The following is a 72,089-nucleotide window of genomic DNA, read 5'->3' on the forward strand; positions in this document are numbered from 1 at the left end:
GTCTTCCCCTTCCCAAAGTTCTTAGGTTCTCTTGTATGCAAATAAACTGCAGAGAGTTTGGTGACCATTTAAATCTTCAGTACAGCTGTTGAAACTGATTTGTGAAACTACACAGTAGCTTAGCTGCAGCTAACTGTGGGTTATTCATTCATTAGCAAGTCATTCCAGATTCCTCCTCAGCTTCTGCACACATGTGCAAATCTATTCACACTTGGACTACCCTCTCACTCTCTGGATTTAACTTCCAGTTTCAGATGCCCGAGGCTGAAGCCTGACATATTTTTTAGGGTTTTTATATATACACAACCACACACAGTCCAAAGAGCAACCACTGGCCACAGAGACTCCTGGTGGTAGTTAAGCCTGAGTTTCGTAAGGATAGTAAAACTAAGGGACCCATGAGGCTTGAAGACAAATTCAGGACAGGAAACAGGAAGACAAACCAGCCAGGTTCCTGGTGGCTCTCCTCACTGGAAAAACAAACATATATTCTTAGTCCAACAGTCTTGTGTGCTTGCATTTCACCGTGCCTAGTAAAACACAGTAGCCTTTACCACATATCTATCTGGAACTACGCACACACCACCATCAGGATCACTGCTTGCTCTTCCTTTTTCTCGATCTCTTTTTTTTAGAACTTGCAGGTGTTGGAGTCTTTTGTTCGTCTTCTTTCACTAGGAGCACAGGCAGTTTGAAAACGATTTCATTATCTTTATCATTATTGATTTCTATTAACTGTGATTTTCGTCTCTCCAAAAACGTTGGCGTACAAACTGGCGTGGGATCCTGGTTGTCCACAGACGACTTCTTCTTCCGAGACCTCTTACACTTCTTAGGAAGGTTTTTGCAAATCTCCCCCTTCATCATCTTCTCCTTTTTCTTAGGTCCGTCTGAAAGCCTTTCTTTTTGGTCAGGTAAAACCTGGTTAACCTCAGAATCCCCGTTAGTGTTGGCAGAGTTTGAAATCTCTTTCTTTGGCTTAGGTAGGACCAGTGAAGGAAAACTATAATCAATCCCCCTCTGAGCTAGTTTCTTCCGGAGTAATTTTTCCTTCTTCCTAAACCGATACTCCATCTTCAGCATCTGCAAGCGTCCCCGTTTATGATTATAGCGTTTCACTGCTGGAAATGATGGAGGATAAAAAACACTCCACTGGCCAAAGAGGTCTTTATGGACTTTTTCTTGTGGCATAAATTTACATGCTAGAAGTCTTTCACCAAAAAGGTAGTTATCCATTGTTTCTGCAACTATCTTGGCAACATCCTCAGACTCAAACTCCACAAAGGCATAGCCTTTGCTGTTTCCAGTCCGTTTACTTCTGGACAATCTGAATCTTCTAATATCGCCAAACTGGGCACAGTAGTCATAGATATGGCTTTCAGAAAGTGTTGAAGGTAGGTGCCCCAGATAAATCACTCCAGGGTTAAGTTTTTCTTTCTTCTTTTGCGTTTTCGTGCGCCTTTGGATTTTCGTCAGGTCCTTCACAAACTTCGAGTCTTCCTGCGGGTTCAACGCTAGACTCGGCTTGGCGGGGCCTGATAACCCAGCCATGCTGGCGAAAACAGAACAAACTAAGTCCTTTTCCAAGCATTTTAATTCATGTAAATTTTCATAGAGAAGAAATGATAGATGTTTTGAGTTATATTTATGCTCCTAAGATTTTTCTTCTTGATAAAGTGGCTGAGTAATTTGACAGACACATGAAGCTTGAATCAGACTAAAGAAACATCAGCTGAACTTCCTTAAGGTCTTCTTCCATTTTCAGTGTGGTATTACTGTTACCTTTTTAATAGGTATGCTAGTATTTCTTTCTGTAAAATAAATACATAATAGAAGCAATTTAAATGAGGAGAGCCTTTAAAGGTACAATCCATTGTTGCAGAGAATGCAGCTGACATGGCTCATGTCTGTGGCAGTGGGAGACTGAGAAAGCAGCTGATCATAACATATGGGTGACTGGAAGTAGAAAGCTCAAAAGTGGAGAACTCAGAGCACATTCCATGCAAAGTCATACCCTTTGGTCAGTGTCTCTCAAGCTTTCTAGTGCTGCAGCACGTTAATACAGTTCTTCATGTTTGGGTGACCCCAACCACAAAAATGTTTTTGTTGCTACTTTATAACTGTAACTTTGTATCTGCTATGAATTATAATGTAATTACTGGTGATTTCTAAAGGTCTTAGGCAACCCATGTGAAAGGGTTGTTCAACTGCCAAAATGGTCATGACCCACAGATTGAGTACTGTTGCCTTAAAGCATAATATTATTGTGAAAATCACACACGATGTCTGAGTTACAGGTCTGGAGAAATGTGCTGGCCATTGTGAATTCATCCCATTTAATAATGATGATAATGATGATGACATTTATAAGAATAATGATAAAGAATAAAAATTCCCTAGATGGCACTGTACTTAGTACAGATGGTACAGGGGCACTTCACAAAGGACCCACAGCTACTCCCACTCTGCAAATATCGTAAAAGGATGAAAAAAGTGTCATTTTAGAGATTCCGAAAAATATGTGAAGAAAACAGCAGCAAAGCAAGGAAGGCTTTGTGTTTGAGAACCATCACAGTAGAGGCCCTGACCACTTGAACCACTGCAGCAGCAGATGGACAAAGGATTAACTAGATTTCAAAATATTTTGCTCAAAAACACTTGTTCAACAATGTTCATTGTTACTCTATTTATAATAACCAGAGATTGCAAACAACAAAGATATCTCTTAACAAAAGAATGGAGAAAGAAAATGTAGTACATTTACACAATATCATGTTAATCAGCCATTAAAAATAATGTTAAATTTGAAGGCAAATTGATGGAACTAGAAAAAAATTCATTCTGAATGAGGTAATTCAGACACACAAAGAGATAAATACAGTATTATTCACTTAAATTTGCACAAGAACAATTAAATAAATGATAACTAACCTATAATCCATACACCCAGAGAAGATAGGTATAGAATACAGGACTGGGGGTGGTATAGGATATATATGAGGAAATACCATAGATATTATGGATGGACTGGAGGCAATCGGGACTTAAATGGAAGAACCAGGTCAGGAGGGAAAGGGGAAACAGAAGGTGGAGGGAATATGAGGAAAGACGACTAGAACTAAGGGACATTTGAGGAACAGTATGAAAACCTAGTGCAGCAGAAACTCCCTAAATATATAAAAGTGATCCTAATAAGGTCTCTTAATAATGGGGTGACAGTGTTTCAACTGGCCATCTCTTGTCACTAAACAATTTTTCTTTCTTTTTTTTTTTTTTTTGGCTGCCATTTTGTTTTCTTTTTTTTTTTTAATTTTTGTTAGTACTGTTTTTTCAGACATTAAAATAAATTTTACATAAAACCATGTGAATATATTTTTTAGTCAGTACTTGATTTTTTTCAAGGGCTTGACAGTATGCATTGAAAACGTACTAGTTGCAATAAGCGTAAAGTACATGCAAAACAAAACGCAACATGGAAATAGTCAAAGTCTTCTTGTTTTGTGAATATATGTATATATTTTGTTTTCTTTATTTCTTGGACTTCATACAGTCTGTGAGTTGTTTCTGGGGGAGTGCAAGCCTCTGGGGTTAGCATCCCACTATCAGTGACTGCATATTATGTCTGTTCTTTTGTGACTGGGTTATCTCACTCAGGATGATCTTCTCTAGATGCAGCCATTTTCTTAAGAATTTGGTTAAGAACCTCCAAACAATTTTTCTAATACTGAGACTGGATTGCACTTACTCAGTTGAGTCATTGGCCAAAGGGACCTTTGAAAGTTTCCCAAACAACCAAGGTGTTACTGAGACAATGAATTACTTTCTGCAAACATGTGATCCTTTGCCAGAGCAGCCATATTGCTGGATAAGAAATTCTCTACAAGGATTTTCCTGCAAGACTATAAAGATTTAGCAGCACCTGTACTCCTTCTATGTTTAGCCTCCCCATGATTTTTATTCTGAAGAAATTTTGGGTGTTTTCAAAAGCTTTTTCTTCATCTAATGAGATGAGCACGTGATTAAATATATTTACTGGCTTACATATGTTGGATCCTCCTTTCTTCTTTAGGATGAAAACAACTTGATCATAATAAAGGATCTTTTAAAATTACATCTCAAGTATTTTTAAACATTTAAATTAACATGTAATTGCATCAATTTCTTAACTTGTCATTCTTTTTGCAAACCCTCCAAGTCCCCTCCTTCTAACTCCTTTGCTGCCTCCTTAAATCTCAAATTGGTAGCTTCTTCTTCTCCAATTATTATCGTTGCATATATGTAAGAAAAACCATATGTATTTATGTAAAAATATGTAAATACTTCTAAATTTGTTTCTGTTGTCTGTGTGTATATGGTTCCAGGGCTGGTTTTATAGGATTGGACAACCAACTAGAATGTTTGTCCTTGGAAAAGCCTAACTCTCCCTCTGTTGATAGACATCAGCTGCCTGCAATTCCTCTTTAAAAGGCACAATGCCACAAGATTTACAATTTACTTATTTTTTCACATTTTATTAAATTGAGAATATTTCCACCCATATTCACCAAGAATATCAGTCTATAACTTTTTGTTTTGTCTTTATGTGGTTTTGATATCGGGGTAATACTGGTGTCATAAAGGGGTTTTAATCCAGCAAACAATGCAGGTACAGTTAGTTTGTAGTAGAAGGAATCACCTATGTATGAAAGTGACACTTAATTGAGATGCAGGTGAAATGAGAAATCAGAGAAAGTTTTGATAGAATAAGACAAACCGAGTTCTCATGAGAAGAGAGAGGAAAGGGAAGCTACTTAAGGGGCAGTTCAGAGAGAGGAAGGAGAGAGTATTATTAAGACAGAGAAAGGATGGTGAGAGAACAAACTAGGCATGGATGAAGACAGAACAAGCCAGAGGATAAAAAGAAGCCAGAAGATTAGCCAACGTTGGCATGATGTCAATCTGAGCAATTCAGAAGCTGAGAGAAGACAGATTGAATTGATCATCTTGGAGAGGAGTTAGATCCACAAGCTAACCAGAGTTCAGAAAGAGCTAAAAAGGATGATCTTATTCAGCAATAAGTCTCAGAGGGTGAGAATTCTCTAGGTCTATACTATATTGTAGGTATGGAGGCTAGGAGCTTCTACTACTAGGTCTGGGTTAGCAGACAGAGGCAGTAAGCCACCAAGACAACTATTACACCAAGCAAGTAAAAGATACTTTTACAAAAAGCCATGCAAAGCAGAATTTTCCCCCACATAATCATAAAACACAAAACCAAAAACAAACAAAAGAATGGTTTGAGGCAGAACTCCACTTTGTTCATAGGACCAGTTAAGAAGTTGAGCCCATATATCCAACAGTGTCTTGCACTGTATTTTAGGAAAAGGAACTTGATAAAAGAAAACATTAGATTTGTTTCAGAATCACACAATAGGACACTGAAATGAATGAGGATACTGAAAAAATTTCATCTCAAGAACAAGTGATAACATAACAAAAAAGAACAGGAAAATAGAGGAGTGAAAAATACTGGGATTATTTTGCAAGTATTTTATATCAATGGTTCACAGAGCAAACAAAAATCTTGAAACAAATAAAAATGTAGAAAACCTTAACAAAGGAATAATATTAAATATGGAAATTGCAGAACTTAAAACAATCTCAGTGTATAGGCTAAATCATCAAGGCATAATAGCAGAAAACAGAATGAATAAACATGAGAAAAAGCTATAAAACTTACAGAATTTTTAAAAGTCCTAAGAAAACATTATCCAGGTCTATGAAACAAGAAAAAATAAGCTGCATTTGTGTCATCAGAGAACAAGAATCGAAAAGTAGAAGAAAATAATTTATATTGTTGTTATTTAAGCTTTGTATGTATGATTTTGTGCTAATTTTGCTTTCTATTCAAACAAACTATTCTCTTTGTTAAGAAAATGTAAGCAACTGTATAACTGTGAACTTGTCTATCTTTGCAGCTTTTGTTTCATTTTTTATGAGACTGTTCTTTGTAGTTTAAACATTTAACATCATTGAAATCTTATTGGTGGGTTGATAATTTTATATTTATTTTCTGTTCTTTTTCTTTCAAAGGAAGTTTGTTTATTCTTAAGCTTCACTATGTATTAATATATCCAATGTGTTTTTAAATTAACGTCCAATGGCACATTTTATTACTTTAATTTAACTTTGGGTTATATTTGAAAAAATATTTTAAAATATATAATTGTAACATCATTTATATTTTTATTATTTTAGTTTTGTTCACACTAAAATTATTAATTGCAATATTTATTCTATTACATTTAAGTAATCATTTATATCCTTATATGGCTTTGTTTTTTTTTTATTTTATTAAATGTTTTCTCTGGTTAAACTCTAATTTATTCTTCTTTATTCTTAAATCAGGTTTTCTTGAAATGTTATTCATTCTGTAGTGGTTTCTACAGAGTTAAATACTACATACAATATACTGTGTTTTACCACCTCAAGCCAAACAGAAACATCCAATTTTCACTCCTATTCCTATAGCCTAGCTATCTTTAAAATACAATAGACGACTGAGTTCAATTTATAATGTAGCCATGTATGAAATTTGGGCATTGTGATAGCTTAAAAGAAGAATGCATTTGGCAAAAGCTATGCTTGAATTTTGACTTTTTTGTAAGACTAGAGATCTGTAGTATGATATTCCATGATTCTGCTGTCAGTTAACTAGACAATGATGAAAGTAAACCCTGTGTGGCTAAGCCATGACACTTGATATTCTAAGTATACTAGATACACTTTTGAATTATGGTATGCTCAACATAGAATACATTGGCTCTTGATGTTTGTTTGTTTTGTTTTCTTAAGGCCCTAGGTTTTTTTATTTGACACAAAATGTACTCCTCATTGAATACAAGCAAATTACAAGTAACAACTGCCTAGATACACCATGTCTTCTCTCAGTTGTCAAAGGCTGGACTCCATCCAGTCTTAGCAAAAGTAAACCAATGGCCAGAGTAGAAGCCAGAAGCATGAACACTGCTGCCACCATTGGGATCAACTAATAGCTTTTCACAAACCGAGATGATCACCTATCAAACTTATACCTCACTTAAAAAGCAGAAACAAAAGCAGTAGCACGAAACCAAGGAAAGAAATACTGCACCAACAGTGAAGGCAGTATCTTACTGATATTTCATTGGTTATTTTCTTTATTTTACACTTCAAATCCACCAACTCCCTATCCTATTCCCTTTCCCCCCTACTTCTATGAGGGTGCTTCCCCACCCTCCCACCCACTCCCATCTCACCACCAATAGCATTCAGAAGCATCTGTAGCTTCATGTTTCATATGCTGAGTAACAGATCAAGTGATGTTGTGCTGTTTTTATTGTTCTATGCTTGGAACTGGATGCTAACCAAGTGCTATTATGTAACTGAGCTATATCTCCAGGTATATATTTTTAATAATTAAAAAAACATATGAATGAGCCTAATATTTAGCCTCATAGTATACTATCTTCATCAATATTTTTCTCATTTCAAAAATCCCAATTTTTTTTCCATTATTTTTTTGTTGTTGCTAGAACTTTAGCTATTGTTTAAGAGTGTCTTAGTTAGTGATGAATCTAGTAACTTTCCTTTGAGCATGTTTTATTTTCATTTCTGAACAATTTAACATTGAATACAGAACTACCTATGGTATGTATATACTAGTCTTTAAAGCATGTGCATATACTATCCATGAAAAAAGTGAACTGAGACTTTGAATGAAATGAAAGTTGATAATCATCTTGTTAATTTTGGAAATTTATCTTGAATTATAAAACAGTCTGAATGTAATCACAGAATATTTTACTGAAAGAGGATGTCAGAAAAAATTTTAAAAAATTAGTAGTTGAAGAAAGATGTGGCCTACTTCTGGTTTTAAAGATGGAGAAAGGCAGCACACTAACAAATGTGGATGGAAGATAGAAATCAAAAAGTGAGTGTTCCTCAGAGCCTGCCAGCACCTTACTCTTAGTTAACTTGTCTTGGGTTCCTTTGTACATAATAGTTTGGTACATGTGCAGCTTTGTTTTAAACTAGTAAACTTATAGGAATTTGTCATAGCTTCCAAGAATTGATACTAACTATAGAAAATATCATTAGCCATTAACCCAAGTCATAGCATATGCTCCTATACCATAATGCAGTTAAATTAGAATTCAAAATCTGAAAGAAACAAAATGTTTATATATTATTTGAAAATGTATATCTAAATTACCTAAACAATGACTTTCTAAAAAAAATAATAAAGAAAAATAATTTCCAATTATGCAATGGCAATAAAAGTAAAGCAGAGAAAAAGCACAGAAGAATTTAATACTCAATCCTCACTTGTAGAAAGCCGAGATAGCATTCGCCATCACAAGATGGTGCTGACTTCCATTGCGGCAGTCTGGCCCCTCCCTGTAAACAAACTGTGTGCGCATGTGCAAGAGTGTGTTCAAGCCAAGTCTTTGCCCACCCCCGGGTGTGCCAGTGAGATCATGAGTAAGCAACCAATTAGACGTGGACACGCAGCTTTGGGGACTATATAAGGGACAGCTTGCGGGGCCTCGTGGTCTTCCTCTTCAAGATGCAATAAACAGTTTGCTGCAGAAGGATCCTGGTGTCCGAGTGCGTTCTTGTGAGACGGTAGCGCGGGACACTCACTGTCAAGAATGAATGGGCCAAATCAGTAATCTAATTTCTAAGATCTAGAAAAAACAAAAGGTAAACAAATTCTATGTGATATAAAATACATTTTAAAAAATTAGTCAAAGGCAATAGAAAAATATCAATAAAAGAAGAAAGTTGATTTTTATAACTATAATTCAAATTTAGAAACAATAAAGAAGGTAAAAATATGAATACAACAGTGAAAAATAATGCCACAAATGTTGCAAGTGCTATATATAACAAAAGGACAAAAGACTACCACAAAATTATTCAATAAATTGGCACTGAAGAAGTTGACCAATTTCTTATACCCTGGAATGAAAAAAAAATCAACTAAGATGATTTTAATAGTTCTAGAATCAACAAAGAACTGTATTTTTAATTATAAAATTCTTGGAAAGAAAGAATCTGACAAAGTAGGGAGCTCAGGCCAGCAATCATATTACACTGGTTTCCCACGAAATTGAAGCTAAGCTAGTCTGCACTACATAGTAAGTCCCAGACCATCTGGTGCTATAGCAAGATGCTGTCTCAGCTAAACAAGACAGAACAAAACAGGACACAGAAAACAGAACCAAGAAAAAAGAAAGGAAGGAGGAAACCTATAGATCTAGATGAATGAAAGAAAATTTTACAGAATATTTAAGGAGAATAAAGGCAACATATGTAATGGAGAATTACTCCAACATTTACCAAAACATCCTTCAGAAAACTGTATTTAAGAATAAGCACTACATAGCTCAGTTCATAAGGCAAGTGCTTCACTGGTCCTGAATTCAAAGATGTGTCAGACAGCAAGCAAGGAATCATGCAAGGAGGGTAGGAGAAAAGAAGGAAAACTGAAGGCTGGTGTGTCAATAACTTCTATAACCATAGAATCAATATATGGTGTGAAAACATTTTAAAATGCATGAAAGAAGTACTGTAAGGGCTATGAGGACAATTATTTGTCCATGGCGATCAGTATTTTATTTGCATTTCGGTCCAATTGAGAATCTGTTTCTACTACTACATTGCATATTCATCTTGATAATATCTTACCTATGATCTTTTTGTCTGTAGGAACTGTACTTGGAGCTATTTCTTGGTTGATTTATCTTGGTCCTTTGCAACTTTTCTCCCAGAAAAAGCAGCTTTTCATCCTGAAGAGCTATTTCCTCATATAAACAGGTCACTTGAGTGATATGATGGGTCTGGAAAAAACATCATTACTCATTTCATTAAGTCAAAGATGAGTATGTCTTAGGATTGTTTTGGTTATTTAAAACAAGAATACATTTCAAAATATTGTATTGAAGAAACTAATGGGGAGGAAAACCATATAGGAAGACCAGCAGTCTCAACTAACTGGGACCCCAGGGAGCTCGCAGAGACTGAGCCTCCAACAGGGAACATACACAGGGCTGGTCCGAGGCCCCTGACACATATACAGCAGAGAAATACAGTGGAAAACTGAGCCAAACCCTTGAGAGACTTGAGGCCCCAGCCAAGGAAGAGGCCTGTTGTGTCTGCTGGAATACCCTCTCAGAGGTAAGGAGGAGGAAGAATGAAATGAGCAAATGTTGGAGGGAAGTTGCAGGGTAGTAGCTGGAATGTAAATAAATAAAATATTTTCTAAAATTAAAATAAAATTTTAACTCACAAAAGAACAATTGATAAATTGGAATCAAACTAGTCAGATAAAAGCACCAGGATTAGTACACAAGATATTAAGGTATCAAAAAAAAGTTATCTGTTAATGAAACCTTCAAAACCAAGGGTAAAATAAAAACATTTTTAGAAACACAAATGTTGAAAGAATTAATCCGTAGTAAAGTTGATCTGCAGGACAATTAAGGGGTGCCCTTCACACATCCAAATGCTATTACTAGCATTTGGTTTCATGAGGAATAGAAAGCATTAGAAGTTGAAACAACTACATGGATAGATGTATATTTCCTCATTATCTAAATGACTGAGATATGAAAATATTCTATTGGCAAGGTATATATAACTGGACTTATGCAAGCTTTACAACATACAGGACTCTAAGCTGAGAAGTTGCTAGACTTCACAATTCTTTTGTACAAAGGTCACTAGCAACAGTTTTTAACAGCTGGAGAATATTAGAATACTCGAAAGATTGTGGCTTTACAGGGGACATTGAGAACATTTCTATAATATTCCACTTTATAAACTCAGTAACAACTTTTATTTTATTCCTAATCTCAAATATGCAAGATGAACATTTTCCTCGTTGTGTAATCTATAATTTCAAAATCAAAAAGAATGCCTCAAAAGATGTTTGAATCAGATTCAGTATCCTCCCTTTTCCCTTCATTCTTTCTTCCATTAAGTGTTTAATAAAAGAAACAAGAAAACCAAAAGTAGGAGGAGGTTACTTATTTAAAAAAATTCTCGTAAAGTTAAGATTGTAAAATGAAAAGCAACAACATTGGTGCAAAACAAAGAAAGTTTTTGACCTTAGCCATTCTGACTGGTATGAGGTTGTGATTTGCATTTCCCTGATGACACAGGAATGTTGAACATTTCTTTAGGTGCTTCTCAACCATTCAATATTCCTCAGTTGAGAATTATTTGTTTAGCTCTATACCCCGTTTTTAATAGGATTATTTGATATTCTAGAGAGAAACTTCTTGTGGTTTTTTTTTATACATTGGATATCAGCCCTCTAATCTATGTAGGATTGGTAAGGATCCTTTCCCAATCTATTGTTACCCATATTTTCCTCTTGACAGTGTCCTTAGGCTTATAGGGACTTTGCAATTTCATGAGGTCCCATTTCTCAATTCTTGATTTAGAGCATAAGCCATTGGTGTTCTGTTCAGGAAATTTTCCCATGCCTAAGTTCTTTTGCACTTTCTCTTTTATTAGTTTCAGTGTACCTGGTTTTATGTGGAGATCTTTGATCCACTTAGACTTGAGTTTTGTACAAGGGAATAAGAAAGGATCCATTTGCAGTCTTCTGCATACTGACTACCAGTTGAACCAGCACCATTTGTTGAAGGTGCTGTCCTTTTTCCATTTAATGTTTTTAGCTTCTTGGTCAAAGATCAAGGGACCATAGGTGTGTGGGCTCATTTCTGGGTCTTCTATTCTGTTCCATTGATCTACCTGCTTGTCTCTGTACCAGTACCATGTTTGTTTTTGTCACAGTTGATCAGTAATAAAGTTTGAAGTTAAGGATGGTGATTCCCCTGGAAGTTATTTTATTGATTAGATTTTTTTTTTGCTATCCTGAATTTTTTATTATTCCAAATAAATTTGCAAATTGTTCATTCCAACTCTATGAAGGAATGAGCTAGAATTTTGATGGGAATTGCTTTGAATCTATAAATTACTTTAGGCAAGATGGCCATTGTTATTAAGTTGATCCTTCCAAACCATGAACATGAGAGATCTTTTTACCTTTTGAGATCTTCAATTTCTTTTTTCAGAGACTTAAAGTTCCTGTCATACAGATCTTTTTTACTTGCCTGGTTAGGGTCATACCAAGTTATTCTATATTGTTTGTGACTATTGTGGTGAAGGTTGTCATTTCCCTAATTTCTTTCTCAGCCTGTTTGTCTTTGAGTAGAGGAAGGCTACTGATTTGTTTGAGTTAATTTTATATCCAGCCACTTTGCTGAAGTTGTTTATCAACTGGAGGAGTTCTCTGGTGGAATTTTTGGGGTCACACAAGTATAAGACCATATTATCTGCAAATAATGATATTTTGACTTCTAAATTTCTGATTTGTATTCTTTGATTTTCTTTTACTGTCTAATTGCTCTGGCTAGGACTTCCAGTACTATATTGAATAGGCTGGGGGAGAGTAGGCAGCCTTGTCTAGTCCCTGATTTCAGTGGGATTGCTTTAAGTTTCTCACCATCTTAGTTTGATATTTGCTACTGGTTTGATTTATATTGCTTTTAGTATGTTTAGGTATGGGCTTTGAATTTCTGATCTTTCCAAGCCTTTTTACATGAAAGGTTGTTAAGTTTTGTCAAATACTTTCGTAGTATCTAATGAGATGATTATGTGGTTTTTTGTTTGTTTATATAGTGGGTTAAGTTGATGGATTTCTATTTATTGAACCATCCCTGCATCCCTGGGATGAAGCTTACTTGATCATGATTGTTCATTTTGATGTGTTCTTGGATTCAGTTTGCAACAATTTTATTGAGGTTCTTTTTGCATTGATTTTCATAAAAGAAAATGATAAAAAAAAATCAGGCAACAACAGATACTGGCAAGGATGTGGGGAAAGAGAAACACTCTTCCATTGTTGGTGGGATGGCAAGCTGGTACAATCATTCTGAAAGTCATTCTCTAAGTTCTTCAGAAAACTGAACATAGTACTACCTAAAGACCCAGCTATTCCAGTCCTGGGCATATAACCAAAAGAATCTCCAACATATAACAAGTACACATGTTCCACCATGTTCATAGCAGCCTTATTTATAATAGCCAGAAGCTGGAAAGAACCAAGATGCAACAGAGGAATGGATAAAGAAATTGTGATACATTTGCATAATGGAATACTATGCTATTAGGAATACTCAGCTATTAGGAACAATGACTTGTGAAATTCCTAGGCAAATGGATGGAACTAGAAACTATCATCCTGAGTGAGGTAACCCTGTCACAAAAGCACACAAATGGTATGCACTCACTGATATGGAGATACCAGCCCCCCAAATCTCTGAATACTCAAGAAACAATTCACAGACCTTATGAAGCTCAAAAAGAAGGAAGGCCAGAATGGGGATGTCTCAGTCCTTCTCAGAAGGGAGAACCAAACACTCACAGGAGAAAATACATGGACAAATGGAGAAACAGGGATTAAAGAAAAATCATTCAGAGACCTCCTTACCTGGGATCCGCCTCATATATAGCCACCAAAGCAAAGCACTATTGCTGATGCCAGGAAGTGCTTACTGCCAGGAACCAGATATGGATGCCTTCTCAGAGGCTCTGCCAAAGTTATACAGATACAGTTGAGGATGCTTGCATCTAACTATTGGACTGAACATGGGGACTCCAATGAAAGTGCTAGAGAAAGGACTACAGGAGCTGAAAGAGTTTACAACCTCATGGGAAGATCAACATTATCAACTAACCAAACCCTCCAGATTTCCCAGGGAGTAAAACACCAACCATTGAGCACACATGGAGAGACCCATGGCTCCAGTTGCATACGTAGCAGAGGACAGCATTGTTTGGCATCAACTGGAGAAGATGCATGTTTCACAGAGTAGGGGAATGCCAAGGCACTGAGGTGGATATTGTGGTTGGTAGAGGGAGCCCCTTCATGGAAGCAAGTAGAGAGAGAGGGGATAAGGGAGGGGGGAAATGGGACAACATTTGAAATGTAAAAACAGAGATTATCCAATAAAAATGAAAAGAAGAAAGACATAAAGAATGAAAGGAGGAAAAAAAGAAAGAAAGAAAGAAAGAAAGAAAGAAATGAGCAAAAGAAAGTAAAACTTAATTTTCCACATGCTCTCCAGCATCTGCTGTCACCTGAGGTTTTGATATTATACATTCTGATTGGCATAAGGTGGAATTTCAGGGTCACTTTGATTTGTATTTCCCTGATGACTAAAGACTTGTGCTTTTCAACCTTTCGAGATTTGAATTGTCTGTCTTGAACTGTCTGTTTAGATATATATCTTATTTTTTTTTAAATGGGTTGTTTGTTTTCTTGGAGGTTAACTTCCTTAGTTCTTTATATATTTTGTATATTAGCTGTCTGTCAGATGTGGGGTTAGTGAAGATTTTTCCAATCTGTAGTTTGCCAATTTGTCCTATTGACAGTGTTCTTGACCTTATAGAAGCTTTCCAGTGTCATGAGGTCCAATTTATCAATTCTCAGTCTTGGAGCCTGGACCATTGAAGTTCTGTTTAGAAAATTTCCCTGTGCCAATGAGTTTAAGGTTTCTATTAGATTGAGCATGTATGGGATTATGTTGAGGTCCTTAATCCACTTGGACTTGAGTTTTGTTCAAGGTGACAAATATGTATCTATTTTCATTTTTCTACACACAGACAGCCAGTTAGACCAGCACCATTTGTTGAAGGTCCTTTATTTTTTCATTGTATCTTTTTTGCTTCTTTGTCATAGATTAAGTGTCCATAAGTGTGTGGTTTTATTTCTAGGTCTTCAGTTTGATACAGTTGATCAAACTGTCTGTCTCTGTACCAGTACCATGCAGTTTTTTTTCAGTATTGCTCTACAGTACATATTGAGGTCAGGAAAGATGATTCCCCTAGAAGTTCTTTTATTTTTAAATATTGTTTTTGCTTATGGTTTTTTGTTTGCTTTTCCAGATAAATTTGAGAGTTGTTTTTTTCCTTGTCTTTCAAGAACTGTGTTGGGATTTTAATGGGGATTGCATTCAATATGTAGATTGCTTTTAGTAGGATGGACAGTTTTACTATGTCATTCCTTCCAATTTATGAGCATGGTAGATCAGTCCATATTCTGAGATCTTCTTTGAGTTTTGTTTTCTTGAGAGACTGAAAGTTACAGAGGAACACTCCTCCATCCCTAGTGGGATTGCAAACTGGTACAAGCACTCTGGAAATTAATCTGGAGGTTCCTAAGAAAACTGGAAACAGAGCTACCGAAAGACACATCTATACCACTCTTGGGCATATACCTAAAAGATGCCCCACCAATGCCACAGGGGCACCTGTTACACTATGTTTATAGCAGTCTTATTTGTGACAGCCAGAAGCTGGAAACAACTCAAATGTCCCATAACAGAAGAATAGATACTGAAAATGTAGTTAATTTATACAATGGAATACTATTCAACTATTAAGAATGAGGAGATCATAAGTTTTGCAGGCAAATGGATGACACTAGAAAATATTATCTTGAGTAAGGTAACTCAGACTCAGAAGGATTCACATGGTATGCACTCACTAATAAGTGGATATTGGACAAAAAAAGTACAGAATACCTGGGATACAATTCACAGAACTCAAGAAGGCTAACAAGCTGAATGGACCAAGTGAGGATGTCTAAATCCCAATTGCAAAGGAGAAGAAAACAATCACAGGACTTGGGAAAGGAAGGGCATGTGTGGGAAAGAGGGCAGGGAGGAGAAGAAGGAATGTGATCAGGTATTAGGAATGGGTGGGAGCAGGACTGAAGCCAGCAGAAAGGATGGAAACAGGTAACCTCTAGTGGTAGGAGGTTTGGAAACCCTCTGAAATATACCAGAGACTGGGAGGTAGGAGACTCTCAGGTCTCAAAAAGAAGGACCTTAGATAAAATGCCCTACAGAGGGCAGAGGGAATTTGTGAAATCACGTCCAGTAGAAACGGCCATCACACAGCCAAAAACTTTGACCCATACTGTTCCTGTATAAAAGAAATGTAAGAACAACAATGAAGAAAAGCCTGAGCTAATGTAGGTCCAGTGATTGGCCCAAATTGAGTTCCATTTCAAAAGGAGGCTCCAACGCCTAACACTATTACTGATGTTGTGTATGCTTACAAACAGGAGCCTATCATAACTGCCCTCTGAAAGGCCCAACAAGCAGATAAAAGAGTCTGATACAGTTATTTACATCCAACCAATGAACTGAAGCTGCTAACCCCTGTGGTTGAATTAGGGAAAGATGGAATAAACTAAGGAGAAGGGTGACCTATAGGAAGACTAGCAGTCTCAGCTAACCTTCTTCCCCTGGGATCTCACAGACACTGAACCACCAACCAGGCAGCATGCACCAGCTGATATGAAACCCCCAGCACATATACATCAGAAGACTGCCCAGTCTGGACTCAGACAGTAAAAAGGCACCTAACCCTCTAGAGACTTGAGGCTCCAGGGAGTGGGAAGGTCTGGTGGAATGGAGGTGGGGGGGACATCCTCTGGGAGATGGAGAGAGGAAGTGTGGGATGTGGAACAGTCAGAGAATGGACCAGGGGGGAGATAAAGTCTGGACTGTAAAAAAATGATTAAAGGAAACATTTAAAATTAATAAAAATAAAATAAAAATAAGAAACTTAATTCTCTGTTGTTCAGTCTTTAGGTTAATGAATCTGATATTTTATTGCTAGTATATTTTGCATTGCTTCCTAAATGATTTTTTTCTATACCTTATCATGACATAGTGTTCCAGATATAATTGGGACTTTTAAATAGTCAGTAATGGAGATTGAACATGGGACCTTCTTTACTCTACCACTCTGATATATAACAAAGCTCTTTAAAACATTATTTGAGACAGTGTCTTACTAATATGTGCAGGTAGGGATTGAACTATTACTGTAGCCTAAACAGATGAATTTTCTATCAACCAGCCTCTGATTCCCGAGTAGGTGAGATGATAGGCTCTAGTCACCAGGCCTGGCACTTCTCCATTAAAACCATCCAGGAAACTTCAGGGCACAGAACAGAGACCTGCCCACCTGCCAACCGGTCCGGCAGACACTAAAGTTTAAAAACTGGTGAGTAGGAGACCGAGGCAGCCAGGGAGCAGAGAGATCTCTGCGGAGTGCGCACAGAAAGCACACCCCTGCCCTGCCCGATCCAGGGACGAGGAACACAACTTTGGAACTTCTGTTTCCACCCAGTGGCGACTTCAGGGCGCAGAACAGAGACCGGCCCACCTGCCACCTGGTCCGGCAGGCACTAAAGGTTTAAAAACTGGTGAGTAGGAGATCGAGGCAGCCATGGAGCAGAAAGATCTCTGCAGAAATCATCAGATCCTACTACAAAAACTTATACTCCACAAAATTGGAAGATCTGGAGGAAATGGACGAATTCCTAGACAGATACAAGATCCCAAAGTTAAACCAGGACCACGTAAACCATGTAAATAACCCTATAACACCTAAAGAAATAGAAGAAGTCATCAAAAGCCTCCCAACCATAAAAAGGCCAGGTCCAGGCGGGTTCAGTGCAGAATTTTATTAGACATTTATTGAGGATATAAAACCAATACTCTCCAAAATATTCCAAAAGATAGAATCAGATGGAATACTACCCAACTCATTTTTTGAGGCTACAATAACCCTCGTACCTAAACCACACAAAGACCCTACAAGGAAAGAGAAATTCAAACCAATCTCACTTATGAACATTGATGCAAAAATACTCAACAGAATCCTTGCAAACCAAATCCAAGAACACATCAAAACGATCATTTATCATGACCAAGTAGGCTTCATCCCTGGGATGCAGGGATGGTTTAATATAAGGAAATCCATCAATGTAATCCACCATATAAACAAACTCAAAGAACAAAATCACATGATCATCTCACTAGACGCTGAGAAAGCATTTGACAAAATTCAACACCCCTTCATGTTAAAAGTCCTGGAAAGAACAGGAATCCAAGGTCCATACTTAAAATAATAAAGGCAATATACAGAAAACCAACAGCCAACATCAAACTTAACGGTGGGAAACTTGAAGCAATCCCACTAAAATCAGGGACTCGACAAGGCTGCCTACTCTCCCACTACCTATTCAACATAGTACTGGAAGTCCTGGCTGGAGCAATTAGACAGCAAAAGGAGATCAAGGGGATAGAAATCGGAAAGGAAGAGATAAAAACATCACTCTTTGCAGATGACATGATAGTGTACTTAAGTGACCCCAAAAATTTCACCAGAGAACTCCTACAACTGATAAACAAGTTCAGCAAAGTAGGTGGATACAAAATTAACTGAAACAAATCAATAGCCTTCCTATACTCAAAGGACAAACATGTAGAGAAAGAAATTAGGGAAAAGGTACCCTTCACAATTGTCACAAAAACTATGAAATACCTTGGTATAACTCTAACTAAGCAAGTGAAGGACCTGTACGACAAGAACTTCAAACCTCTAAAGAAGGAAATTGAGGAGTATCTCAGAAAATGGAAAGATCTCCCATGCTCATGGATTGGAAAGATCAACATTTTAAAAATGGCCATTCTACCAAAAGCAATCTACAGATTCAATGCAATCCCCATCAAAATTCCAACCCAATTCTTCATAGAGTTGGAAAGATCAATGTGCAATTTAATATGGAATAACAAAAGACCTAGAATAGCGAAATCCATCCTCAACAACAAAAAAACATCTGTGGGAATCACTATCCCTGACCTCAAGCTATATTACAAGGCAATTGTGCTGAAAACTGCATGGTACTGGTACAGAGATAGGCATGTGTATCAATGGAATAGAATAGAAAATCCAGAAATGAGCCCTCATGTATATGATCACCTGATTTTTGACAAAGGAGCAGTAAACATTCAATGGAAAAAGGACAGCCTATTCAACAAATGGTGCTGGTCCAACTGGCACTCAACATGCAAAAGAATGAAAATAGACCCGTTCTTATCTCCTTGTACAAAGCTCAAGCGTAAGTGGATCAAAGATCTCCACATTAAACCAGATACACTGAAACTATTAGATGAGAAAGTAGGGAAAATCTTAGAACACATAGGCACAGGAGAAAATTTTCTGAACAAAACACCACTGGCTCAAGCTCTAAGGTCAAAGATTAACAAATGGGACTTAATGAGATTGCAAAGTTTCTGTAAGGCTAAGGACATTGTCAAGAAAACAAAATGGCAGCCAACAGAATGGGAAAAGATCTTTACCAACTCCACATCAGATAGAGGCCTAATATCCAAGGTATACAAAGAACTCAAAAAGCTAGACACCAGAGAATCAAATAACCCTATTAAAAATGGGGTACAGAGCTAAACAAAACGTTCTCAGCTGAGGAATATCGAATGGCTGAGAAATATCTGAGGAAGTGCTCGACATCCTTAGTCATCAGGGAAATGCAAATCAAAACAACCCTGAGATTCTACCTCATACCAGTCAGATTGACCAAGATCCAAAACTCAAATGACAACAGATGCTGGCGAGGTTGCGAAGAAAGAGGAACACTTCTCCACTGTTGGTGGGGTTGCAAACTAATACAACCACTCTGGAAATCAGTCTGGCGATACCTCAGAAAATTGGACATAGTACTACCTGAAGACCCAGCTATTCCACTTCTGGGCATATACCCCAGAGACACTTTAGTACACAACCAAGATATATGCACCACAATGTTCATAGCAGCTCTAATTATAATAGCCAGAAGCTGAAAAGAACCCAGATGTCCTTCAGAAGATGAATGGAACCAAAAATTTTGGTACATTTACACAATGGAGTACTACTCAGCTATCAGAAACAATGACTTAAGGAAATTCTTAAGAAAATGGATGCATCTAGAGAATATCATCCTGAGTGAGATAACCCAGTCACAAAAGAACAGACATAATATGCAGTCAGTGATAATGGGATACTAACCCCAGAAAGCTCTGAACACTCCAGAAACAACTCACAGACTGTGTCAAGCTCAAGAAAAAAAAAAAGAAAGAAAGAAAGAAAAGAAAGAAAAGAAAAAAATCATTATGCTCAATCCTTACACACCAAGAAAATGTTGACAAATTCCGGGTTACATCCTGTTTTACATGTACTTTATGCTCATTGTAACTACTAAGACCTTATGCACACTATCAAAACTTTGAAAAAAAAGCTAAACATTGACAAAATGTATTCGTATACTTTTATGCAAAAATCCTTAAAATTTTTACATTTATCTTTGTTTTTTTAAAATAAAGTTGTTTTAAAAAAAAGCCATCCAGGATGTTTCAATCCTCATTGCATCATTATGTTGAAGGTCTCTAGCCTCTAAATATCACCATTTTATAAGGTGCGTTTCAATATTTAAGTTAGAAGATAAACAAATATTCTGTAATTGTCAATTACATGATTTGAGTGCATTCTTCTGTTTATCCTAACTTTATCTCTCAGAACCAGAAACCCATAGAATCACCTCCTCCTTTTAAACATACCTTCCCCTGCCAGATTCTTAGAAAACATGGTGTCTTAGCTTTGTGCCTAACTGGAAATTTTATTTCAATCTATGTGTTATTTTTTTCTATTTCATTGAAAAACTGGAAATTTCTATCAACTTTATGATATAGGTCAGAGATTTTCTCTATGCTTTTACCTGTGTCTTACAGTTAAACACTAATTAAACTCACAAATTTCAAAAGAATATGCATAGTCCACTTTTTTCTTTTTTTAAAAAGAAATTAAACAACTTTATTTTAAAAAACAGAGATAAATGGGCAGATTTTGAAAGCATTTTTCATAACACTATATGAACATATTTTGTCAGTACTTGATTTTTTAAAGGTTTGATAGTATGCATTGAGTATAAAGTATATACAAAACAAAACATAACATTGAAATAGTCAAAGTTTTCTTGTATGTAAAGATTAAGCGTAATGATTTTTGAATAACAAGAATTGCCACAAGGCTACATTCTTAGCTCTTGAATTATTAATGATTTAAGTTCTAGGTGTACCACACTGAGAGGGTGCTATACACTTACTATTTTTCTAAGAAAGACTGAGGCTTCCACTTTTTGGCCTTTTTCCCCCCTTTTTTCTTTCTTTCTTTCTTTCTTTCTTTCTTTCTTTCTTTCTTTCTTTCTTTCTTTCTTTCTTTCTTTCTTTCTTTCTTCGTTCTTTCTTTTTTTTTTTTTTTTTGAGCTTCATATAGTCTGTGAGTTGTTTCTTGGGTATTCAGAGCTTTCTGCCAGAAGCTGGAAAGAACCCAGATGTCCTTCAGTAGATGAATGGATACAAAACTGTGGTATATTTACACAATGAAGTACTACTCAGCTATCAGAAACAATGACTTAACGAAATTCTTAAGAAAATGGATGCATCTAGAGAATATCATCCTGAGTGAGGTAACCCAGTCACAAAAGAACAGATATAATATGCAGTCACTGATAATTAAATACTAGCCCCACAAAGCACTTCTTTCTTCTAAGCATCAGTTAAATATCTACTTTTTACTCAGACTTCCAATTTAATATCTAATTTTATGTCAATAAAAATTTTTACCATTCAAGATTGAACTTCTCATGTACATTCCCCTCTAGATCTTTTTTTTTACTAGTTTATTAATGACAGCTATGAGCATATTCCTTACCAATCTCTAATAACATGGAGTATAATTACCTATGTTTACAGCTGCTGAATGCTGATATTCATTTATACATTTGTTTAGAGAATAGGTGTCCCAACAACTGTTCCCAATAAATGAATGAGTGTGTTCGGGACTATGAAGCAGGCATACTCATGGAAAACATTGGACTCCTCAGATTGAAAAATGTCATATGACCCACCATAGACTAATGTAATTTCACTCAGACTTCCTTTTTTCATTTTCTGCTCTCCTCCTGGATAAATATGCAACATTATATAATGGTTATCTCAAATTTTCCTAGTCCCCTCTATTTTATTTCTGATTTTAATGGAATCATTTTGAATTTGACAAACTTTAGGATAATGTTGGCTGTGGTTTTGTAACAATAACCTTCATTTTGTCACACTTTTGTATGGAGTGAAGTTTAAAAAATATTTTTATAATATACTAAATTTCTTTTGTATCCATTGTAATATAATTATATGTTGTTTCTCCTGAGACAAGGTCTCCCTGTGCAGCTTTCATAAGTTCACATGGTAGTATGCTTTTATAAGACTTCTTACACGAATCCTTTGTGTAGTGTTCCTCTTCAGTTAATTAACAGTCTCTTTTAATGTACAGAAATATTTAGACTTTATTTGGTTCCATTAGTTAACTATTGGCCTTATAACATACACTGTTTCATGTGTAGATGCTTTGAGTCTTTAGATGTATGTTTAAATAAGAGTACCAATAGAAGTCAGAAAACTAGTTAGAGGCCTGTGGGATATCAAAGGGGGAGTAATAGAATGGAGAATATATGAAATGAGAAAGAAGTTAATGGAGCAGGAGTAGTTAATCACACTTGAAGAGAGCATCAGCAGGGATCACTAAAGAAATTTGAAAGAACTGTATTGGAACCTATTACTCTATAAGCTTCACACAATATGTACATACATGCATAATGCATACATGCAAACATACAAAAAAGTTTAACTTAAGTTACCCAATAATGGGAGAACAATGCCTCCCCCAGATACCACTCTGTATCAAATAAATGTTCCAATGCAAGTATGTCTTAGCCTTTGTTCAATTGGTAGACAGTGGATCCCAGAAAACATTTTAGGCTATTGTCATATCTCTGTTGTTTTAAAAATTGAGGGAAAGACTTTATTTTTTAAGCACCATATACTCAAATAATAGTACATGGTGAATCAATCTGGTCCAGGCTTTAAAGTTTTATTACCATTGGATAACTTTTATTCTGTTGGAATAATGTATGCATGTTACTAATTTAAAACAAAGAGTGTTCAACATTCTTACCAAACTGCAAACCCTATGAGCTTCACTGATAACTGTCTTTATAAATATTTCTACCAGAACAATCGTGGCTCAATTGTTATGAGAATAACCAACACATTCTGATTGAATTTAAGTTCTACTCTAGAAGACAATTTTTTGTCACCATTAATTAAACTAAAATACTGAAGATGATCGTGTCACAGGCTCTAGTACAGAACCTACTAGTTTGCTTCTGATGAGGTGAATGGGCATAGAATTAAACTGCCCCCGTATATTTACCTTTGTGTCCATGGATTGGTGCATTTCTCAGCCTTTATCAGAGAAGTGTGTTTTTGTCGTGGATAGAAATAAATGTAGAAACTCGCGCCAGACACAGGGAACAGCAAGCACGTATTCCCTGACACCTGAACCTGTCAGACAGGATTCCTTAGCCCCCAGCCATGCAGGGAGATCTCTGGAAACATGGCTACCAAACATGTTTGGAAATGGTACAGAAGAGCCCAGGGTTAGTACTTCAGCAGTTATCCATTCAGAAAAATTTCAGACATATCTTGATGCTGGTTTTCCACAAAAAGTTGCTGAAATACTAGATGAAATTTACTTTGCAGGGCTAGTTGAACATAGTGATTTAGATGAAAGAGCTACCGAAGCTTTCAAAGAGTTCAATGAAGAAGGCGCATTGGCAGTGCTACAACAGTTTAAAGACAGTGATCTCTCTCATGTTCAGAACAAAAGTGCCTTTTTATGTGGAGTCCTGAAGACTTACAGGCAGAAAGAGAATAAAAAAGGGGGACCAAAGTAGCAGACTTTAGTAAAGGACCAGATGGGGCAAAGATTAAGACACTTTTAAAAAAACAGGGTACTTGACTGATGTGACTACAGGTCAGAGGAAGTACGGGGGACCACTACCAGATTCTGTTTATTAGGGTCAGCAACCTTCTGTTGGCACTGAGATATTTGTGGGGAAGATCCCCAGAGATCTGTTTGAGGATGAGCTTGTTCCATTATTTGAGAAAGCTGGACCTATGTGGGAGCTACGTTTAAAGATGGATCTGATTACTGGTTTCAACAGAGGTTATGTGTTTGTCAATTTTTGTTCATAAGAAGCAGCCCAAGAGGGTGTTAAATTGTATAATAATCATATTTTTTTTTCTGGGAAGCACATAGGTCTCTGCATCTCAGTTGCCAACAATAGGGTATTTGTGGGTTCTATTTCTAAGAATAATACCAAGGAACAGATTCTTGAAGAATTTAGTAAAGTGACAGAGGGTCTCACAGATGTCATTTTATATCATCAACCTGATGAGAAAAAAACAAACAACCTCCCCCCCCCAAAAAAAACAAAGGCTTTTGCTTTCTTGAATATGAAGATCACAAAACAACTGCCAAGGCAAGGCATAGGCTAATGAGTTGTAAAGTCAAAATCTGGGGAAATGTTGGAACTCTTGAATGGACTGATCCTATTGAAGATTCTGATCCTGAAGCTATGGCAAAGTACTATTGGTACACAACCTTGCCAACACTGTAACAGAAGAAATATTTAAAAAGTCATTTATTCAGTTTGGGAAACTGAAACAAGTGAAGAAGCTAAAAGATTATGCTTTCATCCATTTTGATGAGAGAGATGGTGCTTTCAAGGCTATGGAAGAAATGAATGGTAAAGACTTGGAGGAAAATAATATTGAAATTGTTTTTGCTAAGCCACCAGGTCAGAAGAAGAAATAAAGAATAGAGCGCAGAGGCAAGCAACAAAAAAATCAAATGTATGATGATTACTACTATTATGGTCCACCTCATATTACCCTACACCCAAGAAGAGGTCAAGGGCTTGAAGGTAGAGGTGGCTATGGATATCCTCCATATTATTATGGATGCAAAGATTATTATGATTATTATTACCATAACTATCATGGTGGATATGAAGATCCATATTATGGTTATGAAGATTTTCAAGTTGAAGCTAGAGGAAGGAATGGTAGAAGAACAAAGGGTGCTGCTTCACTCAGAGGTCACAGGGTTGCTGTTCTCCATGGTAAAGCTGGTTATTCACAGAGGGGAGGCTCAAGGTCAGCAAGAGGAATTCATGGTGCAGAGGAGGTGCACAACAACAAAGAGGTCACAGGGTACATAGTGCAAGGGGTTCCCACAGTGGAAATGTAGGAGGAAACTGCAAAGCTGATGGGTACCACCAGCCAGATTCCAAGAGGCATGAGACCAATAATTAGAACTGGGGCTCCCAAACTATTGGTCAGGAACAGCTCCAAGCTGGTGACCATTCTGATAACTATGGTTACAAATCTGAAAAGCAGGAGTTTTATGAGTATATATTTGGGCAACAGTGGAAGTAGAAAAAAGAGGGTATCTGTAAAATTAGAGACTGATAGGTTGATCAGAAATGGGGCCTACAAGAAGCACCTAAAGAAATGCTCAACATCCCTAGTCATCAGAGAAATGCAAATCAAAGCAAACCTGCGATTCCACCTCATACCAGTCAGAATGGTTCAGATCAAAAACTCAGATGACAGCAGATACTGGCAAGCATGTGGAGAAAGAAGATCATTCCTCCACTGTTGGTGGTATTGTAAGCTGGTACAACCACTGTGGAAATAGGTCTGGCAGTTCCTCAGAAAATTGGACATAGTACTAACTAAAGACCCAGCTATACTACTACTGGGGATATACCCCAAAGATGCTCCAACATATAACAAGGTCACATGCTCCACCGTGTTTATAGAAGCCTGATTTATAATAGCCAGAAGCTGGAAACAATCCAGGTGCCCTTCAACAGAGGAATGGATACAGAAAGTGTGACACATTTACACAATGGATTATTTACTACTCAGCTATTAGAAACAATGACTTTATGAAATTCGTAGGTAAATGGATGGAACTAGAGGCTATTATCCTGAGGGAGGTAATCCAGTCACAAAAGAAGACACATGGTATGCACTCACTAATAAGCAAATACTAGCCCCAGAAAGCTCTGGATATCCAAGAAACAATTCACAGACATTATGAAGCTCAAAAAGAAGGAAGGCCAAAATAGGGATGCTTCAGTCCTTCTTAGAAGGGAGAACAAAACACTCTCGGGAAGAAATACAAGGTCAAACAGAGGAACTGATATTGATGGAAAGATCATTAAGAAGCCGTCTCACCTGGGGATCCACCCCATATGCAGCCCCCAAACCCAAGCACTATTGCTGATGCCAAGAAGTACTTTTTGGCAGAAACCAGATAGAGATGCCTCTTCAGGGAATATGTTAGAGTCATACAGATACAGCTGAGCATGCTTGCAGCTAACCATTGGAATGAACACAGTGATTCCAATAAAGGTGCTAAAGAAAGGACTGAAGGAGCTGAAAGGGGTTGCAACCTCATGGGAAGAACAACATTATCAACCAACCAAACTCTCCACAACTCCCATCAACGAAAACACCAACCACTGAGCACACATTTAGAGACCCATTACTCCAGTTGCATATGTACCTGAAGATAGGAGTGTCTGGCAACAATGTGAGAAGAGACCTTTGGTCCAGGGAGAGCATGTTTTCTCAATGTAGGGGAATGCCAAGGCAATGGGGTGAAAGAGTGATTAGGAGGGAGTGCACCTTTGCGAAGACAACTGGAGGGGAAGAGGGGATGGGAGTGAGGTCAGGGAAGGGGATTACATTTCAAATGTAAATACAGAGATTATCTAATAAAAATATTAGAAAAGAAATTAGGCCTAAATCTGAATGGATGCCACTATAATTTGAGACATCTTGCAAGATTTTCCCTTTATGTATATATTCTATCAACCCGTTTGGACATGAACAAAGCAACACTTCGAACTAACTGCTTCTGGTGAATTAATTTTATTTTTACTTTAATTTTTTCCAATAAATGTATTATTATAATATATGGAAGAGATAGTTAATGAGTTTCCATTCCAGCTTGAGAATTTAGTTCACTTGGCTGCAGTATATACCATGTTTCTCGGTAGTTTTTAAACTTGGTGTGTTGCAAAGGTAATTGATTAAATTGAGTATGTCTTTAATATTTTGTATCAGAACAACAATTTGTATGTTACCAACTTAAATTATTAGAATAAGGTAAATTGGTACACAACTGCTATTTTTAATCTAGAACTTTGATCTAATTGGGTTTTTAAAACCATTTGGCTAGTTGTATTATTAATGCATTGTTAACTTCAATAAAAAATTAACACCTAAATATATACTTACAAAAAAGGAATAAATGTAGAGATATACAGAAAATATTGTGGATTTGTGAGTCAAAATGGGACATTTGAATTTTATACCTTCTTTTAAGAAGGCTCAAAAGGCACTACGGAAGAAAACACTAAAAATATTATAAGAGGTGTAGGTAATTAATGGTTACGGCAAAACAGAGTTTTCCAGACGTAACAGGGCAGCTGTACTGTGGACTAATAACAATTGTGGGGGCATGTATAAGGTCAAGATAGTAACAATTCCAGCACAAATGAGAGAGGCTGGCATAAGTCCTACTGCTAGCTAATGAGTTATGGGCAGTTGTTAGCTGCTGGGAGAGGGTCAGTGAAATTTTATTTTATTTTTTCCAGGAAAACCGGCCCTGAGAGAATATCCTTACTCTTGTAGATGGACCTACACCATTCATATACTGACATATATAAGTGAATTTTAGTTAAAAAAACTACATAGCACATTAAGTTTGGAAAGAACATGCTATGGAGAAAAGGGAACACATCAGCTATGAAGAAATGGAGGAAAATTTGTTCAAAAAACATTATGGGCTCATACAAAATACTCAATAAAAATAGAAAAAATACAAAACTTCTAAAAATTATTAAAATTTAGCAAGTAAGAGATATTTTATATTATAAAAATAGTCAGAAATAATTGTCATTTGTTAAAGGTACTAAAATGTAGGAGCAATATTATTTACTATTTTTGTATTTAAATATCCAGTCTGAACAGAAAGAATTTGAGTGTGTTTTGACAAATAGTTATAAATTAACATAACGTTAACTAAGTAGCAACCTTAATTACTGATTCTGTGTTAAACATGGCATCATCACTAAGGCTTAATTAATAAGCCCTTTGATGTATTACATGTCATTCATTTAGTACATGTGTTCTTTTCCATTCTAAATAGGATATTAGAATTCATATTCATAAAAGATAGGTTGTATTAATTTGTAATTTTAAGTGGTGACTATTAACTTACCTCTGAAAAGATTTAGTATGTAGAGATAAAGACCACTGACTGGGTCAATCCATGAAACTTTATACTGATCTATTCCATTGGTAATACCATGCCAATTAGACAGGATCAACAGAAAGTGACTAATACAATAAAGTTCTCATTAAGACACACGCATTCCAATGCACAGAAAAGAAATCCTATTAAGTTTCAGGGTTCTGAAATTTCTGGGGATATTTTTCCCAGATGCTAATAGTAGTTAATAATATCCCTTCTAAAGTAAAAACCACATTGTTGAATCCATCCATTTTTGACTGATTCATTACAAAGGATAGATGCATATCTTCTGCCAAAACTTTTGATACCTACAGGCCTAGAATTATACAGCTAATAATATTGTTTCAGCTTCCATACCTGCTGAACTAGAAGTCTGACAGTTTTGGTTGAGGATTAAGAAGGAGTAAAGACTTGGTCAAAGATCAAGACCACAAGGCAGTTATCCTCTTAATTTGAGTTGTACAATTGAATAAAACCCTGAAGTATTGGCTATCTCAGTATTGGGAAAGTATGTAATTTTTTTGAGACAAGGTTTGACTAAATTTTTAAAGCTGGCCTTGTGTTATCTTTGTAGTCTGCCCAGATTTTGAATTTATAATCCTCTGCTTTAGCATTCTAAATAGCTAGGATTAGAGTTTTGTGTCATAAGACCAAAATTACAATTTGAATTTGAACTTGGTTATAGGTTCATAACTACAGTGATTAATCTCCAACATAAGGCTCTATGTTCTAGCCTGTGGAGCTATAAGTAGATAAAGCCTAGTTTGTGGAAGCCAGTCTCTAAGGATAAGCTGATAGTAGCTATTCATCAAGTCTATGGCTTCTGCTTTGTTCTCTTTTCTGTGATCCATATGAAACGAGAAGATATTGGCTCATTCTCCTGCCACCATAGATTGATTCATTCCTACTTACAAACACATGTTAAAATAATGGACTGGAACCATTTTGAAACTGTAAGACATAGTATTCCCTTTTTTCAGTTGGATTATTTATATTTTATACTTTGAGAACTTTACAATAATTTGATTGGGTTTTGTTTGAGCTTTTAAAGTTTTTAATTTGTGCATATTAATAGTCTATTAAACTTATAAGCAGCATAGATTTTATCTTCTTCTCTATGTTGTTTTTTCTTTTTTTCTTTTGGTTTCCTTCACAGTGCAAAACATAATTTTATTCAGTCTCACTGGTCAATACCTTGGATTATTTCCTGATCCATTGGAATGATGTATTTTTCTCCCAATTTCCCTACTTGAAATTTTCTTATATCTTCTTCTATGAGTCCTAGAAGTTCAGGTACTATATTGAGGTCTTTGATCCATTTTAATTGTTTTTGTATACAAAGAGAAAATATATACTTCCAATTGTAGGAATCCAGATTTCCAGCATCATTTATTAAAAAGGTGTTTATATCAATGGGTATTTGTGGTTTCTATGTTGAAAATCAAATGGGCACATGAGCATTTGCTTATCCCTGATTCCTTGATTTTTTTCTCTGATCTACATATCTGTTTATGTGCCTAGAAAATGATTTATACAGTCAAATATTCACAACATACTATGAAACCATATAGTGTAATACTTCTAGCACTTCACCTTTTACTTGTTATTACTGTCTATATAATTTTTAAATTTTAAGATTGTGTTTTTATTACAGTCAAAAATTCAAAAGAATTTTGTCTAAGATTACATCAAATTAGTATATTACTGATATTACTGATGAATATTGGCATTGTACTAGTAATAGTATTTTGGTGATCTGAATTTATTGATGATATATTGATATTTCAGTAGTAAGTTATCCAATAACTAGTACTTTGCATAATTTATGTACACTTTTGTGTGGTTTCTATGATTTTTCACTAATTTTGAGTGAGTTTGAACATTTTTATAGGTTTTAAATTTTAATTGTTTAGCTTTTAAAGTGGCACATAAAGTGTGCCTATTTTATTGGATATTCTTTGCTTTTACATTTCAGATATCATTCTCCTCCCGAAAACCCATCCCGCTCACCCTCCCATTGCCTTCATGAAGCTGTTCCCTCTTCCCTTTCCCACCTCAGCACCTTGGCATTGTGAGAAACTTGAAGCAATACCACTAAAATCAGGGACTAGGCAAGGATGCTCACTCTCCCTACTTATTTGATATAATACTGGAAGTATGAGCCAGAGCAATCAGATAGCAAAAAGAGATCAAAGGGATGCAAATGGAAAGGAAGAAGTCAAAATGTCACTATTTGCAGATGACATGATAGTATACTTAACTGACCCCAAAAATTCCACCAGAAAACTTTTACAGCTGATAAACAACTTCAGGAATATGGCTGGATATAAAATTAACTCAAACAATCTACTCAAAGGATAAACAGGCTGAGAAAGAAATTAGAGAATTGACACCATTCACAATAGTCACAAACAATATATAATACTTTGGTGTGACCCTAACCAAGCAAGTAAAGGATCTCTATAACAAGAACTTCAAGTCTGTGAAGGAAATTGAAGAAGACCTCAAAGGTGAAAAGATTTCTTATGCTCATGGATTGGAAGGACCAACATATTAAAAATGGCCAGCTTGCCAAAGGCAGTCTACAGATTCAATGTAATCCCCATCAAAATTACAACTCAATTCTTCATAGAGTTAGACAAAGAAATTTGCAAACTCATTTGGAATAATAAAGCATGCCGTTTTTAAACAAAAGTTGTTTTACATAGTCTACTCCCCTTTTCTTCCTGCTTTGTACCCTTCTACCCACATAGCCTTCTTTCCACTTTCATATTCCAGGTGTTCTATTGCTTTCCCTAATCTCAGTAACCACTCTTTCCCTTGCATGGCACCGATTTTAGTTTGACAGCTTATACCACACTTATTTTATCTAAGCTTTAGTGTTCATTGTTTTTAGTCAATTCTGCCATGAGAGAAAAGATCAGAAAGATGTAAAAAATTTTAGTAGTGAAAGGGAGACCAATAAAGTGTTTTAAGTCACAAATAAGGAGAAAACAGATGTGATAATTAACTAAACTAGGACTGTTAAAAATAACTTTAGAGCTCTACACTGGTACAATAAGAAAGTTCCTGAGGGCAAGGCTGAAAGCTCTAATCTATAAAACTGCAAATTCATTTGAAAAGAAATAGTTTGAGTTTAAAATCCTGTTGTAGGAATTCCCCTTCAAAAACAACCATCTATAAACATATATTTCCAGCTACAGCTACCATGGTTTATAAAGACCAATGAAGTTGTTATTGAAGTAAGTCAAACTGTATTTAAGTTGCAAGAAAAACTTGGCTGTATGGGCTCATCTCAAGGTTCCAGAAATCCACTTAGTCTTTACAGTGCTTAACAGAGTTCAATTCCTTTCACTGATGCCCTGACATACTATTGTGTGAAGCTGTGGAAGGGAGACAAAAGTTTAAGTGAAGGATATCATGGAAGCTATTACTGAGGGATATCCACTAGTTAAGATATAGGTAGAGTGATGCTGTAGGCACCAGAAATAGAGGAATAGAGTTACTCCAGCTTGATGGGGTCTAGATAATGACACCAGAGTCCTAAATACTAAACATGGAAATTGAGGAATTGGTGTTTCCATTCCTAAGTTTTGATCTTTTTTTTTTTTTTTTTTTTTTTTTTTTTGCTTTTGTTTTGCTTGGGACAGCATTTCTCTGTTTAGCCTTGGCTATCCTGGAATCCTCTCTATAGACCAGCATGCACCACCACTGATATTTTACCCCTTTTTGACCCAAACTTTCCTTGCTGTACTACCATTCTTATAATTTGGAATGGAAATGCTTATTCTGTGTCATTGTATATTAGAAGCATGGAACATGAATTTTAAATTTGTGGAGAATCACAGTAATGAGCTTGTCTTAAATATAGGAAAAAAACTAAAACAACTTTGATCTTTAACTTTGCTATAATTGCCAGAGATGATAAGGGCTTTTGAAGATTGAATGAAAGAAAACATTTTGCATCATGAGATGAAAACAAGATTTTGAGGTGAAAGAATAGAATTCTAGAATTTTCAAGTGATGTTTTTGTATGAAGTTGACCAGCTATGAATATTTAACAATTATTGTCTACTATTAACTTGACTGGATTTAGAATTAATTACCTAGAAGATGCACCTATGGGCATGCTTCCAAGAGTGTTTTCAGACAAGTTTAATGTAGGAGTCAAGCTCCACCTTAAAGGTGAACAGTGCTGCCTCATGACAAAAGAAACTCATTGCCAACATTTATCTCATTTTGTGTCTTGACTATGGATGTGAAATGACTAGCTGCTTTTTGGCCCTATTACCATAGATCGAGTCACTCTCTCTAATATGCCTTCTCTACTATACCATCAAATTGTCATCTGAAATAAATATTTATTTTAAGCTTATTTTTTATATAGTTTGCTTTAGTAATGAATGAATGAATGAATGAATGAATGAATGCAGACTCACAATGTACTCAGTGATGAATGCAGCACTGCGTTTTAAAATTACTATTACTTATTAATTTTCTCCTTGTTTCTACCCTTCCTTCTGATTATTGTCATTCACTTGCTTCTCATTCTCTCCCAGACTTCCATTCTTATCTCTACATTTTATTTTTTTTGGCACTGAAAGTACAACGTGAGAATTGTCTGCCATCTTCTGCTCTGTTAATTATTTCCTAAAAGTATAACCCTTTAATACTCTTCCACTGGAGGAATGCTTCCAACACTTGGATTTTAGGAGACATATTCAGTTCAACACAGAAAGGGTTAAAATGTAGTACAAGAATAGCTACTTACCCAGAAATGCATTTGACATTTATACTTGAAGTGAAAATATAAAACATTACTGACAGATATCCTTCAATAAACCATCAGAAAATATTGTACAAAGAGTAACACACATACACACAAGATATATATATATATATATATATATATTCATATATATATGAATACATACATATATATATGAATCAGACACAGCACGGGTTGGACAACTACCTAATAAGGCTTAAAATGAAACCTCTGTAGTTTTGTTTGTTTGTATTTAAGATATTACTTACTTTCAATGTAAACCTTTTTACTAGTTCTTTGGGGGTGATTCCAATCTTCAGTATCAGGATATCCACAGTCACAGTCCAGTTTAACATATCAAGCATGAATCAGTAGGAAGTCCAGTTCAACTGGCAAACATCAAACATGAATCAGTAGCAGTGACTCAATCCAGAGGAAGCCCTGGGGCTCTGTCAAATTGGCAAGATTCCAAAGAACCAGCAAGAAGCAGCTGTAATACCATGAGCTGTTCTTTTGCACATTTCTCTCAATGGAATCATAATAAGCAAAGATCAGTGGAGACAAGCAAAGCATTGCAAGTTGAACTAATCCAAGAGCTTTGTTCACTGTCTGTTGGGTTCTACTTACACTCTTTCCAAACATCATGCACCTTCTCATTTGGCTTCCTCAACAAAACATACTCTCCTGTGTCTGCTTCATCAAAAATAATGCTCTCATAGGTCAGCTTCCAGAAAAACACAACATGGTATAACTGAGTCTCCAAAGAAACCATAAATTTCTGCTTCAAGCACTAAAGATTTGACCTGCACGATTTGCTTGCTGTGGTCAGGTTGGTTGTAGAAGCCGCTATCAGGTGGGAGCAGCAGCCCTAGTCTGTAGTTGGTAACCATAGATGCCCAAATGTAGTTCTGAATTATCTCATCTGTGTAACCCTCATCCAGGGACTTGACCTGGATATTCTTCTGTGAGTTTGTCCCTTTTTGACATTAATCTTGCTCTAGTGGCTTTATTTCCTATTCTTATCCTTCAGCTCTGTGACCAAAAATCAAGAGTCACAGGTTTCTAGAAGTTGATGATCTGGATTGGGATGTAGTAACATACACTTTTGTAATGTCAATCATAGACACAGAGCTTTTGCTGCCAAGTATGTAGCTGGGATTTAGTCTTTTGAAGTCATTTGGAGCTGCATCAGTGCCTATCACATTGAGGATTAGGGACATCTTATATCAAGTTGAAAACAGGGAAGTTATTGTTATACATCCCCAGTGTATCCTCATATAGATTTATTTATTCAGCATTCTTGGCTTCTTTGCCCAACATCACCCTGATCAGCTAATCTTGCAAAATGTGCCAGGAAAAGGCCTGAATAATTTTCTGGTTCTGAAAAGCAGCAAGAAACAAATGCTTATGAAAATGTAAATCAAGGAGGGGCCAGGCTCCATCCTAAGACAGCTGCTGACAAGACAGGGTTAGCAAAGTAGTTCTGGTTTTAGCATCATGAAGGCCATAATAGTTAAGGGGCATCAAAACCCTGGAGAAAAATGACATCTCCATTAAATGGTGTGGTCATGCCAAATGTCAGTCAGCATATAGAAGAATGCAAATAGATACTTATCAATCACCCTTCACAAAACTCAATTCCAAACAGACCAAAGAACTCAACCTAAGACAAGATTGTCTGAAAATGATTGATGAAAAAGTGGGAATTTGTTTTTTTGGCATAGGCAAGGACTTTCTAAAGAGGACATTGATGGAACACACTCTGAGAATAACAATAAATGTGAATCCATTGGATATATTTTATTTACATTTCAAATGTTATCCCTTTTCTGGTTTCCCCTCCATAAATCTTATATCCCATTCCCCCTTCCATTGCTTCTATGAGGGTGCCCTCACCCACAGACCCACCTACCCACTCCTGCTTCCCCACCCAAAGATTCACTTACACTGGGACATAGAGCTTTTTCAGGACCAAGCACTTCTCCCTGAACTGACCACAAAAAGAAAGTTTTCTCCTACATTTAGAGCTGGAGCCAGGGATCTGTCCATGTGTACTTTTTGAACAGTGATTTAGTCTCTGGTAACTATGGTTGGTTGCTATTGTTGTTCTTATGGGGTTGCAAACTCCTTCAGCTCCTTCAATCCTTTCTCTACCTCTTCTATTGGAGACCCTGTTCTCAGTTCAGTGGTTGACTGTGAGCATGCACCTATGTATTTGCCATTATCTGGCAGAGCTTCTCAGGAGACAGCTATATCAGGCTCCTGGCAGCAAGAACTTCTTGGCATCAGCAATATCATCTGGGTTTGAAGGCTATATATGAGCTAGATCTCCAAGTGGGGCAGTCTATGGATGACCTTTCCTTCAGTCTCTGTTTCAAACTTTGTCCCAGTATATCCTCCTGTGAATAATTATATTTCTCCTTTCTAAGAAGGACTGAAGAATCTAATCATTGGTCTTCCAACATTGTAAGTGACATGTAGTTTCTGGATTGGGTCTTGGGAATTCCAAGCTTTTGGACTAATGTCCACTTACCAAAGAGTGCATACTGTGTGTGTGTGTGTGTGTGTGTGTGTGTGTGTGTGTGAGAGAGAGAGAGAGAGAGAGAGAGAGAGAGAGAGAGAGAGAGAGAGAGAGAGAGAGAGAGAGACAGAGAGAGAGAGAGAGAGAGAGAGAGAGATGATTACCTCACACTCAGGTTGATATTTTCTAGTTTCATCCATTTACCTAAGAATTCCATTAAGTCATTGCTTTTAATAGCTGAGTAGCACTCCACTGTGTAAATGTACCACATTTTCTGTATCCATTCCTCTGTTGAAGGGCATCTGGGTCCTTTCCAGCTTTTTGATATTTTAAATAAGGTTGCTTTGAACATAGGGGATAGAGCAGGTATCCTTATATGTTGGAACATCTTTGGTTATATGTCCAGGAGTCGAATAGCTGGGTCCTCGGGTAGCACTATGTCTAAATTTATGAGGAACATCCAGACTGATTTCCAGAGTGGTTGTGCCAGTTTGCAATCTCACCAACAGTGGAGGAGTGTTCCTCTTTCTCTGCATCCTCATCAGCATGTGCGCTCACCTTCAGTTTTGATCTTAGCCATTCTGACTGGTGTGAGATAGAATCTCATGGTTGTTTTGATTTGCATTTACATGATGAATAAGGATGATGAACATTTCTTTAGGTGCTTCTCAGGCAGTCTGTATTCCTCAGTTCAGAATTCTTTGTTTAGTTCTGTACCCCATTTTTAAAATATGGATATGATTCTCTGGAGTCTAACTTTTTGAGTTCTTTTTATTTGTTAGATATTAGCCCTCTATCAGATGGAGGATTGGCAAACATCTTTTCCCATTCTATTGGTTGTTATTTTGTTCTAATGACAGTGTCCTTTGCCTTACAGAACCTTTACAATTAAATGAGGTCCCATTTGTTGATTCATTATCTTAGATCATATTCCAATGGTGTTCTCTTCAGGAAATTCGCCCCTGTGCCCCTGTGGTCAAGGATCTTCTCTACTTTCACTTTTATTAGTTTCAATGTATTCGGTTTTCTGTAGAGGTCCTTTATCTACTTGCACTTGATCTTTGTACAAGGTTATAAGAATGGATGAATTTTCATTTTTTTTATATGCTGACTGCCACTTGAAACAGCACTATTTGTTGAAAATGTCTTTTTTCCACTGAATGGTTTTAGCTCCTTTATCCAAAGATCAAGTGAATATAGGTGTGTGGGTTGATTTCTGAGTCTTCAATTCTATTCCATTAATCTATTTCCTGTTTCTGTATCAATACTGCACAGTTTTTATCATGATCGCTCTGTAATGCAGCCAGAGGTTGGGAATGGTGATTCCCCCAGAAGTTCTTTTATTGATGAGAAAAGTTTTGGGAATCCTGGGTGTTTCTGTTATTCAAAATTAATTTACAAATTGTTCTTTCCAACTCTATGAAGAATTGAGTTGCAATTTTGATGGGGATTGCATTGAATCTGTAGATTCCTTGTGGCAAAAATTGGCATTTTTACTATGTTAATCCTGCTAAACCATGAGCTGAGCATCTCTGAAGCTTCTGAGAATTTCATCAATTTCTTTCTTCAGAGACTTGAAGTTCTTGCCATAGATCATTTTACTTGCTTGGTTAGAGTCACACCAAGGGATTTTATATATTTTGTGACTATTGTGAATGGTATCTTTTCCCTAATTTCTTTCTCAGCCTGTTTGTCCTTTGAGTAGAGGAAGGCTACTGATTTGTTTGAATTAATTTTATATCCAGCCACTTTGCTGAAGTTGTTTATCAGTTGTAGAAGTTCTCTACTGAACAATATCCAATAAAATTTTACAAAAGTATTATAATAATAAATAATCCTTGCATATGGCAAAGAACACTCTCATTTGAGCAAAATGGCTGTCCACTGAATGGGAAAATATTACTCACTGTACAGCTCATGGAGCAATGGTTTTCAACCTGTGGGTTGCTATCTTTTTAGAGGGTTAAATGACTGTTTGATAGTGGTCCTATATCAGATATCCTGCACATAAGGTATTTACATTATAATTTATAACAGTAGCTAAACAGTTGATATGCAGTAAAAATGAAAATAATGTTATGATGGTTGGGCTTATCACTACATGGGAAACTATAATAAAAAATCACATCATTAGGAGGGTTCTCAAACGACTGCTAAAGAGGGATAATATTTAAAATAAATATAGTTTTTAAAAACCTGAAAATAAAGAAAACAAATACTCCATAAAAATTTGGGCTACAGAAACTAAACAGAGACCTTATAAAAAGAAAAACAAAAATAACCTAGAAACACTTAAAATTTCAACATCATTAGCCATCAGAAAAATGCAAATTAACACAACTTTGAGATTTTCTTTTATTCCTATCAGAATCCTCAAAATCTGCCAAACATATTACAGCTCATGCTGACAAAGATGTGAGGAAAAGAAAATACTCACTTACTTCTAGTGGGAGTGAAAACTTGTACAACTACTATAAAAATCAATGTCAGGAAGCTGAAAATATATCTACCTCATGATCTACTTATACCATTCTTAGGAATGTACTCAAATGACATGACATCTTACTATAGGGATATTTGCTCATCCATATGCATTAATGTTCTACACATAATAGGTATAAACTGGAAAAAATTCCAGATACCCATTAACTGGTAGTGGGTCTCATGTTTACATGATCAAATATCATTCAGTTGTTAATAAAAATGGAACTGTGAAATTTGCAAGTAAATAGATGTAGCTATAAAAAGTCATCCTGAATAAGGAAAACATGATTAAGAAAGATAAATATTTTTTCTTATGTGTAGATGACAGCTTTTAAGTTTCTCTGTGTGTGCTTCATAATCAGAGTTACCAAAAAAGTGAGGCATGTATTAAGTAACAATAAGGGAGGAAAGTATCTTTTAAGGAATGGGAGGCAGAATAGTGTTACGTATAGATAAAGGGGAAATTAGAAGAATTGAATAGAGAAGGGGATGGGAGAGCAGGTAAAAGTGAGAATATGGGAAGGAAATACGTTAACTAACACTAAAGGCCAATTAACAAATTATATAGAAATTGACTACTGTAGATATACCCCATAATTTATACATACATACAATGAGTCAATGAAGATTCATCAAATATTAGGGGAAACAATGCTCAACTAGAAATTTTATATCACAAGTAAGATTTCCAGTGTGAGGAATGGGTTATATCCTGTTGAGTCATTTGCCAAAATGGCCTCATGGAACTCCCACAAACATCACAGGATATTGCCACAATGTATTGGTTGCACTCCTTACCTTACTAATATCAAACATGGAGAAGTATAACTTATGCCTAACTAGAAGATTTACTCTTATTGATTAGTTTTCATTTTGATAGAAACTACTTTGCACTCTACTAGAATAGTTAGGCAATCATCAATATCACAGTGATATATATCCTGCAACTTAAAACAGCAACCTACTTGGAAGGTGCAATATTGGCACAAATGTTATAGAAATAGCCAACTACTTTTCAGCTGGAATTAAAAAATACTCCCAAAGATGGAGTCCATACCTGGAACTGAAAAATTGGTCATGAACCTAAGACTACACGGGTCACATTTCCTAGGGGCAAACCTAATGCAATCATTTTGCTAAAACATCATAGCAATTAGAATAACAATTAAATGACCCCTAATGTCATACTTCTATACCAATCAATCAAAGCGCATCCATATCAAATAAACTTCTTGCATGGTATTTAATGCAGTGACTGAAAACAAGAAAATGTGCAGAAAGTGAGATGTTTTGAAACGTCCAGTTCTAAGTGGGATGTTTTCAATAAAGCCTCCATCTGCTAACCTAGGCCTAGAATGTGTCAGCATCTGAGATTTACTGCTGATTAAACTCACTCTTTCTAGCTCTTTCTGAGCTATACCTGAATTGTTTAAGTCAGTTGTTATGCCTCAAACTCTTCTCCAAAATGACTTCTCTCAGCTTCTGACTGTATTGCTCTGCTTGGAAAGACTGCTGCTGAACTCCTCAGAATTGCTGCAAACTGAATTTAACAAAACTGCAATGAACTAAATTGCTATAAACTGAACTCTCCAAAGTCAACTGAACTCTTTTGCTCAATGTTCTTAAGTAGCCTCTTCTTACTCTCTATTGAGAGTTGGACATATTCTATCTCTGACTCATTCTGTCAAATCTTTATCTGATTCATCACTTTGTCTGCTTCTCAATTAGACATCATTGTCTGTAGTTGAAGCTGTATATTAAAGATGTGTATGTATTCCATCCAGAGGGATTTAAGATGTGTGGCATGCCTGTATTGTCCAGGATATTGTCTTTGGGTATTATCACTTGCCAGTGCAACTATGTTGTAAAATTAAAATTTCTCTATATCCCAGCACTGAAAAGAGGAAATGAATACAGGCTCCCATCCCTAACAAAACATCTCGATTTAATTGATATCTACTGTGCAAATAAAAAAAGTTTTTTCCCCCAATGGAATATCATTAGAAATATCAATTTAACTACACTCTAGGGCAGGCCCCATTCCTATGTGTAGCTAGCCAACACAAGTGAACTCAATGGTTTTATTTTTGTTTTCTGCCTTTTGTCTATTTTTATGGATTTTTTTGTTTGTGTATTTGTTTTCTTAGTCTTTTATTGGTTTCTTTTGATAGTTTTGTTTTTATGACATCATGGGGTTTGTTTCTGTGCATTTGTTTGTATTTGTTATTGTAATAGAATGATAAAGAACACAAAGAGAGTAAAGAACATGAAGATAATCTTGGAGGAAATGGGGACACATTATCAAATACAGTGTATGAAAAATATGAAAAAGTAATACAATGTAATCAAATTCTAGAATAAATACAACAATATAAGTATGATATATTAAAAATAGACAATAAACATACTTTAGAACAAAAAAGGAGGTGAGTTATAAAAACCTTCCTTTGTGATTAAGGAGAGCAGCTGAGAGTCCCTGTCATTACATAAAGTAAAAGTAAAAGTGAAAACTAGCTCCACTCTCCCACTACCTCTCTGCAACCTCCATCAGACTTCTGAAACATAAAGGTAAGTGTCCTGTCTCCAACCCATCATCCATTCTCTATGAGGCCTATGGCCTAAGCCAAGCTGCCCTGAGCAGCTTGATATCCCAGGGAGACATCCATTTTTCTACCACGTCTCTATGCAAAGAAACACTATCAACAAAAGCTGCCTTGGTGACACCTACAAAACACAGCTACCCCATTAGACCAAGCCCTAGATATCCTAACACAACTGAAACACAATAAAACAACCTTAAATCCAATCTTATAAAGATAAGAGAAGCCTTTAAATATGAATGAATCCTTTAAGGAAATATAGGAAAATACAACCAAACAGATAGAGATCATTAAAAGAGGAAACAAATCCCTTAAAGATATATAGGAAAATGATATTAAATTGATAAAATGTGCAAGACCTAAAAGTGGAAAGAGAAGCAATAAAGAAATCCCAAACTGAGGGAATTCTGGAGATTGCAAACCTAGGGAAGAGATCAGGAGACAGATGCCAGGATCAACAACAGAATACAGAAGATAGAAGAGAAAATCTCAGGCATAAAAGATACAATAGAAGAAATAGAAATATCAGCCAAAGAAAATGTTACATCTAAAAATTCCTGACACAAAACATCCAGGAAATTTGAGATACCATGAAAAGACCTAACCTGAAAATATGAAGTTGATATTTGTTCTTTCAAGGTCTATAAAAACTATATTGGGAGTTTGATAGGGACTGCACAGTTCTGTATTACATCTGTAGATTACTTTTGATAAGATGGTCATTTTTGTATTCCTCTGTGGGTCTGAAGGGTAAAAAGTTGGAAATACAAGAGGTTGATGTCAGTCGATGCGTCAAAGACATTTGAATAATTGTCAACTGGTAGGTGCTTTCTGAACTCTGGATTGCAAATCCACTTTGCCTGGATGCACCACAATGGGGCAGATGTACAAGGCTCTAGGCAAGTCCCACAACGCACCTACACAGGAGAGAGTGATGTAGACTCTAGCCAGATCAGCCACTTCCTAAGTCCCTCCCCTGCACAGGCACACACAAACACACACACACACACACACACACACACACACACACACACACATACACACACACACACACACACACACACACACACACACACACACACAAGTAGTATTAGAAAAACAACTATAGCCAATCTCAGAGACAAATGAATAGGAATTCAGTGGTTACATCCAAGGCTGTTTAAAAAGAACAGAACAAAGGAGAGAAGCGCAGGAAAATAAAGGCACATGTTGAAACCTTCTCCTCTGTCCTGGTTCCTTTGTGGTCCTGAATCCTTCATCCTCCCTGAATGCTCTATTCCAGAGCCTTGTCTCAGACTCTTCACTTTTCTAACAGTCAGGCAGGGCTTTATAGCCCCAGCAGGGTGGGGCTTTAATCTCAGCACCCCCGCTGAGCATTGGCCTGCCAGAGGTCACAGGCCTGGAGGCAGCAGTGAGTCCCATGCTTCTCAGCCTGAACTCAAGTGGGCCAGGAAGAGTGTACCAGAAGCTGCCTTTCCTTGGACCAAAAGTATGGAGCTACCTTCCTCTTCCCCCGGAGGGGCAAAGTGGGGCCACCGCTAAGTACAACACTTTGCTGAAGAAGTTTATCAGGTGTAGAAACTCTCCTGAAAAACTTCTTCATGGCTAGTAGGAGTACAAACTTCTGCAACCACTTTGGAAATCAATTTGGCAGTTTCTCAGAAATCTTGGAATAGTTCTACCTCAAAACCTAGCTATGCCACTCCTGGGCATATATCCAAAAGATGTTCCTAAATCCCTCACAGATACTTGCTTAACTATATTCATATCAGCTTTATTTGTAATAGCCAGAAACTAGAAAGAACCCAGATGTCCCTAATAGCTAGAAAATAGAAAGAACCCAAATGTCCCTCAACCAAAGAATGGATAAAGAAAATGTGGCATATCTACACAATGGAATACTATTCAGTTATTCGAAACAAGAACATGATGAATCTTGTAGGCAAATGAATGGAACTTGAGAATATCATCGTGAGTGAGGTAACCCATACCCAAGATGACATGCATGATTTGTACTAACTTATAAGTGGATATTCGCCATAAGGTACAGGATAACCATGCTGCAAGACACAGACCCAAAGAAGCTAAACAAGAAGAAGGCCCAAGGGAGGAAACTTGAATCTCACTTAGAAGGGTAAATAGTTATTTGAGGCAGAGGGAGGAAAGGAACTGGAAGGGAAGGACGATGAGGAGGGAAATGGGAGTCTCAGAATCAGTTGTGGGGAAGGACAAGAGAGATGGCTAAGGGGCCATGAAAATGAATGGAAATCAGAAAATGATGGGGTGAGTAGGTGGAGGGGCATCTACAAGATGAGACAGGGCCTTGGGATAAAAGACTTGTTGAAGAATCAAAGTGGGTGACCTTAGTTGTGACCCACAACTTTGGGGATATGGAACCTGAAGAGGCTACTTCCTGTAGCCAAGCATGAAACTCAGTGGTGTGATAGAAGCACCAATCCACTCACAAAACTTTCAACCGAAAATTTGTCTTTTCTATAAGAAATGTATGAACAGGAGATGAAGCAGAGCCTTAGGAAATGGCCAACAAATAGCTGGCTCAAATAGATAACATCCCATGGGCAAGAACCATTCCCTAACACTATTAATCTTACTGTTATGCTTGCAAATAAGAGCAAGTTGTCCTGTGAGAGACTCCACCTGGCAGCTGACTCAGAGAGATACAGACACCCACAGCTAAACAGTGGATGGATCCTGGGGATTCTTATGGAAGAATAGGAGGAAGGATTGATTGCAGGCCAAGAAGTGGGTAGGAACTCAAGAAGAAGACCAACTGAATCAACTAACCTGGACCCTTGGTGTTTGGAAAGTCTGAACCGCCAACCAAAGTACATACATGAGATGGACCTAGGACATGATGGCCATGGTTTCTGTTTAGGAATTTGAGCTTCCAATAAATGTTCCTTCATAAGTTTTCTTAGTCAATGTTACTTATCCATAATTGGAAAATTAACTATGACACACTGCTGCTATGTGTCCTTAGGTAATATTGTTTTCTTAATATCCTTGGGTCTCTTTTGAACTGATTGATTAGACTTCTTCGAAGCTCACCATTGGGTGGGACATCACAAGAAAGCAGAGTATTTCCTATATTTCTCATACGCTTTGGTCATTGGGAATCTACATGCCTATATGGGAATAGTTGATTTTTTTTCTTTGGACTTTTGGTCTTCAGTGATCTTAGGGTACTAGTCTCGATTCAATTCTCCACATCCTTACTTACTCTCAGGAACATCCAGCCCACTAACAGCCTTGGCATCATAATATATAATATCTTTTTTCTTGATATTGTCTCTCCAAAAGTGGGTCTCCTTGAGGTTTTTTGCAATTTTTTATACTCTGTTGATCTCAGTATGCTTCAAGATTTTCAAGCTCCAGTTGCCTTTCTTAGCTAGAGACTAAGCTAGTAATACTGCCTGAAAACTTTGTCATTGATTAGTATTACACAGCCTAGTGTGTTGTTTTCTTATCATTGTAGCAAAAAAGAGAATGCATTTAAGGGAAGTGTTAATAATGATGTATGGTTTCAGGAAGTCTTGGTTTATTATAGTAGAGAAAGCATGGTGGAAGCTTTGTCCAAGGAAGAAATGCCCAGAGGCAGCTGGTTTTTATATGTCACATACCATGAATCCTTGAATGGAGGCTAGAACTCTAAGTCAACTCAAAATGGTTCCATGCTCTTTCAATATAGCAATAGTTGCTGTCGACCAAGCATTCCAACACAGGTCTCAGAGGGCATTTCAGACCCAATCCATAATACATAGATTTTTTTTTTTAAATTAGTGGTTCACAGAAATGGAAGTAAAAGCATGAACCCACTGCTAGATATTCCATTGGCTTTATAAAAAAACAAAACAGATAAATAAACAAAAAAAAAAAAAACCTCACCATCAAGAACAGCTGATTTTTGAGAAGATTGGAAATAATATTATTTTTCAAACATTTTATTGTTTATTTGGAAAATTTACATAATGCATCCTGATCACCCTTACTTCCTAGTCCTTTTAAGGTTGTTCCTCCACAACTTTGTGCCCTCTCCTCAAAAGAAAAAATTGAAAATAAGTCAGATTTGTGTTGTCTCTATTAAAGAGAGCTACAATTCAGCAACTTTTCCACATTTTTTTACACTTTTATTGGTTATTTTATTTATTTACATCTCAAATGTTATCCCTCTTCTTACTATTCCTTCCATAAATCCCCTAAGCCCTCCCGTCTGCCCCTGCCTCTGTAAAGGTGCTCTTTCTCCTGACTACCCACTCCTGACTCGGTGCCTTAGCATTTTCCTACACTGGGGCATCAAGCCTTCACAGGACCAAGGGACTTCCCTCTCATTGATGCCAGATTAGGCCATCTTCTACTGTCACACACAAGTTCTCTTCAATGACTTTCTGTGTAGGTTGTTATATTTGGGAGTGAGGAGGGATAGAGGGTTGTCATAGAAACCTTCAATGTTGTTCTTTCTTAACAGTGAGTCTATAGTCATTGATACCACTGCAGAAGAAGCTTCTTTATCTTTTATAGTCAGTAGGAGCTCAGATCATGGACTTCCACATAGTTTCTTGTAAAAGACCTCCACCTTGCTTCCAGCATCAATTAATATATGGCACATACTTCAGCATGGTCTCTAGTGGTAGTACCAGTGGTAGTACTAGCCACAGACACAAGCACATTCCCTGGTGGCAACCTGATATAGCATCAACATGGCTTTGAACAGAAGCATAGAGCAGGGTTATCCACAGGGCCTTTAGTGGTGACACAGAGAAAGAACATCAATATGTCACCAGGCTGCAGCAGGACCATGGACCCAGACATGGCTCTTGGCAGGTATCACAGACATCAAAAGACTACTTAAATCAATCATGTACCATGCACATCAATATTGCCTCATGCCTTGGTGGCATATATCACCACAGATATCTATATGCCTTCAGGGGTAACAAGGAACACTCAGGCCACATACACTGCAGCAGGATTACATACTTGGACATTGCCCCTGGAAGCAGCATGGCCCAAAGGCATCAAGATGGTTCAGCATCTTTTCACAATGTGAGCGTCACTCAGTTCCTCCATCACACCCACCCTTACATTGGGAATTCAGTCATCACCCTGGCATTGCAAAATTCAGTGCCTTAGTCAGTATATAATTTTGCCAACTGTAGTGGTTTGAATATGCTTGGCCCATAGAAAGTAGTAGTAATAGGAGGTGTGGCCTTATTGGAGGAAGTGTGTCACTGTGGGAGAAAACTTTGGAGGTCCTCTGCTATGCTCAGGCTCCACCTATACTGGAAGAGAGCTACCTCCTAGCTGCCTCGTGATGCCATTTTTTCCCCTGACTTTAGTCAGATCAAGATGGAGAACATGTCTACCTGGACAGAGCCATATGTTCTGCCAAGATGTTAATGGACTGAACCTCTGAAAATGTAAGCCAGAAGTATTTAAATGTTGTTCTTTATAAAAGTTGCCTTGGTTGTGTCTCTTCACAGCAATAACACCCACACAGCTATACATGTAAATGCTAATAGCCACAAGTCATTGGTCTGGCTCAAGGTCTCTGGACTCTGAACTATTATTAATAAGAGACTTCTTTGATCACAGGCATAGTTTAGGTTTTCATCTTTGTTGGCTATGATGTGTTTCTATATCAGGTTCTATTGCACTAGCTCCTCTGCATGGTCCAGTAGATCATAGATAAAGTAGTTGTTGGGGTCCATCAACTTGAAGCACTGGATCTGGGTCCAGATGGCAGCCAGGTTGGTCAGGCCACCTGGGACACCACCACCAGAAGGGAAATGACATTCTAAATGTATGAGTGTATTAAGCATACTATTCTCCATTAAGACTGAATTTCCTGTATTAAAAATCATATAATCTCATTGTCAAGATAATTGTCTGTTAGATTATAACTTTTCAGTCATCTCTTTATAATAGAGAAAAAAGATGTATTATTCCACTTTATTCTCATATTATGCACCCAACATCTTCTCTGAATTTTAAAGCTATGATCATTTGTGATCATGCAAATGTTTGTTAATTTGTTATTTTACTTCTAATTTATTTTTATTTTTTATTACATTTGTGTATCTCCTTTTGTATATGTTTGTGTCTGTCTGTCTGCCTGTGTGTGTGTGTGTGCATTATAGGATAAGTACCTGAAATCTAGTCTTATTTTTTTTATAGAATATAGAGTACAGGGATTAAACTCAAAATGTCAGGTTAGGTAGCAAGCAATTTTACACTCTGAGTCATGTCGATCCTGATAAATTTTGTTATTCTATTACTTTATAGTAGAACTTAAACATTTTTCTGTTTATAAAATTGGTTGTAGCAATGCTTGGAATAATAGCTTTAGTCAGCAAAATATATACTCCACTTTCATATTATATACTTAAAATGCTCAAATATAGTTTTTATGTTATAAAGCTTAATAAATATTTAATATTTTGACATATATTTTTATAATTTATATATTTTATCTTAATTTAGAACCACATTCATGGAGCATCATCATTTTTTTGTAATTTTAAAAATTTAATACATGACATATAGCATATTATAGTGTTTAACTTTATATTTGTTTCCTCACAAGTTTTAATGTTTCTTTTATACTTTTAATTGCTATTTTGTAATATATAGGACCATAACTTTTTGTTAAGCTTCTTCTTAAATCAGAATCTCAGTTTTTCTTATTAATTTTTGAATAGTTTTAATTATAAAATGAAAGTTTTTGCAAGATTTCCAACCATGTAGTGCATAAAGCACAATCTGTAATTCCCTGCATCTTGATCCTATTCTTCACTTCATATTTAATTTTATAAACATTATAAAACATCAAATTTATAGACCAAGATTATTTCTGAAGGTTTCACCATCATTTTTCACGAAGTCTTGATAATATAGAGAAATGAATATATTCTAATACAGAGACAGCAACTGCCTACCTAGTCATCCTTCCCCTTATTTATTCATTCATAAGTGTATTACTTTAATGAGCACCGCAGGGAGAACACTTGGTGAATTTTTGTCTTCTCTTCTCCTATGAAGCAGCTGGAAGTATGAAATTTAACCATTTGAGAATCCTTTTAGAAATTCTTGCTCTGGAATGAGTAGTTTAGATAGTAAAGAGTTATGCAAGAGGCAGAGAGCTGTTTCCCTTTATGTAATGCTTTTCATTCTTCCAGTATGCTTCTGTGCACTAAGTAGGGTTTTGAGGAATTCTGGTGATAAGATTCATTATCTTTTATTCCTATTTCACTGTGAATTATTGTGAGAAAGCTGTACTTGGGTTGTATGAAATTTATTTTGAAGTGTGGAAGAGTTGGTTTCTTCAACTATAGAAAAAGAAGCTCATTGTACAATGTATTGCATCCCATGCTGAATTGGAATAGAAGGAACTGTACTACCTTTCTCCTGAATTGAGGCACACTTGTCAAGAATTTATGTCAAAGCACATATTGTCAAGATTTCACAATTTCTATAACAAAGCAAGCAAGTAAATGAATCATAAAAATAATTTGTTTGATCTAGTAATGACTTTTTCATTGGTTTAGGACATTTTAAATATTCATAATTACTATTCCCTAGCTGAGGTTTAATTTTTATTTCTATCATTTAAAAAATTTTGCATTTATACTCATTTCATCCCTTTCATCTCCTGTTTCAACCAAATTCATGAACTTATCTCTAATGATTATTTTATGCACACACACACACACACACACACACACACACACACATCATGCCTAGAAAATGCTAATTCTTCCTCTTTCAGAAACCACTATTTGTTCAGAGTCCTTCACATAGAGGTAAACCTTTGTGAGCTCCATGTTTGCAAATAAACTTTTACATAATGACAGTTTTGAAATCTCACGGGTGTAGCATTCTAGTCATAGACAGAAAAATGTTCTCTTGCATGAAATTCCTTGCTTTTATGGAACTTACTTCCTTTCTGCCACCTCTGCCATGATGTTCAATGAGCCCTAGAACACTCGTCAGTTGTTCTCAGCATTTTTAGCACCTTTATGTTCTTTTTACCCACTAATTTATTCACTTTACACCCCAATATCAGCCCCTGCCTCCTCTCATTGCCTGCTCCCACAGCTCCTCCTCCCCATTTCCTCTTCTTCTCTGAAAAGAGTGAGACCCCCATGGGTATCATTCCCAACCTGAAACATCAATTTACTGCAGGACTAGGTGCATCCTCTCCCCTGAGGCTATACAAGGCCAGTCAGATAATGGATTCACAGGGTAAACTCCTGCTCCAGTTGTTATGAGACTCGCATCTACATGCTACATATGAACAGGATCCCAGGTCCAGCCTATGATTGCTCAATTATTGGTAGATCGATCTCTGGGAAACCACAAGGGTCCAGGTCAGACACTGTTGGTCTTTCTGTGGAGTCTCTATCCTCTCTGGGTCCCTCAATCATTCTCAGGACTCTTCCACAAGACTCCCTGAGTTCTGTCCAATGTTTGGCTATGGGTTTCTGCATCTGTTTCCATTGACTGCTGAGTGAAGCCTCTCAGAGGACAGTTATGTTAGGCTCCTGTCTGCAAGCATAGAAGAGTATAAGATGGAATCTCAGAGTTGTTTAGATTTGTATTTCCCTAATGACTAAAGACATTTCTCTAAGTGTTTCTCAGCCATTTGAGATTCCTCTGTTGAGAATTCTCTGCTTAGCTCTGTAGGTTATTTGGGTGGTTGGTTCCAACTTCTTGAGTTGTTTATACAATTTTGATATTAGCCCTCTGTAAGGGTTTAAAAATCTTTCCCAATTAGTAGGTTGCTGTTTTGTCCTATTGATGGTGTACTTTGCCTTACTGAAGATTTTGTTTCATGAGGTGCATTAGCAATTGTTCAAATGAACAATTGGTATTCTGTTTAGGGAATTGTTTCCTGTAACAATTCATTCAAGGGTATTTGCTACAGTCTTCTCTATAAAATTTAGTGCATTCAGTTTTATGTTGATGTCCTTGATCCATTTAAGCATTAGTCTTGTGTAGAATGATAAATATGGATCTATTTGCATTCTTATACATGTATGAATTCAGTTAGACCAGCATCATTTTTTGAAGAAGCTTTTTCCCCCATTGTGCAGTTTTGGTTTCTTTATCAAAAATTAAGTGTTCATTAGTGTCTGGGTTTATTTTCTGCTCTTCTGTCTGATTCCCCTAATCAACGTGTCTGTTTCTTAACCACTACTGTGCTTTTGTCACTGTTGCTCTTTTGTACTGCTTGAGGTCAAGGATAGTGATTGCTCCTAAAGTTCTTTTATTGTTCTGGATTGTTTTGGGCATCCTGGGTTATTTTTGTTTTGTTTTCATATGAAGTTGAAAATTAATCTTTGAAGGTCTATAAAAATTGAAATTTTAATGGGGATTGCACTGAATCTGTATTTTTTTTTTTTTGGTAAGATGGCCTTTTTACTATGTTAATCCTACTTCTCTCTGAGCTTATGAGGTCTTTGCGTCTTCTGAGATCTTCAATTTCTTTCTTCAGGGACTTGAAAGTTCTTGTCATACAGATATTTCATTTTCTTGGTTAGAATTACACCAAGAAATATTATCTGTGGCTATTGTAAAGGGTGGTGTTTCCTTAATTTTTTTCTCTGCCCGTTTATCCTTTGTAAAAAGGAGGGTCACTATATATTATTTATTAATATTATATATATTAGTTAATTTTGTAACAAGCCACTTTGTTGAAGGTGTTTATCTGCTGCTAATTTTTCCTGGTAAAATTTGGAGGATGCTTATATATGCTATCATATCAGCTGCAAATAGCGATGCTTTGTCTTCTTCCTTTTCAATTTGTATTCCCTTTATCTCCTTTAGCTGTCATATTGCTTTGGCTAAAACTTCATGTACTTTAGGGAGAGAGTGGGCAACCTGGTCTTATCTCTGATTTTCATGGAATTTCTTTAATTATTTTTTCTCCATTTAGATTGATGTTGCATATTGACTTGTTGTATACCTTTTTCATTATGTTTAGATATGTGCCTTGGATTCCTGATCTCTCTAATACTTTTAATATGAAGAGGCATTGAATCTTATCATAGGCATTTTCATCATCTGATGAGATGATCATGTGATTTTTTTTCTTTCAGTTTGTTTATATGGTGGATTGTTTTTTATGGCTTTTCATATATTGAATCATCCCTGCATCGTTGGGATGAAGCCTACTTGATAATGCTGTACAGGTGTTTTAAACATTTTTAATGTAAATTATCCAGAATTCCCCCCTTTTCTCCTTGTATTACCATGATTACCCCCTCCAATTTTGCCTCCTCGGAGTTCCTGTGTCTTTTCGCTTCTCTCTCTGGGTCTTCCTCACCAAGGTGATGTTTTTAATTTTTATGATTACTAAAATTTTGAAGCCAGAATGATTCCTTCTAATCCCTCATCATACTCTTGGTCAGAGATTTTTTTTTAAATCTTGAAATCAAACATTTCTCTAATTGATATTTTTTGCTTCTTCCATCCTAAATGAAGTCTGTGTGATATCCAAAACAAACCCAGACCCAGCTATCACCTTTGTGAGAAAGTTTTGAATTCATCTACATCAATCTCATTACTTAACATACTGTGTATATTGAATTGCATTTCTAAATCTTTCTTTATGTGAACACTAAGGTCTTATCATCTATTTGGAATCAATGGTGTTAGAGCAGTAAAATTACTAGAGAAGGTATAATACACTTTTGAGAGATCCAAGGCTTTCTTCAGAAATGTGATTGGTTGAGGTTGTAATAGTTCAAAGTACCCATATCCCCTATGTTTCATAGGACAAAGAGACCACAAAAGATAGACCTCTCATAGACATACTCCACCTGAAATATATATGTTGCATCAGTCGGAAATCTTTAAATCTATCTTCACCTGGAGATTACTTTTGTTTCTCATTTTATATGATCTGGTATTTCACTCAATCATAGGGACATTCATATGATCTTTAGGGTGATATTATCTATTGATACTGACATTGACCCCTGATGCTGCAAAGCTACTACAGACCGAGGCATGGCAGTTAGTGGCAGAATGGGTTGGGACTACACCATGGTTTAGGGTGATAGAAATGGCTACTCACAATAGGGTACTTCTCTCTACCCACATGTCCCTAGTTTCATCTCTCTTCATAATCCTCATCTTTCTGTCCCATCAGTGCACAACATACTTTTATAGTGTAGTATCTCCTGCTTCAGGCAGGCCATTTGGCTGGTGGGCCTCTGAGTTATCTCTTCTGTCCATGCTGTATGGCATGATGGATAGATGGTCTCTAGATTTTACATCCCCTACAGGTGGCATGGTGCTGGGAAGGTCTATGGTTGACTTCCTGCTACACTGAACTTTTTACAGGTTGAAAAATTTAGAACTGTGGAACTTTAAGAGTGATGCAGGGATGGTTTAATATACAGAAATCCATCAATGTAATCCACCATATAAACAAACTCAAAGGGAAAAAAAAAACACACATGGTCATCTCACTAGATGCTGAGAAAGCATTTGACAAAATTCAACACCCCTTCATGTTAAAAGTCTTGGAAAGTACAGGAATCCAAGTACCATACTTAAACATAATAAAAGCAATATACAGCAAACCAACAGCCAACATCAAACTTAATGGTAGGAAACTTGAAGCAGTCCCACTAAAATCAGGGACTCGACAAGGCTGCCCACTCTCCCCCTACCTATTCAACATAGTACTGGAAGTCCTGGCTGGAGCAATTAGACAGCAAAAGGAGATCAAGGGGATACAAATCGGAAAGGAAGAAGTAAAAACATCACTATCTGCAGATGACATGATAGTGTACTTTAGTGACCACACAAATTCCACCAGAGAACTCCTACAGCAGATAAACAAGTTCAGCAAAGTGGCTGGATATAAAATTAACTTAAACAAATCAGTAGCCTTCCTATACTCAGGATGATATTCCCTAGATGCATCCATTTTCTTAAGAATTTCATAAGGTCATTGTTTGTGATAGCTGAGTAGTACTCCATTGTGTAAATATACCTCAATTTTTGTATCCAGTCATCTACTGAAGGACATCTGGGTTCTTTCCAGCTTCTGGCTATTATAAATAGAGCTGCTATGAACATTGTAGTGTATGTGTCTTTGTTGTATGTTGGAGTGTCTCTGGGGTATATGCCCAGAAGTGGAATAGCTGGGTCTTCAGGTAGTACTATGTCCAATTTTCTGAGGAACTGCCAGACTGATTTCCAGAGTGGTTGTATCAGTTTACCACCCCACCAACAGTGGAGAAGTGTTCCTTTTTCTCCACATCCTTGCCAGCATCTGCTGTCATCTGAGTTTTGGATCTTGGCCTATCAGTTTTGTTAAGCACCTTTCTGCAAGCATAACACCATATTATTTGTTGTGTCAGGAATTGGTTCTTGCCTATGGGATGAGTCTCAATTTGGAGCAGTAATTGTTTGGACATACCCTCCATCTATGATCTATTTTTGTTCCACACTTCTTGTAGGCAAGACACATTTAGGGTCGAAGGTTTTGTGGGTGAGTTCCTACACTTATCCCCTTATTGGGAGCCCTGCCTGGCTAGAGAAAGTTGTCATGTCTAGATCCAGACCCACCAGTGCTGGGAGTCTCAGCTAGAGTCTTCACCACAGAGACCCTGGAGCCTCCAACCATTCCAAGTCAACCTTAAAAATGTAAGCATATTGTATTTATTCCTATGGACTTTTATCTTTGGGTTAGAGTATTTGTTTAATAATATTTAATTTATCAATTTATTTAAATAAAATAAACCTGTTGTTCAATACTTTGATATGGCTATACAATAAGAAAGATGTGTAAGGAGATTACAGGGGAGTGGGTGTTAGACGTGGTCAAGATATATTTTAATGATTTATAAAATTTTCAAAAATAAACATATTATTTATATAATTTTGTCATCAATAATATACCACCAAAACTTATTTCAGATTATTATATTAAATATTTTTTCAAAGACTTCTTAGAAGGAAAATATTCTTTCATTTCTCTTCTGTTAAAAGATCAGTTCATGTTATCTCTCTTACTTTTATTAAGGACATGGAACTTGTACAATGTTAATTTAGAACAAGTGTTAACAGCAGAATAAAATATATACTAAAAATGAGATGACACTAATCTTTTGAGGTATACATTTTCTTTTGTTTTCATAAATCATTTAAAATCTTGATAGTAACTGTGTCATGATATAACAAGGCTGACTTTTGTCGAATTCACATTTCTTTTCTAGAAACAGAATATCATACAAGACTCTGTTGAAGCAGTTTTCTTTCATGTTTGTTTCTTGACTACTCAAATATTACTGAATGTAGGTAGATGCAAATAAACATGCTTTCATTTGCTTCAATCACCATATAAGCTCAAAGAAGTACATACTATTTACATTTGTATCATTTTATTAATCTTCTCCATCAATTGTTTTTCAGGACATGTAATGTTTACTTTGTTAGAGACTACATTTTCCTAAAGAAAGTGATTGTCAGTGTTTACTATACATTTTTGTCTTACAAGAGAACAATAATATTAGTTCTTGCAAGGACATCTTATCTGTTTGATAAATGATATTTTGTTGGTAGATTGAACATAATAAAAGTAAAACAAAGTCAATGTGTTGTAACATTTTTTTTGATTAATAGATAACCCACTCAGAAGAGTAGGAGGCCTCTGCTATACTGCAGGAGCAGAGAAACTTTTTATCAGGGCCAGAATTTTTTTCTTTTTCTTTTTGTAAAACGACAGAAACATTTTTCAGCATGTGTGTCTTCTGTTATAAATACTTCAATATGCCATTGTAACCTAATTGCTCATATAATACAAAACATGAGTATGTAGATTAAATGTTTATAAACAAAACAGATGTAAAGCTAAATGCTATCTGTGGACTACATATTTTTCTAATTCTCAAGGAAATGCATCACAAATTTGTACTGCCAAAGAGAAAACACTAGTTATCTTTGAAAGTCTTTTCTAACTGTCTTCTTTAGTACTAGAATGCCCCATTATTAATTGGTCGTGTAGAGTCCCACAACATGATAGGTTTTATACTTAGATAAATACATGGTTATTAAATCCTTGCCAACAGGATATGAATATGAAAAGAAAGCATTTTTCTGGGTATTACCATAAAAAGAGAAAGTACATTGTTATTTTTTCTACTTTCTTTTTTCTGACTAAAGTGTAATTATTGTAGTAAAAATAGCATCGATCACCAAAAATTAAATTCATACTAGCTGGGCATGATAGACATTCTTTTAATCCCATCAATGAACAGAGGCAGGCAGGCAGATATCTGAGTTAGAGGCCAATATGTTCTGCATAGTAAGTTCTTCTGACCAGGTCCTGTTGTCTTACCACAGATATTTTTAGAAGACTGTCATAGGCTAAAGATACTGCTGACAGTATACACTTAACTTTCAGTGAAATAAATAATAAATAAAATAAATATTCACCTGAAACATTGCCATCAGTCCTACAACATGACTAAGCAGATAAGGATGATTCTACTAAGCCTGACAATATGAGTTAGATTAACACCCACATAGTAGAATTGAAGAAGAGAATTCTGAAAATTATCCTGATCTCTGTGCCACTTGTATACACACACACACACACACACACACATACACACAAATACACACATACATACGTACACACACAAATAAATAAATAAATAAAAATTACATGTCTCCTAGCAATTTCAGAAGCTACACTCATAAAGACTCACCAATGTGACTGCCTAAATATGAGCAGCAAACATACCAAAGTGGTCAGAGAAAAGCCCCAAAGGACTCAGTTTTACACAAAGATCTACAGGCAACAAAGGAATGCTGATAGTGGGAGACATAGCCTTCTATAGGGAAGAGCACACCAGTTGGCTACTCGACACCAAATGGCCATCCCTAAAAACACATACAAGTAACATTATACAGATTGAGTAGGTATACTCATAAATTTAGGAATATATATATATATATATATATATATATTAATGATTTAACAAGGCCACCGATTTAAAAGAGAGAAAGAATGTATTTATGTGGATAGGAGGAAAGCCAAGAGAGAAATGTTGTATTGCATACTTCTTAAAGCCAACAAAGGTATCAAAATGTGCTCCGGACAGTTATTTTTACACAAAAATTTGGTATGCCTTAAACGCTGGAGACAACACTAGAAATGGACCACAAATTCTAGTTATAGATGAAAATAGAAAGAATTTTTTCTATTCAATTCTCAGTTCATTTTGTGCTGAGTATCTGATACATATAATAAACTATAATAAATCTCCTAGGGAGAAAACAGCTTTTAAAGTACTATTTTTGTTTTAGTTGACAGAAAGTCTTTCACTTTTAGGGTTCCTTAACAGGGCAATAAAAGACAAAATAAAACCTGATGTCTTAGGTGACTTTGAAGACAAAAAGAAATTCTGTCTCATAAAAATAATTCACATAAATGAAATAACAAAGAACAGAATCAGTAATTACTATAATATTTTGGAATGACCTTTACCTAATGTTGTGACTATGAGACACAACATTAATGATGATCAATTTCAATGCAGATGCTATCTGGATTACTAATTTCTTAAATGTAGAAATTAAATTAGAGAAAAAAAATTATCTTATAGTCAAATTTTAAGTTCCTTTAGGCAGCACAAATTTTGAAATATTCTCTTTACTTTGCTGTCTGAATATAAAAATAAGATAATTAAAAAAATAATTAAAGCCTTTAAGAGTTTCTCCTCATTTGAGGAAATAGAGGTCAAGATTTATTATATACATTCATCTTATTCTATATTTTTACCTTTGAAAATTCAATAGTCTCCAAAGGACTGTATTAAGGACAAGACCTGGCTATTGTTTAAAATACATGAGATAATAGTTATTATCCTGGTACTATAAATTATTTATAGAATATCACTTTTTATCCTTTTGAGGATCCTTAATCGTCATCTTTTCTATTCTCATAGCTCCTCAGACATGATATGTCAAATTGCTTCAGTCATTTGTTCTGATGAGTAGGGATTCTAGTTGGTACTATGGAAGCACAGCTACTGACACAAAGAATAAGTCTAAGAAAACTATACACAATTATCATAAAGAAGACAGTAACTATGAATTAAAATCGTCTATTATTTGTTACCTAATATTTAAACTACTCTCTCTCTCTCTCATCTTGAAAGGTTACAGAAAGTGAAAAATGGCAAAATCACTAGATGATAGCTACTACAGTCATTTTTGAGAAAATAAACATCCATTTGAGGCTGTGTGTGAATACCCTGACTACAATCAAACATGCAGACTATGTTAAGTAGTCCAAATCAAACCATTTTATATATAATATGAAAAAGAAGTGTTTGGTTACTTTTCTATTGATGTGTCAAAATAACATGAACGGTATGACATATAAAAATAAGTGTTTTACCTAGGGCTGGCCTATATATTCAGAGGATGTGTCCATTACTATCATTGCAGAAGGCAGGCAGTGTGAAGGCAGGCAGTGTGAAGGCAGGCAGTGTGAAGGCAGGCAGTGTGAAGGCAGGCAGTGTGAAGGTAGGCAGTGTGAAGGCAGGCAGGCAGTATGGCACTGGAGCAGTAGCTGAGAACTATCATCTGATCCACAGGAAGTAGACTGAGAGAGAGAGAGAGAGAGAGAGAGAGAGAGAGAGAGAGAGAGAGAGAGAGAGAGAGAGAGACAGAGAGACAGAGAGAGACAGAGAGAGACAGAGAGAGAGACAAACAGAGACAGAGAGAGACAGAGACAGAGAGAGACAGAGAGAGACACCTGTGTGAAGGCAGGCAGGCAGTATGGCACTGGAGCAGTAGCTGAGAACTATCATCTGATCCACAAGAGGTAGAGAGAGAGAGAGAGAGAGAGAGAGAGAGAGAGAGAGAGAGAGAGAGAGAAACAGAGAGAGAGTCAGAGAGAGACAGCGACAGAGAGACAGAGAGAGACAGCGACAGAGAGACAGAGAGAGACAGCGACAGAGAGACAGAGAGAGACAGAGACAGAGAGACAGAGAGACAGAGAGAGACACAGAGAGAGACAGAGAGTTAAATAAGAATATCTCGGTTTTTGAAACTCCAAACCCCACCCCCAATAACACACCTCCTCCCACAAGACCATATCTACAAATCCTTCCCAAAGAGTTCCACTAAGTAGAACCAAAATATTTAAATCTAGAAGCTTATAGGAGACATTCTCATTCAAACCATCACAATAAAGTTCTTTATTTCATTGTCTATAGCAATGCCTAGTAGATAAATTACTATGTATGTTTTTAATTGTTTAATGGCTATATAAAAGCTTTTTATAAATACATAGAAATATATCTACATGTATCTGGCTGGTTCAGTTATGAATATTATACTATTTCATTTTTTTCTCTTTCTACCTTATTTTCACATTTTGTAGTAGATTTAGAGATGACATAAATGAGCCAGTGCTGCTCTTCTTTTATAAAAGGATTTAACTAATTTAACTAGATACGTTTTATTCTGAACTTGATATTAAACTTGTTGAGGTATACAAGGTTTCAGTATTTTTTTCTTTGAGTGGTGATTAAATTAAGTTTACATAAATTTCTAACTCAAATTGGAAAGAATTAACTTTTAGTCAGTGTGAGTTCCTGAATATGAGGTCACGATGTACCTTTCCATTTATTTAAGTCTAATATAATAACTATTAGCAACACTTTATTATTTTATTGCAAATAATTCATGTCTCTTATTAAATTTATTCACAAGTACCTTGAGATTTTTATAATATTATAAATGGTATAATATGAAAATTTCATTTTCTATTGTGCCTTGAAATTTTATTTTGATATTATGGAAAGAACTACCAGCCAAACACAAACTAGGTAAGGACATTACAAGTGGCCTACATTTCTGTCCCTGGGCTATGATATTACACAGAAATTCTGTTATTTTTGTCATTGACAATTTGCTCAATTTACTCTGGTAGGAAATTTTTGACACAGCTATTTGAATCAAGTATGTATTTTAATAATATCATTATGACCACAATAAATGCATTTTGTTGTTACTTGGTTTGGTTTGGTCTGTTTTTTTTTTTTTTATTTTTGTTTTGTTTTTTGCTTTCTCATCTGGATGATACCTCGACAAATACTATTAAATAGATTTAATAAAACATATCTTTCTGTGAGTCCTCATTTTAAGGAACAATCTTCCAATATATCACCATATAGTATGTTAGCTATAAACTCTATAATTTTATAGGTAATGGGAATGGTGAACTTTTCATTCAAATATAATAGGGACTATTTTAGAATGTAGGACATATAAAGTTTATTATTAAGCACTTGTTTCTGTTGATGAATTTTGAAGGAAACTATGGTTCACATACATATACTAATGCATTTTAGTGCCATTCAAAAACCTTTAAAAGTATGTAATATGATTTTTGGTTTAGTCAATTTCTATTCTATATTTATTTGAAGATTTTGATTTTTTATTGTGGTTTTGATGTCTGTAGGACATCTTTTGTTCCTGACAATCATACTTTATTTATACTTTCCACATTTGGTATGGTTATCAGGGCTTAGAGAAATTTATTAATATTTTTAGAGAATCACTACACATATCAGTGATATTTCCCAGTGTGGTCAATGTTATATTTAATAAATACTTGATATTAACTTGTTCCTTCTTTCTACATGAGGTTTAATATAAATTTTCCTTGTTTCAAAAATTGAAACCTAGCTTAATCATTTATACCTACGTTTATTCTGATATCAGATATAAATTTTGCTTTTAATAATATTTCATCCATACCTTAAATATTCTAATGCGATGTATTCATCATAAATTTGAAGTTCTTTCTAATTTGCTTGTTTTACAGCATATAATTTACATGTATAGTTGTAGAACCATGATTACAGTTCATGTTTAGAACTGTCTTTATCTTTCTAATCTAAAATTCTGTGTACATTGTGCTACAATGTCATTTGCCTCACTATTTACCCCTGGTATGCACTATTATACCTTGTCTTTATGAATTGGACAACTCCAAACATTGGTATAAAAGAAGTATTACAATAGTTTTCATTTTTATGATAAAAATTTACATTATATAATTTGAATATTAATTCATAATGTAATATTAATTACAATTATTTAATTTTACAGGATGAATAGAATTATGTTGAACACATATATTACATTCTGTATAATTATTTATTAATTGATGTTTTTACTTTGTTGATTAATTTCATATAAATAGACATCCTCGATTATGCTTTTAACGACATTGAAGAGATATTTCTTAAGGTCTTTATAGGGAAAACATTATTAATTTATAATGTCTATAAGCCACTAATTTCAACCTTTAAGAACCTGAAATCTGGTTGTTTCCACCTGAGCCCAGAGCTGATCTGGTGCTAGATCTCTCTGTACATGGACCCCTCTGGGAGAAAGCCAGTCTCACACAAGTGATGACACCTCTGAGAGTACAGGTGAGACCAACACCTCAGCCCAAATTCCTGGACAAAGAGGACCCTGCCAGAGCACTCAGGACACAAGAACCAAGAAGCAATCTGGGAGAGGATTCTTCTAATTATTGCCTGAACCTGGAGCTGACCCAGTGCCAGAGTACTTTGTATCCAGAACCCCTGGGAGAGATCTGGAACCCTAGAAGTGCTGACACACCTGAGAACACAGGTAAAACCACCACTTCTGCTCTGAGGGAACCACTCAGATCCTTCAGGAAGCAAGAATTAATTTGTGACAGGATACCTACAATTTCTGTCTGAGCCCTATGCTGAACCTGTGAAAGACCTCTCTCTCTCTTCCTGCTGGAAGAGATGTTGGTCTCCCAGTAGTGCTGACAAACAGGCATACAAGAGTGCAAAACCACTGTCAGAATAAGTAAGAGCACCTAACACCAGAGATAAACACATGCTAAAGGCAAATCCTAGAACATAAGCAACAGAAGCCAAAGGCACTTGGCATCATTAAAACCCAGTTTCCCCACCAAAGCAAGTTCGGGATACCCTAACACAGCAGAAAAGCAAGACTCTTATTTAAAATCACAACTCATATGATCTTAGTCATTTCTCATAAAGCAATCTATAGGTTCAATGCAATCCCCATCAAAATTCCAACTCAATTCTTCATAGAGTTAGAAAGAGCAATTTGAAAATTCATTTGGAATAACAAAAAAGAAAAAAAAAAAAAAAACCCAGGATAGCAAAAACTATTATCAACAATAATTAAAAACCTTATGCATATAGTTTTATACCAAAATGCTTTAAAAAATGTTATGGGAAAATCACCATCCCTGACCTCAAGCTGTATTAAAGATCAATTATGATAAAAACTGCAAGGTATCGGCACAGAAACAGGCATGCAGACCAATGGGATAGAATCAAAGACCCAGAAATTAACCCACACACCTATGGTCACTTGATCTTTGACAAAGAAGCTAAAAACATTCAATGGAAAAAGGACAGCCTCTTCAACAAATGGTGCTGGTTCAACTGGCACTCATCATGCAGAAGAATGCAAATAAATGCCTACTAATTTCCCTGTACAAAGCTCAAGTACAGGTGGATCAAAGACCTCCAAATAAAGCCAGGTACACTGAAACTAATAGAAGAGAATGTTGGGTAAAGCTTAGAACACATAGGCATAGGGGAAAGTTTCTTGAACAGAACACCAATGGCTTATGCTCTAAGATCAAGAATCCTCAAATGGGACCTCATGAAATTGCAAAGTTTCTGTAAGACAAAGAACACTGTCAAAAGGACAAAATGGAAACCAACAGATTTGGAAAAATCTTTATCAACCCTACATCTAATAAAGGACTTGTATCCAATATATACAAAGAACTCAAGAAGTTAGACTCTAGAGAAGTAAATAATACAATATAAAAATGGGGTACAGATCTGAACAAAGAATTGTCAACTGTGGAATATCAAATAGCTGAAAAGCACCTAAAGAAATGTTCAATATCTCTAGTCATCAAGGAAGTGCAAATCAAAACAAACCTGAGATTCTACTGCACCATTTAGAATGGCTGAGATCAAAACTTCAATTGTCAGCAGATGCTGGCAGAATGGGGAGAGAGAGGAAAACTTCTCCACTGTTAGTGGGATTTGTAAGCTAGTACAACCACTCTCAAAATCACTCTGATGGTTCCTCAGAAACTTTGGACATAGTACTACCTGAGGACTCAGCTATACCTCTCCTTGGAATATACTCAAAAGAAGCTCCAACATAAAACAAGGACACATGCTCTACTATGTTCATAGCAGACTTATTTATAATAGCTGGAAGCTGGAAAGAACCCAGATGTTCTTCAGCAAAGGAATGGATACAGAAATTGTGGTACATTTACACAATGGAGTACTACTCAGCTATTAGAAACAATGTGTTCATGAAATTCCTAGGCAAATGAATGGAACTTGTAGCTATCATCATGAGTGAGGTAACTCAGTTACAATTGTATGTGGAGGGGAGGATGGGATTGGTGGAAAGAGGATAACACCTGAATTGTAAATACAGAGATTATCCAATTAAAGAAGAAATGAACACACACACACACACATACACATTTGGTTACTTGATCTTTTACAAAGGAGCTAAAACCATCAAGTGGAAAAAAGAGAGCATTTTCAACAAATGGTGTTGGTTCAACTGGCAGTCAGCATGTAGAAGAATGAAAATAGACCCTTTCTTATCTCCATACACAAAGCTCAAGTGCAAGTGTATCAAGAACCTTCACGTAAAACCAGATATACTCAAACTAATAGAGGAGAAAGTAGAGAAGAACCTTGACCACATTGGCACTAGAGAAAATTTTTGAACAGAACACCATTGGCTTATGCTGTAAAATCAAGAATTGACAAATGGTACTTCATGAAATTGTTAAGCTTCTGTAAGGCAAAGGACACTGTCAAAAGTACCAACTGGAAACCAACAGATTGGGAAAAGATCTTTACCAATCCTACATCCGATAGAGTACTAATATCCAATATATACAAAGAACTCAAGAAGTTAAACTCTAGAGAATAAAATAACCCTATTAAAAATGGGGAATAGAGGTAAACAAACAATTCTCAACTGTGGAGTATCAAATGGCTGAGAAGCACATAAAGAAATGCTCAACATCTTTAGTCATCAGGGAAATGCAAATCAAAACAACCCTGTTATTCCATCTCACACCAGTGAGAATGGCTAAGGTCAAAAACTCAGGTGGCAGCAGAGGGTGGCAAGGATGTGGAGAAATAGAAACACTCCTCTACTGTTGGTGGGGTTGTAAACTGGTACAACCACTCTGGAAATCAGCCTGGTGGTTCCTCAAAAAATTGGACATAGTACTACCTGAGGATCCAGCTACACCACTCCTGGGCATATACCCAAAAGTAGCTCCAATATCTAGCAAGGACACATGCTCCCCATGTCCATAACAGCCTTATATATAACAGCCAGAAGCTGGAAAGCACCCAGATGCCCTTCAACAGAGGAATGGATAGAGAAATTGTAGTACATTGTACTACAATGGAGCACTAGTCAGGTATTTTTTTTAACACTGCAATATTTATTTATAATATAGAAAAAATGAAATGCAAGGTAAGAATTCTCTGGGAATTTATCAATATTGCCAAAGGGTTCTATGAAATGATGATTTCTGTTTAAAAATATTTTTATACTTTTGTTTTGCTAATTTGTATATGTGTTATTAAATGAGATTTTCCAGCAAGAAGCTATAGTATAATTCCAAGATTTATATTTATATTTTAATACTCTTGTGTACATGAATTTATACGTATTACTAAGATTTAATGATTTAGAAAATTTAGCTTACAGAAGTTGACAATTTAAGTCTCTTTCATGTGTGTGCTTTATCTTTCCTTTCTTTTTTTAATTGAACAAATTTATTTTAAAAAACAAAAATAAATGTACAGATTTTAAGCATTTTTGCATAAAAGCATATGAATACATTTTTGTCAGTACTTATTTTTTTAAGGGTTTGATAGTGTGCATTAAGATCATACTAGTTACAAGGAGCATAATTAAATGTAAAACAAAATGTAACCTGGAATTAGTCAAAGTTTTCATGGTGTGTAAAGATTAAGCATAATGGCTTTTCATTTTCTTTATTTTCCCTTGAACTTCATATAGTCTGTGAGTTGTTTCTGGGATGTTCAGAGCTTTCTGGGGTTAGTATCCAGTTATTAGTGACTGCATATTATGTCTGTTCTTTTGTGACTAGGTTATCTCACTTAGGATGGTATTCTCTAGATGCATCCATTTTCTTAAGAATTTCATAAAGTCATTGTTTCTGATGGCTGAGTAGTACTCCATTGTGTAAATGTACCACAATTTTTGTATCCATTCATCTACTGAAGGGCATCTGGGTTCTTTCCAGCTTCTGGCTATTATAAATAGAGTTGCTATGAACATTGTGGTACATGTGTCTTTGTTGTATATTGGAGTGTCTCTGGGGTATATGCCCAGAAGTGGAATAACTGGGTCTTCAGGTAGTACTATGTCCAAATTCATGAAAATTTTAGGCAAATGGATGTAACTATAAAATGTCATCCTGAGTGAGGTAATCCAATCACACACACACACACACACACACACACACACACACACACACAAAGAAAAGAAAAAAAATGAACAAAAGTGTACATGGTTTGCACTCACTGATAAATGGATATTAGCCCAAAAGCTCAGATTACCCAAGATACAATTCATAAGACCACATGAAGTTCAATCAGAAGGACAACCAAAGTATTGATACTTCAGTCCTTCATAGAAGGGGAAACAAAAATAATTACAGGAGGAAATATCGAGTCAAAATTTGAAGCAGAGACTAAAGCAAAGGACATCCAGGGACTGCCCCTCCTGGAGATCCAGCCTATATACAGCCACTAAACCCAGACAATATTGCTGATGCCATGAATGCATTCTGACAGGAGCCAAATATAGCTGTCTCCTGAGATGCTCTGCCAGAGCATGACCAATACTGACATAGATGCTCACAGCCAACCATTGAATTCAGAACGGGTTCCCATCATGGAAGAGTTAATGAAGGAGTTAGAGAAAGAATTGAAGAAGCTAAAGTGGTTTGTAACCCCAGAAGAATAACAATACCAACCAACCAGATCTCCCAGGGACTAAACCACTATTCAAAGAGTACACATGGATGGGTGGCTCCAGCTGCATATGTAGCAGAGGATGGCCTTGTTGGGCATCAATGGGAGGAGAATCTCTTGGTCCTTTCCAGGCTCAATGCCCCAGTGTAGGGGAATGTCAGGGGTGGAGATTGGAAGGGATGAGTGGGTAGGGTACACCCCCATAGAAGCAATAGCTGTGTATGTGATAGGGAGTTTATTGAGGGCGAACCAGGAAAGGGCATACGATTTTAAATGTAAATAAAATATATATCCAACGGGGGGGGGGGGAACTGTTGCCTCAGTATGTCAAGTCATAAATTTCTACTCACACTTGAGTTAATTATAGTAAACTACAAATTTTTCCATGATTTCTAGAGTTAAAATTTTGGGCAGCTCATTCCTTTTAAAACTGTGTTCCACAGATTTTTCATTTCTTGAAAAGTTTGAAGACTGAATTTTTGCTTTCTCATTCAGTAGTGTCATTATGCATGACTTGAGCCAAACTTTTACAGATTCTGATTGGGGGAAATATGTCCCAGATATAGAACCTGAATAAACACGGACGTCTTTGTTTCCTCCTGTCAATACTCACAATCTTAGTTTTCTTTCAGAAATAGTTTTTTTTCCAGTTTGTTTTTATATTGGGGGCGGGGAAGAAAAATCACATCCAATTTCGGTCACAACATGACATCAATGTCACTCCAGCCAGCAAGCTTTTTACTATTATCATGTTCACTCATGCTCTATAAATGAATTCAATTATTTCTCATTTGAGACCCATCATTATGCTGTATGAAGTATATAGCAAAAACAACAGTTTCTGGAAGCTTTTGTTAGATACATAGAATAAATCTGCTCAATAACTCACTAGCCTAGTTACAACCCTTCAAGCGCCCTTCATCATAAAATAGAATCACTACTGCTCACCTGGAAGCTTGTAACAGGAGCTCTCACTCTCTCCATGTGTTTTTTCTTCCAGAAGCTTAAAAATTATTTTAGCAAAGTCCAAGTTCTGTTTTAGAACTACCTTCTGAAGACTGTGAGAAATAGTTGCTGTTATAGTCACTATTTACTTATCTTTTATTATTATTTTATTTTTCCAATTTTATTGGATATTCTCTGTATTTACATTTCAAATGTTATCCTCTTTTCCCCACTCCCCTCCCTCCTCCGCCTCAACTTGTTTCCATGAAGGTGCTCCCTCTCCCAATCACTCTCCACCTGAGTGCCTTGGCTGATGATGATGTTCTTTCCATGAGGGTTCAAACCTTTCAGCTCCTTCAGTCCTTTCTCTAGCTCTTTCAATGGCGTCCCCATGTTCAGTCAGATGGTTAGCTGCAAGCATCCTCATCTGTATCTGTATGACTCTGGGAGAGCCTCTGAGGAGACATCCATGTCTGGTTCCTTCCAGTAAACACTTTTTGGCATCAGCAATAGTGCTTGGGTTTGGTGGCTGCATATGGGGTGGTTCTCCAGGTGAGGCAGTCTTTGTAGATCTTTTCGTCAAACCCTGCTCCTCTATTTGACCTTTTATTTCCTCCTATGAGTGTTTTGTTCTAAGAAGCTCTAAGAAGGACTGAGGTATCCACATTCTGGCCTTTCTTCCTTTTGAGATTCATAGGTTCTGTGGATTGTTTCTTGGATATTCTGAGCTTTTTGGGCTAGTATTCGATTATAAGTGAGTACATACCATGGGTGCTCTTTTGTGACTGGGTTACCTCACACAGGATGATAGCTTTAAGTTCCATCCATTTGCCTAGAAATTTCATGCAGTTTTTGTTTTTAATAGCTGAGTAGTACTCCATTGTGTATATGTACTGCAATTTCTGTATTCATTCCTCTGTTGAAGGATATTTGAAGTTATTAAATTTGTAGAACATATGTAAGACTGGAATAGTACGTAGGTTTTATTTGTTTGGTTGTTTCTCATAACTATCCAAAACAGTTTCTCATTGTGTAGACCAGGCTGCCTCAAATATGTGCTGTCTATCTGCTGCCTTATGAAGGCTGGGATTAAAGTTTTAGGCGAATGCAGCTAGCTTTAAATTATTTTTTCCATTTGTTAATTTACTTTTGTTTTATTTGAAGAATATATCATTACTAGTTCTCCAGAAAGCTCATTAGATTGTTAACATTTATAATGCTATTTATTATAACAAAGAAAAACCAAGGTCCAAGGCTTCATTCATATAGAACTTCTATTTTCTTTCTTTTTTTTTTTTATCTAGGAAAATTCACTCCTTGTTTTAGATTTTAGCACTTTGACCCTCTTAAAGATTACAGGTCATTTATTTTGTCAGATCTGAGAGTTCTGCTCCTCAAGTGTCCTGAAACCTGTAAGTGTGCATTTAGTCGTTCTCATATTCTTTGGGCCGTTGCCACACTTAGATGCACTTCCATCACATAGGGAGTGATTTTTCCCTATTCAAAGTGTATATTTCATTTTATTCACTAAAAGTCTTGAAGAAAAGTTATTTGGGTGATCAGTTTAGAATTCATAATACCACACTTAAGAACTTTATTTAGCCTTGAAACAAATTTCATTATAGTCGGGCTTAGTGGTTGTTTTTCTATTTACCTATCTCAGAATACTAAATGAACCACATGATTAGTGACTTGATTGGTTTCATTCATTTTTTTCCCTTAGCAAATGTCATAATACTGTGATGGCTAATTGTGGTTGTCACCTTGACATACATGAGAAGAGAGATCCTCAGCCCCATCAGAAGGGTTTTTATTAGCAGCTATTGAATCACCCAAATTAAAAATTGGAGGAAATTTTGTTTAATGACTTCAACAACTATTAATTTTACTGCCCCCTTTTTGTGATCATCCAAGCAATAATTTCTATGTACTTTTTGTTTTGTGATAAAGTAAAAGACTCAGTTAAACATTACTTGATGCAGTTTACATATCCTTTGTTTGAGATTTTTTTGATGTTGTTAATCAATTAATTTGCTAAAATAGGGTGTCAGCATGTGGTATAGTCTGACATTTTACTTGTAATGATCTTGTTTTATCCTTCTGAAAGCTGCAATTAGAAATACTCACCATGCCCAGAACAAAGAAGCAATGTTAGGTAATTTGATATAATTTGTATATGTTCATGTGGTATGCGAACTGTGTATGTGTGTGTGTGTGTGTGTGTGTGTGTGTGTGTGTGTGTGTGTGTGTGTATTTGAGGGCATAATACAGGTCTTTTTATTGGTAGTGAAAATATATAGTTAAATATTTTATTTTTCTTAATTTTATATATACATATAATATGTTTTGATCAATCTATTCCTATTCTCCCTTTCAGTTTCACACTCATCTTCACTAACAATTTTCTCTCCAAATTTCAAATAATTTGTTTTAAATCCCAGTGAGCCCAATTAGTGCTGCCAATATGTGCATTAATACAGGACAATCTACTTGTACATGAGTAGCCTCTGAGCAATTGTATCACTGACAAAACAATAACAAAAACAAAGAAAACAACAACAACAAAAACTCACTCTTACACAGCAACCATCACTAAATTAGTTGTTTAACTCAGATGTTGGAATTTGGGACCACTTCTCCTGTCTATGCTGGAAATATTTCTGGACTGAACTTGCATATGTCTTGTGCATGCAGTCAAAGCTACTATAAGTTTATGTGTACAAATCCTGTCATGTCCTGAAAATACTGATTCACTCTAGTCATCCAATACCTCTGGTTTATACACTCTTCCCATCTTCTCCTCTACAAGGATCCCTGAGCTTTGGAAGGAAGGCACTGCCTTATGTAGATTCCCATTTAGGGCTGAGTATTCCAAGGTCTCTTATTTTCTGCACCTTGACTAGTTGTGAGTCTCCGTGAAGTTACATCTATTGCAAAATAAACTTCTCTGGTTAAGGGTGAGATATTTATTGATCCCTGGGTATTAATGATAAGTATTTTAATTCAGGCTAAGATTTGAGCAATAAGAATCAGAAGATAGTGACTTGTGAATTAACTTTGTTGAATCTCATTTATTTAATTGCTCTGTCCTGACCAATTAAGTTGTATTCTGAATAATTTCTAAATTGGAATGTCGAATTATAATAAAAGTTTGTGTTACAAAGTTGTCTTTGGACAACAATTTTAATACAACTAACAGCAGTTAATTTTTACAAACTGCCAACATTGGCAAATGCCTGCAGTTGGAAGTAGAAAAAGAAAATCCAAATCTGCAAATTGTAATTGGGCCTTTCTTTGTTGAAAGTGTAAATGCAACTCATGTATACTCTCCATCAAAATGTGAAGGAATTTTTGAAATGTTTACTAGTACCTTGAATAAAATGTTTGTTTCAAAATATCTGCATTTCTCTTGTCAGTTTTTCCCACTCACCAAATGCTTGACTATTTTTAATGAGCTTTTTTATGATCTTTAATTGTGTTCTAGTTTTCTTTGTTTCTCTGTGAATAATGCATAAGCTTGGGAAAAAGTTTGTAGATTTCTCTGTGCACAAAACACAGAGATTCCCAGAGTTCTCAAAGCTTGGTTACAATGCCTACTTCAGTCTGGCAATGTGCCCAAAGGGCTGAAGGCTCAAGGATGCCTTTGAAAGGAAAGGCCTAAAGAAACCAAAGAAGAGAAGAATTAGACTGCAATTTAAAAAGGCTTCCAATTTGATCAGTTACACTGACCCACTGTGTATATGTGTAGTCACAGAATCCACTGAAAAGCTGAATAACCTGAAGTAGTCATCAGTTCTTATCTGGCCAATCCAATCACATTAGTCACAAAATAGATGGCATTAAATCATTATTAAAAAGACACCTAATTCAGACCCACTGAGAGTTATTCTTAGAAAAATGTCACTTGAAAGGGGCTTCTGAGAGCTGCTGTGAGAAGAATGGCAAGGGCAGAAGAATCTGGGAGACTTCAGTCTTTTCCACTACAGCCCTGTCTGTTAGTTAATAGCTTTCTCAAACTAGTTTCTGCATATGCATTGTGCGGAATAACACTCATTTTATTTCCTACCACAACTAGTTAATTTTTAATGCAGTAATAGCTTCTTTTCTTAATTCTTCCCCTTAGATCACCCAGCTTAATGGCTCTGAATGTGCTGTCCTCCTCGATAAGAAATCATATTAATGCTGATTTGGAGCTTACAGCTTAGAGAACAAAAAGTTTGGCTTCAGTCGGTTTGTTCCTCTCAGATGCTTGTCTTCTCCCATGCCTGCATTATTTCCTCCATTTGTACAGACTAAAATTCTCTTCTCTACTGTGACACACAAATATTTCTGAAAGCTAAGGAAAAGGACATTTTTTTTTCCGGTCTCTTAAGCACTATTTTCTTTAGCAGATCAGAGAACCGTGGAATGCCAGAGCTGAAAGGAAATCTTAGAATTCATACACTTGTCCTCCTGCTTTACCAAAATGTGGAGAATTTTACAGAAAAAAATAATTGATAACTGTTGGCTCAAACTGTGAAGATCTTGTGTTGTTCCTGCCAAGGAAATGCTTTCTTCCTGGGGTGTTTAAGTCAGTTTTCCATTACCACATCAAACACTTGAGATAAATAACATTTAATTAAAGAAAGGTACTTGTTGGTTCATGATTTCAAAGAGGTTTTAGCTCATGACCAGTTGACTGCTTTGCTTTCCTGCCAAACATGGAAAAAGTACAAGGTAGAGCAAAGATGCTCAAGTCATGTTGTTTTGGAAACAGAAGGAGAAAGAAAGATCCAATGATCTACAGTTCACAGGGACTAAATCACCAACCAATGTGTGTGCATGGAGAGAACCATGGCTCCAGTTGCATATGTAGAAGAAGATAGCATTGTCTGGAATCGGTGGAAGGAAAGGCCTTTGGTCCAGTGAAGGCCCATTTTCCCAGTATTGGGGAATGTCAAAATGCTGAGGTGGGAGAGGATAGTTGGGAGAGAGAACATGTTCATGGAAGCAAGTGGAGGGGGAGTGTGCATGGGAGTAGGGAAAGGGGGATAACATTTGAAATGTAAATAAAGATAATATTCAATGAAAAAGGAAAAACCAAGAAGAAAACAAAGATTTTTCTCTCAATGGGTGTCATCTTCAATATGCATTAAAATAGTTCTGCTTTGTAAAAAAAAAAAAAAAAAAAGAAAGAAGAAAGAAAAAAAAAAAACTATTGTGATATGTCACAAAGGTTCCTCTCTAATTACACCAGGTTACATTTTGCTCTACAAAAGGCATAGGAAATGACTTAAAGTTCATTCTCAATGTATGCATTATAGACTTAATATGTGGTTATTTCTATTTCTGTTACCTGTACTGTACTCACATGTACAAGTAACATAAACTCTTAGATTTATTATAGGAACATTGGAGACGAATGTAAAGAAATTGATATATTATGCAAAAAATAAAGTCCCTTAGAAAACCTATCAAATCAGTTGCCCTTTGATTTATCTATTTAAATAATGATCTCTAAATCCTTAGGTATAAACGTGGTTCTCTTCAGAATCCTTAATTAGAATCAGTTCTGGCCTCAATGTCATCCACATGCTCTTTTGTTCTGATTTCAGTATACTCAGACAAATAGGCAGGATCTTTTTAGCATTTTGAGCCTCTTACACTCATGAAATGTGAAGAAGGAATTGATAAAATTATACCTGGGGCTTCTTTTATCTTTGAAAGTCTAATTCTCATGTCTTCTCAGGAGTCCTAAATCTTCCCACTGTGATTTTATGATGGATATTACAACAAAGTAAACAGTTTTGTACAATAGGGTAAGGTTCATTCCTGAATAGAGGTAAGAAATGCCCATGTTACATAACTCAGCAAAGTTAAAATTCAAATGTAGAACTCTTTTCTGGTGTGTACAGAAATTTTCACTCTATATATTTGGTCACTAGCTTTTTCTTACTATCACCAGGTTAACATAGCTTTTATTGTTTTTCAAATTGTCAATTTAAACATTACAAATATTTACCAATTTAGAGAGAAAAGCTATAACAGTATAAAATTAGGGATTCCTGATGCATTTTTATCAATGTGCTTTAAGGCACACAGAATAGAAAGAAAAATAAAGTAAATAAATTACAATGATGCAAGATGTTTGCATATACTACATTTCTACTTAATTAAGTCTCTTCTTTCTTGTTTGATATTTTCAGTCGTATTTTATTTCCGTTCACAAAAGAAGAGTAATATGGTAATAAATAAATGCATAGAATCTCTATTCTTGTAGCCTCTGTGGGACTCTGCTTCATTAGTTGGAGTCAAAACAGAACAAATTAATCAACACATTCCTGCTGTGCCTCTTTTTTCATTATATAGTTCTGGTTGGTAGTCAGTGTTTCTGCCTATGTTTCATGTTATATATCCATGTGTCTCATCCACCTAGATAATTCTAAAAAAAAAAAAAAGTAAGG

At 36.0% G+C, this 72,089-nt stretch overlaps 1 protein-coding gene and 1 pseudogene across 2 annotated transcripts; one reads left to right on the forward strand and one right to left on the reverse strand.

Moving 5' to 3' along the window:
• Positions 1-594: 594 nt before the first annotated feature.
• Positions 595-1,551, reverse strand: LOC308415998 (MKI67 FHA domain-interacting nucleolar phosphoprotein-like; the record flags this gene model as incomplete). The annotated part of the gene is made up of 1 exon (XM_080911025.1): positions 595-1,551. One exon carries the CDS (start codon positions 1,549-1,551, stop codon positions 595-597), a length of 957 nt encoding a protein of 318 aa, XP_080767151.1.
• A 21,852-nt stretch (positions 1,552-23,403) lies between these two features.
• LOC308414503 (heterogeneous nuclear ribonucleoprotein Q-like) lies at positions 23,404-25,289 on the forward strand (annotated as a pseudogene). Its single transcript has one exon. The product of its transcript is annotated as a heterogeneous nuclear ribonucleoprotein Q-like (transcript).
• The last annotated feature ends 46,800 nt before the right edge of the window (positions 25,290-72,089 follow it).

This window comes from Micromys minutus (genome assembly GCF_963924665.1).
Source record: "Micromys minutus genome assembly, chromosome: X".
NCBI classification, from domain to species: domain Eukaryota; kingdom Metazoa; phylum Chordata; class Mammalia; order Rodentia; family Muridae; genus Micromys; species Micromys minutus.